The sequence below is a fragment of the Heloderma suspectum genome, chromosome 6 (genome assembly GCF_057233095.1).
Source record: "Heloderma suspectum isolate Gila_16-S chromosome 6, 16-S_ref, whole genome shotgun sequence".
Taxonomy (NCBI): Eukaryota; Metazoa; Chordata; class Lepidosauria; order Squamata; family Helodermatidae; genus Heloderma; species Heloderma suspectum.
The window spans coordinates 89,917,908-89,989,996 of NC_139463.1; the positions used below are offsets into that span (position 1 = coordinate 89,917,908).

Consider the following 72,089-nt stretch of genomic DNA (forward strand, 5'->3'; position numbering starts at 1 on the left):
GGAGCGCCTCCCCCCCCGGCCAGGATTCTGGGGGGAGGGACGGAACGCCTCCCCACCAGCATCAGCATAATCCACCGAAAGGTAAGTACCTTTCGTACATCCCTAATTTTGCCATGATAGGCTACGTAAATATTTATGTAGCCTATCACAGGGGAAAAAACAAACAAACAGTGGACGCAAATGGCGGCAGCTATGGCGGCCGCCATTTGCGTCCCCTTATTTTGGCCATTTTAGCCTACATAGATATTTATGTAGGCTATTACGACGAAAAAAAAAAGGGAATGTAAATGGCGTAATGGGCCGCCATTTGCGTTCCCTTTTTTCCCCAACGTAATAGCCTACGTAAATATTTATGTAGGCTAAAATGGCCCCCCAAAAAGGGAATGCAAATGGTGGCCACCGTAGCCACCGCCATTTGCATCTGCTGTTTATTTTTGTTTTTTTTCCATGATAGGGACACAAATGGTGTCCTTGCGTTAGCGGTGATAGGCTACATAATTATTTACATAGCTTATCACGGCTATAATGAGGAAGCAAATGGTGGCCACAGACGCGGCCGCCATTTTCAAGTCAGCGTGGATGGCAGCAGGTAAGTGCTCCATTTCATGCACCTTTCGCGGGGTGGGGAGCGAAATTTATTTGTGTTCCCCTTATTTGTGTTCCCCTTATTTTCGCCGTCTTAGTCTACGTAAATGTTTATGTAGACTAAGATGTGCCAAAATAAGGAACGGAAATGGCGGCGCCCATGGGCGTACGCGCGTTTTTTTTTGTTTTTTGTTTTAATCAGCCGTGATAGGCTGCCTCCATTTGTGTCCCTGCTAGCCAGCAGCCGGATGTCCGTCTGCTGGCGGAGCCAGCCGGCAGCTCCGCAGAATCGCTGCAGAGCACAGCCGGCCGGCCAGGATTCCGGGGGGGGGGAGGAACGGAGCGCCTCCCCCCCGGCGAGGATTCCGGGGGGAGGGACAGAACGCCTCCCCCCACACCATCAGCATAATCCCTGAAAGGTAAGTGATTTTCGTACATTCCTAAGTCACTATTCCACAGTGGGGGGGAGGCGCTCCATCACTCACCCAGAATCTGACCCAGCGGGCTCTGCTCCATGGTAACTCCGCGGAGCCGCCGGCAAGGGCAGGCCGCAGCTGGACTTCCAGCTGTTGCCGGGCTGCTGCAGCCGCAAATGGCAGCCGCTACGCCGGGCGCCATTTGCGTCCCTGCCAAGCTGTTATAGGCTACATAAGTATTTACATAGCCTATCACAGCAAAAGGCAGGCACCCAAATGGTGGCTGCTACGCCATTTGCGTGCCTGCTTTTTGGCATGTTAGGCTATGTAAATACTTATGTAGCCTATTATGGCAAAGAGCAGGGGCGTAAATGGCATAGTGGCCGCCATTTGTGCCCCTGCACTTTGCCGTGATAGGCTACGTAAGTATTTACGTAGCCTATCCCATTCTAATGCAGGCATGCAAATGGCAGCCGCTACGATGACTGCCATTTGTGGCTGCAGCAGCCTGGCAGTGGCCAGAAGAGAAGCTGGAGTCGCCGCCGCTGCATCCGTTGCCGCTTCATCCGCTGCCGCTTCATCCGCTGCCGCTTCAACCGCTGCTGCCACCGCTTCATCTGCCACCGCTGCATCTGCTGCCAGGTAGGTCTGTCCTGGGGGGGATTTCGAGGGGTGGCAGGGGAGAGGCCGTTCCACCACGGACTCCAGGGGGCTGGATTCCAAAGAATCCGGCCTCACTGGAGTCCATGGCAGATTTCTCCAACATCCCTAAATGTGACAGAAAGGACAATGGATCTTGTAACAACAGCCTCCCATACAGCATCATATTGCAAGAATGGTGGGGTTTCCCCACTCCCACCATATCAGCCAACTATCATTTTTTTCAGTTGGCTGGTTATGACATGATAACTGGTATGCTTGGCATCTTTGAAGACTACGCCTCATACCTTTCTGCTCAGAGATCTTTCCTTCTGAACATGGAGTACAATCATAACAGCAAAACGGTTTCCCTTCTTTCTTTTTCTGGCTGTAGCCAGGCTGACAGTAGTCATTACACAGAGAAATGGGCAGCACCTATAGAGAAAAATCAGTGGAGAAGGTTTAGCATTGGAAAAAAATACGTTTGGATATGTGTGGTTTCATGTGCTGATGTAAAGAAGAAGGCTTTTCTAAATGGGGGGAATTTTCTCAATGTTCTTGTTTTTCTACTGCTTAAAAAAACCCCACTTTAATTATACTGAACCTCTGTTCTATGGCCAGGTACTTTGGAGTAGAAATTGTGGGGAGGAAAGTTCCAGGTTTCCTTCCCATTGGGGTGAAGGAACAGAACTGTCTTATATGTTTGTAGATAGTTTGGTTTGGATATTATGAGGTTAAATCCTTTTTGTATTTGTGCTGGTCAGTGACAGCCAAAGGTCAGAAGTTTAGTTAACAATTATTGGACTTTGGATGTATGCTCAAGAAGCCAAGGGCTGTTGGTGGGTAAATGCCTGCACAGTAAGAGGAAGGAAGCACTGGGAAGGAGGTGGGGGTTGGAATCCTGAAGTCTGCACAGAAGAAAAAATAATGAGAGTCTAGGGATGTTAGAAAATTCTGCCATGAATCCCAGGGAGGCCGAATTCCACTGAATTTGCCCTCCACCCAGAATCCGTGGCAGAACAGAGCAACCCCCCCGCAGAAGCCCCGCGAAATGGAGCCTACCTGGCTGCGGCTCCAGCAGTGGCGGCGGTTCCAGCAGCGGCGGCGGCTCCGACAGCGGTGGCAGCTCTGGCGGCTCCAGCCACTGCCGGGCTGCGGCCGCAAATGGCAGCTGCTATGTCAGCTGCCATTTGCATCCCTGGCAAGCTGTGATAGGCTACATAAGTATCTATGTAGCCTATCACGGCTCAGGGCAGGGATGCAAATGGTGTAGCCGCCACCATTTGCATCTGTGTCTTTAGCCGTGATAGGCTATGCATATATTTACGTAGCGTATCACAGCAAAAGACAGGGGTGCAAATGGCATAGCGGCCACCATTTGCGCCCCTGCTCTTTGCCGTGATAGGCTACGTAAATCTTTACATAGCTTATCACAGCAATGAGAAGGGACACAAATGGCATCCACTACACTGGACACCATTTGTGTCTGCAGACCAGCAGGGGACGGAAGTCCGGCTGCGGATGGACCCGGCCGGCGGCTCTGCAGACTCACTGCGGAGCGGAGCCGGCCAGGGAAGATTCCAGAGGGAGGGACGGATCACCTCCCCCCCGCCACAGAACCCCCCCAGCAGCGGACTGGTGAGTGGGTTTCGGACATCCCTAATGGGCCCTTTACAGCCAGCAATTAAACAGAATTGCCTACCCAGAAGCACCCAAGCTGCCACTGTTACGCACAATGGTGGCTCACTAGGAGGACAAGCAGCCCTGCGCTTCTTCGGGTGCTCGCCGGGCCATGACAAAGCTCGTTCAGCACTGTAGCAGGGGCAGGCGGTGGCAGCGGCTCGGTGAGAGTGACAAATCCTGGCACAGGTGACCTACTTGAGATGCCATTGTATTCCCAGTCCTTTCAGTAATAAGTTATGCACTTGTGTGTTACACCTGTCAAGGGGGAAGCTAGTATGGGGTGTTGACTGCAGTCTCCACCCCTTAGGGTAAACGTGTTGCTACTTACAAAGTTTCATAAAACAGAAGGGAGACAAAGATGAACAAGCAAAGCAGCATCACCTGGAGATTCACATAACACAACTTCAACTAAAGATGTATGTTGAAGAAAGGAATGCCCTCACCCCGGCGCCAGCTTGTCTGGCTGAAAGGGGGGGGCATTGCGGGCGGGTGGGGTGACAAGACGTAGGGGCCTCTGATTGGTGCACCCCAGTGACACCATCATGCAAGGAGGGGCAGGCTGAGTTGCCTTAAACTCAGCCCCCTCCCAATCTCAGCTCTCTGGCTCGACGCAGCTGGAGAGAACGACAGCTCTGCCTTGAAACGAATGAAGGACACCTGCCTGCTGGAGATTGGCTTCGTCGTCATTCCAGCCTCCCGGGCTCCGCGTGCAATCAGCGCACCTAAACCGCTCCACGTCGACGCTTGCCTCAGTTCCAGCATTGCTGGTGCTCGCGGCGGGGCACTCGCGCTCCAGAGCGGCTGCCTCGTGCCCGGCGCCTGCCCTGCCGGCAAGAGCACCAGCGTTGGTGGCGGCAGGCGATGGGGCACAGTGTCTGTCACCGCCGGTGGTTGCGGTCCCCTGTGGGCCCCAGGGCTTGTGGCGGTAGCTCGCCCGCCCCCCTTTCTTCTTACATCGTTGGCTCAGCACTCCTACCCAGCTCCGGGTTTCCTGGCACGCAGGGCTGGGGCACTTGTGATCGGGTGCCGCCCCCTCCTCTGCCTCCTCTTGCCGGGTCGGTGGGAGGCCCGGCGGCTGTGCCAACGGCATGCGCCCGGGAACGGCACCTGTTGTCGCCGCCGCCGTGCCCCCAGGGTTGCCGTTGCTCCCAGGTGCAGTGTCTCTGTCCCGCTCCCCTACGGGGGCACCGGCATTTATGGCAGGGGCGCGCCCACCCCCTTGTTCCACCTCCTCCTCCGGTGGTCGCGGCATGCGAATGCTGCCGCGCCCCAGGGGTGCCATCGTACCGTGCCAGCGGCGCGCATCTGGGTAGGGATGGCGGAGAATTTCTCCCCGAAACTTCGGGGGGCTGAGCGCCAACGTGTTCGGCCCCTTGAACAAGTTTCGGGGAGAAATTCTCCACACACCCCCGCACCCCGCACCGCCCCCCGGGACAGGAGTTACCTTTGGCGAATGTCCCTCCCGGCGGTGGGTCTGGCCGGCGGTTCGGCGGGTCTTCGTCCGGGGCGGGAGCGGCAGCCGGTCTTTCAACCGGCTGCCGCCTCCGCCATTCCAATAAAAGAAAAAAAAAAGCCCCCTTGATAGGCTACATGATGATTAACGTAGCCTATCACGGCTAGATTTGCAAAGTCAGCCGTGATAGGCTACTTAAATCGACACGTAGCCTATCACGGGTGACTTTAAAAACAAAAAAAAAAGCACGTACGGATAATGGCAGCCCCCATAGGGAGCCGCCATTCCCGTTCCTTATTTGGTCGCTGTAGTCTACGTAAATCTTTATGTAGACTACGGCGAAAATAAGGGCAAAGCAAATAGCCTAAATTTCGCGGGGGGAGCAGTGAAGCGCCTCCCCCCCACTGCGAAAAGCTTCGAGAACAGGTAAGTGACTTTCGTGCACCCCTACATCTGGGAGCAGCGCCTTTGTCCTCCTCCCCTGCAGGGCACTGGTGATTACGGCGGCGGTAGCGCACCCCCCCTTCGTTGCGCCTCCTCCTCCGGCGGTCGTGGCATGCCTACGCTGTGGAGGCCCCGGGATTGCCTTGCTCATGGCGGGGCGCGCGTGCTTGTGCGCCGCCCCTCCGGGCCACGGATTGCCATGCCTGCAGGAGCACTGGCCTTTGTAGCGGCGGAGTGCACTCGGCTGCAGCGCTGGTTGCTGCCAGCGTTTTCCTGCCTGCGAGGCCGCCGACGCTTACAACGGCAGAGTGTCTGCCCCCCCCTGATTTGCCAGCTCTCGCTGCTTCCCGGGAGCGCAGAGCGCTCATGGCAGCGGCGTGTGCACCCCCCAAGACAAAGCAAAACACACACACACCAAAAATAAATAAATAAATAAACAAACAAACAAACAAATAAATATATATATTAAAAAAAAGGGAGGGAACGGCAGTGCCCGTGTTCAGGCCCGGCTCCCGTGGCCGCAGACCCTTCCCACACCTTTTGGCCACCGGTTCTTGCAACAGGCGACAATCCCCCCCCCTCCGCGCCACTCACCTCTTTAGCCGTTATCGGCCGCGGAGTGTGGCCCTCCTATCTGGAGGCGCTCCCCACTTCCCATCCAGGACTCTCTGCCTTAACTTGATCTCGGGTCCATGGATCTCGAGGCCTGGGGGGTAGGGATGTCAGAGAATTTCTCCACGAATCTTGGGGAGGCCGAATACCAGCGCATTCGCCCCCCAGAAATTGGTGGAGAAACGGTCTGCCCCCCCGCCCCCCCCAGGACGGGATTTACCTTGTGCGAATGTCCCTGGTGGCAGCGGCCCCGGCGGCGGTTCAGTGGCGGTTCGGCAGCGGCGGCGGCGGTGTCAGCCGGTCTTCCGACCGGCTGCCGCCGCCGCCATTTCCAAGTTAAAAAAAAAACAACGTGATAGGCTACGTAATGATTTACGTAGCCTATCACAGCTAGATTTTTAAAAAACACCGTGATAGGCTACATAAATGTTTACGTAGCCTATAATGGCTGAGTGGAAAAAAAAAAAAAACCCGCGCGTACGCAAATGGCGGTTTGGCATGTGTAGTCTACGTAAACATTTACATAGACTACGGCGAAAATAAGGGGAACGCAAATAGCATAGTATCTATGCTATTTGCGTTCCCCTTATTTTTGCCGTAGTTTACGTAAATGTTTACGTAGACTACACGTGCTAAAATAAGGACGCAAATGGCGGCACCCATGGGCGCCGCCATTTGCATACGTGCGGTTTTTGGTTTTTTGTTTCACTCAGCCGTGATAGGCTACGTAAACATTTATGTAGCCTATCATGGCTGACTGCAGGGACGCAAACGGCGGCGGCTATGGCTGCTGCCATTTGTGTGCCGGCAGGACAGGATTCGTGGTGGGAGGGATGGGGCGCCTCCCCCCTGGGCAGAATTTCGGCGGGGAGGGATGGGGCGCCTCCCCCCTACCAAGAATCAACTTTTGGGTTCAGGTAAGCTACTTTCGTACATCCCTACTGGGGGGTGTTGCCTGCTGCCCTCGGAGCCCAGTATGTAGCCTCCTGCTGCATTTACTTCTAGGAGTGCTGGTTGGAGTGTTGGACTGGGTCCGGGCACCCGGGCCCTTGCCTCTTTCTCGCCAACCCCGTGCCAAGCTTAACCCACTTTCTACATCATGCCCCCCAAGAAAGGCCAAGGTAGAAAGAAAGGGAAGGGTAGGGCCCCCCTCCCCCTCCCCAAGAGACCACTGCCAAGGCCCGATTCTGAGTCTGATGAGGAAGCAGACCTGGTATTGGCATCAATTCTTGCTCATTTGGAAGCCAATGAGTGTTCCTCGGGGATCTCTCCCCCTCCCCCGGCCAGGCCATAGAAACCCTCGGCTGTCCAGACCAAGCAAACATGACAGCAGACCCAACGCTCGCTACTACTTTCTATTTCAGCTCATCTGGACGTTGTTGAAGCCTCCACTTCCTCTTCATTAGCTCTTCTGGATGGCTCACCGCCCACAGTTGAGCTCCTCTCTTCTGCAGCCTCCTCTTCCCCGAGTGCCCAAGCATCAACATCCAATTTTCCAGTCAAGGATCAGAGCACAGCCACACTGGGTGCAGCTCGTCTGGATGCTGTTGAAGCCTCCATCTCCTTCCTTGTGGTTTTGCCCAGGTGACACACCACAGCTGGGGCCATCTGCCCTCCTGGGGCATCTCCGTCAGGAGCACTGCAAGTGGCATTGTCTCCCTTTCTCCCGGGGACCTGGATGCGGCTGCCCTGGATATGGGTGAGATGACTGCACCTCGCCCCACTTGTCCAGATGGGCGACCTGCAGGGCCGTGGGGTTGCCGCCTTAGCTTACCTCCCTGGGGCGGCTGTCCCTCCCAATGTCATCTCCCTATACGATGCCCGGGCTGCCTGCAGTTCTGTCAGTCACACCCCACAGTACCCCCAGCCGCTTAACTCAGCATCTTACAGGGTTCTGCTGGATTAATTTAGGATCTCTCACCCTGCCCCCGCGTGCTTGGGCATCCACGTAAGTGGCATATCAGATCCCTATGCTAATCTGGCGAGTTGTGAGGCCACCAGGGCTACTCCTTCTCCTAATGGCTTTCACCTGAGGAGGTGTGTGCCTGGCTTATGTCGAGGCCTTTTGCAGGAGAGCCTCCATTGACTCTTCTCTGTGCAGGGACCTGTTGGACCAGGACCTTTCGCACCAATTTTGACTCCTTCCTGGCCTGTTCCGCGACAGATCTGGCAGTGGCCACATTCACCAGGCTGTTTCTTGCACTGGCCCTCGGCCTATGGCAGGTCTGCTGCTTCAGCACCACTGTCTGTGCTGGGAATACAGCCCCAAGGGCACATACTCCCAGCACACATGCTGTTTCCATCGTGAGTGCTCCCTTGTAGCAGTCAGTACTTGACCACCTCTTGTCCAATGCCTGGGGATGATAGGTCCCCCCTTGGAAAGGCCGAGGCAGTAGGAAGCTCTGGTGGGCCAATGCCTGATTAGGTTGGTGCCGCTATTCCGGCTTTAAGACGCTACCCCAACAGAGGGAACACATTTTAACTTGGAACACGGTTTCATGCTAGGTTCTAGGACCCCTCCCCCTTTTTCTAGGTCAACATATGCCATCCTTACCTCGTAAGCAACATTTCTCCTTGCCAGGCGTCGACAGGTTCCTGAGAAGTTAACAAGGCAGTACTGGCAGAAGGATTATAGCCCCCCCCCTTTTCCACACCCCGTTATCTACTCTAGGGATCTCCCTTCTCGAAATGGTGCCCAGGAAATCCTCTAGGGAGTTTATCCTGATTTGTAACATCTCTTCCCTGAGGGCCAGCCTGTTAATCACGAGATCCCTGATCATCTGTGTTCAGTGCAATACACCTCGTCGACATGGCAGTTGTCTTGGTTTGGGATCCAGCCATGGGTCCCTGGTGGGCATATGCTACATGGAGTCCAAAGACGCTGGTCAATGTTCTGACCTAACACAAGTATTACTTCCCTTTCCTGTTACCTCGGTGTCCCTTAGCTCACAAAAGCTGAGGGCCTGTTTCCCACATCAACATTAAGTGAAGCCGATCTGATACCCTTAGGCATTATTCTCGCCTCCCTCAGGACAACTTTCAGCTCCTTTGAGCACAGGTTCAAGCAGTTATACATCTTCCTAGGGTTTTCCTTTGGGGGGCCATGCAAGATATTGTAGGGCATCTTCTTTTTACAGTTAGGGTAGCAGCCCCTGACCGTGCCTTCTCGCGCCAGCTCAGTTTGGGCAGTGCAAGGACTGCGGCTTCCGCACCATCGAACCAGGGTCACTTCTGCTGTGCGCACGTATCCATGGGCATGGCTTCAACTTAGTAGGGGTTTAATGGCACCTCCTTGCGGAGGCGTGAGCCGCTCCTAAAAGCTGGACTGTGGATTCACGTGGTTCCGCCGCTACCCCAGGGGGTTTCAGACTCAAGTTCTTTGTATAGTTCAAGGTACAGGTCTGGCCCAATGTAACCCACTTACGCATTTGGTGATCAAACTGATCAGTATGGCAAGGGCACGGCAGTGGCCCACGGCCAAACGCAAGTCCATGGGTTATGCCCCGTCTGGATCTTGTGGGTTTTATGGAATGCCGCGGGTCTGAGGAGGGGCCTCCGTTTTATTACTTCAGTGGCTTACTGTTGACATAAGGGCATTTGGGCAGTTTCTATATTAGCTCTACCCCGCTAGGCCTAGGTAAGTTGCAGTTCAGAACCTACTGTTGTTAACATTGAAGCAGTCTCCATGGTAGCCGCTGGAGGTTTCTCTCTCAGGCAGGTTATGGCATTTTGAAAATGGGGGCTTCACAGCATTCCGGCCTATGTTCGCGAGTCATCTGCTTCTTCCTGACACAATTCTCGCTTTGCTTGCCCCAATGTGCTTCTTCCTTAGACCAGCAGACTCGTCGTACGCCGGAACGGGTGCTCTTAAATGGGCATGTTATGATGTCTGGAGCTGCACGAAGGGCTTTTATGTCATCTTCGGACTTCAGCTTCTGTCACCCCGTCACATTAAGATTAGGGATGGAGAAAGTCCCTTACCTGTCCTCAAAGCTTGCTTCGCGGTGGGGGGGAGGCGCTTCACTTCTCCCCCCAAAGTTCATGCAAGGGGGGGGAGGTGCCCTGCCTCGCCCGGCCGAAATTCAGGCCGGGAGGGAGGCGCGCCATCTCTCACCGGTGAAATTCAGGCCGGGTAGAAGCGCCCCGTCTACCTGGCTGCGAAAAAAAAAAAAACCCCGTGATAGGCTACGTAATGATTAACGTAGTCTATCATGGCTAGATTTCCAAAGTCAGCCATGATAGGCTACGTAAATTGTCATGTCGCTATCATGGGTGACTTAAAAAAAAAAAAAGTGCGTACGCAAATGGCGGCCCCCATAAGGTGCTGCCATTTGCGTTCCTTATTTGGTCCCTCTAGTCTACGTAAATCTTTACGTAGACTACAGGGACCAAATAAGGAACGTAAATGGCGGCTCCCTATGGGGGCCGCCATTTGCGTATGCGCTTTTTTTTTCTTTCAAAGTCACCCGTGATAGGCTACGTGACGATTAACGTAGCCTATCATGCCTGACTTTGGAGATCTAGCCGTGATAGGCTACATTAATCATTACGTAGCCTATCACGGGTTTTTTTTTTTTTTTACTGCACTTGTAATGGCGGCGGCGGCAGCCGGTCGAAAGACCGGCTGCCGCCCCCGCCCCTGACGAAGACCCGACGAACCGCCGCCGGGACCCGCCGGCGGGAGGGACATTCGTGAAAGGTAAGTCCCATCCCGGGGGGGGCAGGGGGACGGAGAATTTCACCACCAATTTCGGGGGGCCGAATGCGTTGGCACTCAGCCCCCCAAAGTTTCGGGGAGAAATTCTCCCCCATTCCTAATTAAGATCCAGTGGCTTCACAGATGAGGCATATGGTGGGAGTCCCCTCCTCACTTTGTTCCAACAAAGTTTGTTAGTCTTCCTCCGCAGGTCCAGGTTCTGCACATTGAGAGGAATGACTTCGTCTGTAAGTCAAGCAAGGACCTGATCGAACAGGCCTTGGTTGAGATGCAGGTGGTCCGGTATACCTGGCCGGAAGTAGCCTATTGCAGCCCTCACTGCTCCCATGGATCAATGGGAAGGAATGGAATGACGTTGCCAGTGGCAAGGCACTTCGGAAAGTGCACAGAGAAATGGCTTATGGCCTATGCGAATGAGGCGATGGATGCACCACCCGCCAGGGAATTCAGTGGACATGGAGGGAGCGTTACAGGAAGGATGGTGTCCGCCTGTCTCATGTAGTGAATAACATATTCCTGTCTGATCTGCAAAGGGGCCTGCAGGAAGTTCTTCTGCGCAGGTGGGGGGAGTTTCACAAGCTCTAGGCTTGTGACTCCTGTGGCGGCTAGGACGGGCAAAAACAGGAAAGTAGGGATGGTGTGCATGCAGAGGCACCTTATGGTGACAGGTGATGCCTGAGGCCCCCCGAACAGGTTGGGCAGCTCGGCAGGGGGATAAGGGTTGCCTGGGAGACCAACCCTACTCACTCACCCAGGTGTTGTGAGGCACCAGGTTGGGGGTGACACCGGAAGGTCTACCTCCCCCAGAAGGGGCAGTCCGGAGGGATGGCGAGATCACTGCCACCCCCCAGGCTGGGTGTGTTTTCATCCATGAAGTGCCAGCTAGCCACTGAAACAGTTAGGTGCCCGTCCTAGTTACCCCTTTGCAGGTATTTCAATAAATGTGGCCCAATTTTCAACCCAACCTTGTTGTCTGCGTCTTCTTTAACCCATCTCTGCTCGCAAATGCCCTAACCCCGGCACCAGCTTGTCTGGCTGAAAGGGGGGGACATTGCGGGCGGGTGGGGTGACAAGATGTAGGGGCCTCTGATTGGTGCACCCCAGTGGCACCACCATGCAAGGAGGGGCAGGCTGAGTTGCCTTAAACTCAGCCCCCTCCCAATCTCAGCTCTCTGGCTCGACACAGCTCCCTCCCACCCTCCCCTAAGCAGTGTGAGTTTCTTACCGGTTGCCCTTTGGGAGCCACGTAGGAATTTTTTGGCTCACAGTTCGATTGGCCTATTACTGAGAGTCCTTTATTGCCTACGTCACACTGTTTTGTGGGTCGAGTGTGTCCTGTAAGGAAATACGGTCTATATCATCGGTCACATTCCAGTTGGCGGCTAGGATGCGCAAAACAGGAAAGTAGGGATGGTGTGCATGCAGAGGCACCTTATGGTGACAGGTGACGCCTGAGGCCCCCCGAACGGGTTGTGCGGCTCGGCGGGGGGATAAGGGTTGCCTGGGAGACCAACACTACTCACTCACCCAGGTGTTGTGCGGCACCGGGTCGGGGGTGACACCGGAAGGTCTACCTCCCCCAGAAAGGGCAGTCCGGAGGGATGGCGAGATCACCGCCACCCCTCAGGCTGGGTGTGTTTTCGCCCAAGAAGTGCCAGCTAGCTGCTGACACAGTTAGATGCCCGTCCTAGTTACCCCTTTGCAGCTATTTCAATAAATGTGGCCCAATTTTCAACCCAAGCTTGTTGTCTGCGTCTTCTTTAACCCATCTCCGCTTGCAATGAGCTGTGCATGGAACATTAGTTTATATAAAGGCTTTCTAAAGGCTTTCAAGCTGTCCCCTTGAGAGATGAAACCCAGAAGTGGATAACTTAGTAAAGGGGTTGTGAATAGAATGAAATCTCAAGCAGCAGAATATTATATTGTGGCAGGGTATTTTAGGTAATGTAATATGGGGATGTTTGCCTGGAACCCCCAACCCCTTAAGGAAAACAAGCAGCTGCTGGCAGCTCTACATAAAACAGATGGGACATAAGAACATAAAAAGAGACATGCTGGATGAGACCAAGGGTCTATCCAGTCCAGCATTCTGTTCACACAGTGGCCAACCAGCTGTCGACCAGGAAACCACAAGGAGGACGTAAGTGCAACAGCATCCTCCATGTTCCCCAGCAACTGGTGAGCATTGGCACCCTGCCTCTGATAGTGGAAGTAGGACATGGACATCAGGACTAGTAGCCATTGATGGCCTTCAACTCCAGGAATTTGTCTAACCCCCTGTTAAAGCCATCCAAACTGGTGGCCATCACTACATCTTGTGGTAGTGAATTCCACAGTTTAACTCTGCTCTCTGTGAAGAAGTACTTCTTTGTTTTCTGTCCTGAATCTCCCACAAATCAGCTTCATAGGATGACCCAGGGTTCTAGTATTATTTGTGTGAGAGAAAAAAGCCTCCAGGTCTACAATATCCTTTCTGGTGTGGTGACCAGAACTGTGCATGGTATTCCAAGTGTAGTCACACCATAGATTTGTATAAGGGCAGTATGATATTGGCAGTTTTATTCTCAATTCCTTTTCTAGTTATTCCTAACATGGAGTATGCCTTTTTTTTTTTCCACAACAACTGCACACTGGGTTGATATTTTCATTGAGCTGTCCACCATGACACCAAGAGCTCTTACTTGGTTGGTCACTGCTAGCTCAGATCCCATCAGATTATACTTGAAGTTGGGATTTTTTGACCCACCATGCATCACTTTACACATGCTTACACTTAACCACAATTGCCAATAGATGCCCATTCTCCCAGTTTGGAGAGATCCTTTTGGAGCTCTTAATAAACCCTTTTTGTTGTAACCACCCTAAATATTTTGATGACATCGGCAAACTTGGCCACTTCACTGTTCACTCCTATGAACAGGTTGAAAAGCATTGGTCCCAATACAAAACCCTGTGGGACCCCACTATTTACTTCCCTCCATCATGATGGAAGTGATGGATGAGACTGAAGACATAGAGGAACATCACCTGGTGTTTCAGGTAACACAATGTCAACAACTGATCTATGATGAAGGACGAGTTGTGCATGGAATATTACTTTAAATAAAGACTCTCCCAAACCACTATAAAGCTCACTTTAGATGTTTTACATACATTTGGGAGCCTCTGGTATTGTAGCCTATACAAGAAAAGAGAACTGTGTGAGGGGTTTCATTACATCCTATGAGTGCAGAGTCTGTGGTGCCAGCTCCCCTCCAGCTCCCCCTGATCTGTGTTTGGATCTGGATTCATACATGGCATGAAGAGCAGGTGCCACAGCATGGGCAGCATTGTAGACAGCATAGCTGTGGCCAGTCATGCCCATTTCAAAGGAAATTCCCAGAAGGCTCTCCAGATTCTCCTTCCCAGTGCAGCCTTTCTGAGTCTCCTCACCGTCATGCGTATTTTTCAATGAGCAGTTGAAGGCCTTCTCCCAGAAATCCTGAATAAAGCTATTGTCTTTTGCTTGTGAAGAAGTTACACTCTGAAGAAATTTTCTGAATCCTGGTGGTTCATTTGAGTGAATGGACAAGGATAAGGCACCCTGGAAGGGTTGGATATCCCAGCCCCTTTGATTGGTGCTTCCCTTGAAACCCCAGTGTGTTGTCACAATCCATACCTATAGGTGATTGCAGAAGTGCCATATCAAGATACCTGTAGAAAACATTCATTGGCTGAGAACCACCATAAACACGTTGGCCTTGCTTTCCATGTCAGCTGAAATTTTATACAATCTAGAATGCAACAATACTGACATTCTGTCAGCATCCTTCCATCTTGGCATTTTTTCTATAAAAACAATACAGATGCGATTCTGGAGAAGCAGTGGCACTAATACGAGCAAAAATCTGTCTCCTGTTCTGGAATCCAGTGTAAAGAGCCTAACCCATGTCCACCTAAAATGTTCAAGTAGCTGAGTTATGCCAGTGTACATGGATGTCATCTGGGACCATGCGGTACAGGGAAGGCAATAGATTTTGTTGTTCATTCTTGAGTCAAGGGAGCCATAGGTGAACCAAAGTAAAATGTAGAGGTATGTTATGTGTTGCACAAAAAAAGTGTGTGTTATCCATGTGCATTCAGTCACTTGCTAACCATCAATGCTTCTGCTGATATACCTTTTTGTGTTAAAATGAGGGTTTCATTTACATAACAAAAATAATTTTAGCAAAACATGCATATCAGGATGTGTCTAGATAAATATATTTAGCAGTACAAAACAATGGGTTGTATATACAGTAAGGTGTTGTTGTTGTTTATACGGCCAGTTGCTTCCGACTCTTCATGACTTCATGGACCAGCCCACGCCAGAGCTTCCTGTCGGCCGTTGCCACCCCCAGCTCCCCCAAGGTCGAGTCCGTCACCTCCAGAATATCATCCATCCATCCATCTTGCCCTTGGTCGGCCCCTCTTCCTTTTGCCTTCCACTTTCCCTAGCATCGGCATCTTCTCCAGGGTATCCTGTCTTCTCATTATGTGGCCAAAGTACTTCCATTTTGCCTTTAATATCATTCCCTCAAGTGAGCAGTTTGGCTTTATTTCCTGGAGTATGGACTGGTTTGATCTTCTTGCAGTCCAAGGCACTCTCAGAATTTTCCTCCAGCACCACAGTTCAAAAGCATCGATCTTCCTTCGCTCAGCCTTCCTTATGGTCCAGCTCTCGCAGCCATAGGTTACTATGGGAAATACCATTGCTTGAACTATGCGGACCTTTGTTGTCAGTGTGATGGCTCTGCTCTTCACTATTTTATCAAGATTTGTCATTGCTGTCCTCCCAAGAAGTAAATGTCTTCTGATTTCCTGGCTGCAGTCAGCGTCTGCAGTAATCTTTGCAGCTAGAAAGACAAAGTCTGTCACTGCCTCCACGTTTTCTCCTTCTCTTTGCCAGTTATCAATCAAGCTGGTTGCCATAATCTTGATTTTTTTGAGGTTGAATTGCAACCCAGCTTTTGCACTTTCTTATTTCACCTTCGTCATGAGGTTCCTCAGCTCCCCCTCGCTTTCAGCCATCCAAGTGGTATCATCTGCATATCAGAGTTTGTTAATATTTCTTCCAGTGATTTTAACTCCAGCCTTGGCTTCATCAAGCCCAGCACGTCACATGATGTGTTCTGCGTACAGGTTGAATAGGTAGGGTGAGAGTATACAACACTGCCGTACTCCTTTACCAATCATAATCCAGTCTGTTGTTCCGTGGTCTGTTCTAACCGTTGCTACTTGGTCGTTATACAGATTCCTCAGGAGCAGACAAGATGACTTGGTATCCCCATACCACCAAGAACGTGCCACAATTTGTTATGATCCACACAGTCAAAGGCTTTAGAATAGTCAATAAAACAGAAATAGATGTTTTTCTGAAACTCCCTGGCTTTCTCCAGTATCCAGCGGATATTGGCAATTTGGTCTCTAGTTGCTCTGCCTTTTCTAAACCCAGCTTGTACTTCTGGCAATTCTTGTACCATGAATTGCTGGAGTCTTCCTTGCAAGATCTTGAGCATTACTTTACTGGCATGTGAAAGAAGTGCCACTGTTCGATAGTTTGAACATTCTTTGGTGTGTGCTTCCCTTTTTTGGTATGGGGATAGAAGCTGATCTTTTCCAATCTGTTGGCCATTCTTGTGTTTTCCAAATTTGCTGGCATATGGCATGCATCACCTTGACAGCATCATCTTGCAAGATTTTAAACAGTTCAGCTGGGATACTGTCATCTCCTGCTGCCTTGTTATTAGCAATGCTTCTTAAGGCCCATTCAACCTCACTCTTCAGGATGTCTGGCTCTAGCTCACTGACCACACCATCAAATCTATCCCTGATATAATTATCCTTCCTATACAGATCTTCCGTATATTCTTGCCACCTTTTCTTGATCTCTTCTGCTTCTGTTAAATAGGGATGCACGAAAGTCACTTACCTGGTCTCGCAGCTTGCTGCGCGGTGGGGGGGAGGCGCTTCGCTGCTCCCCCCGAAGTTCAGGCCGGGGGGGGCGGCTTCCCTCCTCGCCCTGCCAAAATTCAGGCCGGGGGGGAGGCTTCCTGCCTCGCCCGGCCAAAATTCAGGCCGGGGAGAAGCGCTCCGTCTCCCCGGCCACAAACTTTAAAAGAAAAAAAACCCACACCCCTGTGATAGGCTACGTAACGATTAACGTAGCCTATCATGGCTAGATCTGCAAAGTCAGCCGTGATAGGCTACGTTAATCATCACGTAGCCTATCACGGGTGACTTAAAAAAAAAAAAAGAAGCGCGTACACAAATGGCGGCCCCCATAGGGAGCCGCCATTCGCATTCCTTATTTGGTCGCTGTAGTCTACGTAAAGATTTACGTAGACTACGGCGAAAATAAGGGCAACGCTATTTGCGTTGTCCTTATTTTCGCTGTAGTCTATGTAAATCTTTATGTAGACTACAGGGACCAAATAAGGAATGCGAATGGCGGCTCCCTATGGGGGCCACCATTAGCCGTATGGGCTTTTTTTTTTTTTTTAAGTCACCCGTGATAGGCTACGTGACGATTAACGTAGCCTATCTCGGCTGACTTTGCAAATCTAGCCGTGATAGGCTACGTTTATCGTTGCGTAGCCTATCACAGGGGCATTTTGTTTTTTTTTACTTTGCTTGTAATGGTGGTGGCGGCAGCTGGTCGAAAGACCGGCTGCCGCCCCTGCCCCTGACGAAGATCTGCCGAACCGCCGCCGGGACCCGCCTCCAGGAGGGACATTCGTGAAAGGTAAGTCTCATCCTCAGGGGGGCGGGGGGGGCGGAGAAGTTCTCCCCAAACAACCTTCGGAGGACCGAATGCGTTGGCACTCGGCCCCCCGAAGTTTCAGGGAGAAATTCTCCCCCATCCCTACTGTTAGGTCCTTGCCATCTTTGTTTTTGATCATACCCATCTTTGCCTGGAATTTACCTCCAATGTTTCTAATTTTCTGGAAGAGGTCTCTTGTCCTTCCTGTTCTATTATCTTCTTCCGCTTCCGTGCATTGCTTGTTTTAAAATAATTCCTAATCTCTTCTGGCTAACCTCTGGAATTTTGCATTTAATTGGGCATATCTCCCCCTACCACTGTTGCCTTTTGCTTTCCTTCTTTCTTGGGCTGCTTCCAGTGTCTCAGCAGACAGTCATCTTGCCTTCTTGGTTTTCTTTTTCTTTGGGATGTTTTTTGTTGCTGCCTCCTGAACCATGTTGCGAACTTCTGTCCATAGTTCTTCCGGGATCCTATCTACTAAATCTAGTCCCTTAAATCTATTCTTCACCTCCACTGCATATTCATGAGGAATATGAGTGAGCTCATATCTAACTGCTCTGTGGGTCTTCCCTATTCTCTTTAGTCTGATTCTAAATTGTGCAATAAGAAGTTTGTGATCTGAACTACAATCAGCTCCAGGTCTTGTTTTTACCAACTGCATAGATGTCCACCCCGTTTTCCTACAAAGGATGTAGTCAATCAGATTTCGGTTTCAACCACCTGGTGAAGTCCATGTATAAAGTCCTCTTAGGTTGTTGGAAGAGAGTGTTTGTTATGCACAGTGAGTTGTCTTGGCAAAATTCTATCAGTCTATGTCCTGCTTCATTTTCTTCTCCCAGACCATGCTTGCCTGTAATTCCAGGTGTCGTCTGACTACCCACCTTAGCATTCCAGTCTCCTGTAATGAAAATAACATCTTTGTTTGGCATACTATCCAGTAGGTGCTGCAGATCCTCATAGAACTGATCTACTTCTGCTTCTTCAGCATCTGTGGTTGGGGCATATATTTGGATCACTGTGATGTTAAATGGCTTACCCTGAATTCGAATTGAGATCATTCTGTCATTGTTTGGATTGTATCCAAGCACTGCTTTAGCCACTTTATTATTAATTATGAAGGCTCCTCCATTTCTTCTGTGGTCCTCTTGTCCACTGTAGTAGATCTGGTGGTCATTTGATGTGAAGTGGCCCATTCCAATCCATTTCAGTTCACTGACACCCAAGATGTCTATATTTAATCTTGACATTTCTCCAACAACCACACCCAATTTGCCCTGGCTCATAGATCTTACATTCCAGGTTCCTATGGTGTGTTGATCTTTAGAACATCGGATTCGTCATTCACCACCAGCACCATCGGCTGCTAGCCGTCCTTTCAGCTTTGAGCTAGCTGCGTCATCACATCTGGGGCTAGTTGAACTTATCCTCTGTTCCTCCCCAGTATCATTTTGACCATCTTCCGACCTGGGAGTCCCATCTTCCGATGGTATGCCGACATATCTCTGGTTGTACTGATCCATTTAGTTTTCATGGCAAGAATACCGGGGTGGGTTGCCGTTTCCTTCCCCAGGGATCATATTTAGTCTGACCTCTCTGCCATGACCTTCCCATCTTGGGTGTCCCTTCACGGTTTAGCTCATGACATCATTGAGGTGCTCACGCTCCAGCACCACAACAAGGTAATGATCTCCTTTGCTGAAGATACAGTAAGGAGTTTCACTCATTTCCCATTGAAATCAGTGGGTCAAATCATGTCCTGGGCTGGTAGAATCATGTCACATCCTGCTCTTGTTGTAACATCGGGGATTGAGCTTTTCTCCCAGCCCACTGGGCACTGAGTATGTAGATTAATGAGTTCTTTTTCATCCAAACAGCAAATGAGGTGGCAAACCAGTGTCTCAAATTTACAGCTTGCAATTTGTTTATCATCTATCTGTCTATCTATCTATCTATCTATCTATCTATCTATCATCTATCTATGTTACCTTTCACTCTGAATGAGAAAGGAATCAACAAGGAACAATAGAATTTTGTGTCATGGTTGTTGTCATATCTCATTGCTACCCTCCTAAAAATCTACCTGTGGAATCTTGTAGGGGTTTATAACAGTGGCCATGGTGAGGCAGGTCTCAGAGTACATTCCCCCGATGATGGCTGTCAAATTGTTCTCCATGTCACACTTGTATTTGGGGCCAGATCTATGCTGCGAAGAAAGCAGGTCCAGAGTGGTCTTATAAGTCATCAAGTTATTGTGGTAGGCATCATAGATATGGAATCCTAAAGTGACATTAGGTAAGATTATGGGATTTTTGTTAATCTCCTGTACAGCAAATTCCAAGGGCAGGATATCCTGATACTTCTTTGGCATTGCACTGCCATAAAAGGAAAGTCTTCATAGCTTAACAAGAAAAAGCAGTGAAGCCCCATAGATGAAAACTGTTTCTGTTTAGTTTTGGTAATCTCCAATTAAAAATGGCTTATTTTCTCAATATTTTGGATTGGATAAAATAATTCAAACTCTGCTTCTTCTGCAATTGCTTCTGCAATTGCCTGTCTTTAAGAACAAGGAGCACCTAGCAAAACTATGTGCAATAAGTTGTTGCAGGGTTTTTTGAAAGCATACATATGGGTAGGGGTGTACGAAACCCCACTTACCTTGCTCCGCTGGGGTCTGCGGGGGGGAGGCGATCTTGTCCTCTACTGGAATACTCGATCGGGGGGGAGGCGATCCGTTCCTCTCCCCCCCCGAAATCCTCCCTGGCTGGCTCCACGCCGTGGCATGTCCGCAGAACCTGCTGTAGCTGTGATAGGCTACCTAAATATTTACGTAGCCTATCATGGCTACAGCAGTGACGCAAATGGCATCCCCTACGCAGCACGCCATTCGCGCGGCTGCACATCGAAGCAGTGGCCAGCAGCGGCCAGATCCAGACCGCTGGAGGCAGGTAGGATCTGATCCACGGGGATTTCGCAGGGTGATGGTGGGGATTGCTCTGTTCTGCCATGGACTCTAAAGAATCAGGCCTCACTGGAGTCTGTGGTGGAATTCACCACAATCCCTTCATTTGGGGCATTTCTACACCAGCCTAAAATCCTGCATTTAAAATAGGGCTTTCTGCTTCTATTTTAAATGCAGGATCACTGACTCCCTTTACATGTGCTTCCTCCCCCCGCCCCTCTTCTCACCATAGCTGAGTCTTCCATTATCTTTCATTGATCTCACTTCTCTTCTTGCCATGTTTACTCTTTTCACAGAGGAAATTGAAGCCGAACACAATGGGGTAATTCGATAGCTCATTATCTGTGATCTATTTAAAAATGGAACAAAGGGCATTTCGTGCAGGGGGTCACAGTGTCATGTAAAGAGCCTGCAAACTTCAGTGAAGGAGAAATCTCAATTTTAGGATAAAAGCTGTGTGTGATGAAGCCCATGGGATCAGTTAAGAAAACACTCGCTTTCCCAAATGGTGAGAAGTTCCAAGGGCAGCATTTGTTTGGTGGACTGTGGGTAAAATAGCATCAAACATTTGTATTGTTTTTCTTAAATGTTACAACTATACAAATACATGAGGTAGCACACATTTGCTAGCCCATACCACATCAGGTGTCCAGAGAGGAATCTTGAATGTGCTTCTAGCTTTCAGCCAAGTCCCAACTTGCTGTCTCTTCCTCTGTGAGACCCCTCCAAATTGCACAAATTGCTGTTTGTTCACATACACAAACCTTATATACTGATATATATATATATATATATATATATATATATATATATATATATAAAAATCAGTATATAATACAAACCATCACCTTGGCCTCCCAGATGGTGGCGGGGTGAGACTTTTACTTTGCCTAAGCTCTGGAGAGTATTACAGTAATAAAACACAGATAAAAGTCCAGTTATCACCAAACCAATACTCCCAATGAATAAAAGCATCCAACCATCCTGTGCTATGAACCAGCAGCCTGCCTAACAAATGAGATGCTTGTCTAGCAACTACAACACCATATAAATAATAATTAGCATTTATATATTGCAGTGCTGGAGAATGTGTCCCCCTCTGGATGTTGTTGGTATGCGACCCTCTTCAGCTTTAGCCAGCATAGCCAATGGTGAGGGATGATAGGAGTTGCAATCCAACAACACCTGGAGGGCCCACACTTCCCCAACCCTTATATAGTGCTTCAGCATTAAGGTGCCTGATATATATTGACACAGGAAACCTTGCAACATTTGCATTCTGTTAGATCAGTATTATTGCCCCCAGATAGATATTAGAGTTTTCTACACAAGGCCTGTTAATCCGCTGTATCTACTTTCAGTTTCATTGCAGAACTGAGATCCAGTTACTATGTGAGGAGCATTCTACTACATAACCTCTAGGAGGCACTGTGCTATAGTGGAATCACACAAATACACAAGAGCAAAAAGTGTTTTCTTTAGCTTTCTTTAAATAATACCATATTTTCCCTGCTCTAAGAAAAACTCACCAAAAATGCTGTTTGAAAACAGAAGTGAAGGGTCACAAAATTGTCTAAAGAACCTGTAAACAACCGCGAACAAGGAATTAGGAGCACACAACAAATGTGTCATGTAGAAAAGCTCAACAGCAGGAAGTGGGGGTGGAAAATGTGATGGTTTGTCCAAGGTCAGCTAGTTAGGCAAGAAGCTCACAACTCATATTCTGAACCACAAATGGAATAAAATATAACTAATTATTCCCCCCCCCAAGAAAAGATTACATGCGCGCGCACACACACACACACACAGCTATATCTATATCTATCTACCTGTGGGAAGCTGATGGATTTGGAGAATATATTTCAAATACTGAGAACATACAAAAATGTTAGGATATATAACAGGCACTGACATGTTTGCTGCCCAAAATACAGGAGAATAATCTGAGATATTACAGCATAATCCAGTAGGGAGCCAGAATGCTAATAACATATTTTCCAAGGGACAGAATAGCACCATATGGTATTTGTAAAATATTTAAGGAAATAATTAAACAAAATGCAAGTGTTTGTGATCATGAGAGGAAGGCGAGATACAGGCAAAACATGAAAGGAAACGGGTTAAAGATACAGTATATGTATTGCTATACCAGGCATGTTGAAATGAACAAACATATCATATAGAAAATGAGATCTATAAAACTGTTTGGCTCATAAATGCCATGTCCGATCAATGAAGTGTTGCTAAAACTGAAGTTAACTCATCTATTTAAAAAAGAAGCCAGAGCTAATAAAGTACCACCAGAGCACCAAAATATGGGAGGTGATTCATAAGGAAAACATGAAAGATTCTATAACTTCATTATTGGTTCACTCTTTTTACTGGCTAAGCAAAGTTATAGTGTAGAAGAGAACTCCTTACATGATTTTCTTGATCAACTGTGAAGAAGGTTGTTTGTTAAAATTAGTATTGAAGTGGAGAACCTGGAACAGAGAAATAATCGCTCCGATGACAAAGTCTCCCTGAGAAAACTCATGAAAATTAGGGTAAGTGTCACTTTTTCTGCCTGTAATGGAAGAGATCTTCAAGCTGGGAGGAATGGAATGTGTCTTGTTCACAACATGAGGCAGAAGACCAAGCAGCAACACCAATAACCCCATTTTGAGGACAAAATATTCCCTCCAGTCATGCATTCGCCTTTTCCCTTCAGCTGTGTTTAACTTCTTCACATCAGCGTGGTTATAACCCCTGTTGCATGGGAGTTGACCCCATTGCTACATTGATCAATCGGCATAACGAAATGCTGGCATCAATGTCCTCCTGGCCCTATTTAACCTTCTTCATTCATTTTTGTCATTATTTATTTATTGCTCTTTCAGTGTACCCATTTCTGCACATTTCCGGTGCCTATGTGCCAAACTTGGATTATTTTCTCAGTGAGGAAGATGCAGAAGTAGCGAAATCAATGAGCTCAGGTGAAGATTGCTCAAATTACTCACAGTATTTTCTATCACAGGACAGTCACGTACAGCAGGCAATCCCTTAAACTGTCAGAGCTTGGAAGGACACTTCCCTGCCTGCCCAGGTCCAGCTCTGAGCATTAGAGATGGCTTTTCTAATCATTTTCTAACACAGTTGTTTATTTTTCAGTGGGTTTCAGATTTTCCTTGGGACTCGGTGAGCAGGACAATTATACACTCATAATTATAGGGTAGAGAATTAGCTCCCCATATGCTGACATGGCTGTGACATGGGGGAAAAAATGTAACCCCCCCCCCCCCCGGAGAAGCAGCAGCTGGTGTATACCCTGTTACACCAGCCCTTTTTTGCCCATAGTCAGGATGAGATCACCCTATTTCCTCATGTAATTAGTTCAACAGGTTTCCCAATCAGATCAAGAGATACAGATGAACAGATGGAACAGGTATGAACAGATGGAGTAGCAATCATACAGGAAGCACCAGATGAACAGATGGAACAGGTATGAACAGATGGAGTAGCAATCATACAGGAAGCACCAGATGAACAGATGGAACAGGTATGAACAGATGGAGTAGCAATCATACAGGAAGCACCAGATCTATAACAGTGTCTCCTTAGCACTCAGGGATGGGCTTACCATAAGTACAGCCCTGGAAACTCCCACAGTTCCCCATGTTATTCATATTAATTTGTCTCTGTCTGCATTGCCTTTCTAGCATGGTGCCACTGTATTGGCTGCTGCAGTGTGTCCTTAGTTGGCTGTTTCTGTCTTCTGACATGGCCATGCTTCATTTTACAAACTGTGCATGTGCGCTAAGTGCACATGTGCAGAACATTCAACTCCACAAGACATTGGGGAATGAGATGGCTCTGCTTTCCAGGATGATGTCCTGGTGAATGTTCCCCCAACTCATTCAAATAAATGCTGGCCAAATACTGGCTCTGTCATGTGGAGGAGGGTTTGGCACCCGTTCAAATAGGCAACATCACAGGGCTTGGTTCTTGGGCGGAGCTGACGGTGCCCTGGATACAGGACACCAGGTGAACTTCTGGGCCAATAAATGTTTAGTGAACAAAGCCCATGTGGTGGCACTGAAGCCAGTATTTCCCCTCATTTCATTTGTATACCCAGCAGCAGAATGTAAGAAGGAGAGAGAGAGTTCCATCACAACCTTGAGGATGTTTCTTTCGTTTTTCTTTCTTTTGAATGACTTTGTTTTTGAAGAGGAGAAGGGGGAAGAGAGCGAGAGTGAGCGCGCGCAGCATGTAAATTCTGAATTGTCTTAATTGCTGAGAGAAAACTTGAAATAAATGCAAGGTAATAATTATGTTTTCATTTTTCTCCTTCAACTATTAGCCAATGGAGAAGGATATAACAATGTTGTACACTATCATAAAGTGCAAGTGAAGTAGGCAGGCTTCTGTGTGTGTCTTTTCGCCTCGCAATCATTAATTCCTGATGACTACCCACTATTTTTGAGATGCAGTTTTACGGCATTTCTACACAAGGCTTTTATTGTGCACTCATGATTGCTCACGCATGGTAGTTTTCCTTTAGACCACATTGTCATCCTCCAGGGCCTCTCCTAAGGATGGACGAAAGTCCCTTACCTGGTCCTGCAGCTTGCTTTGTGGTGGGGGGGAGGCGCCCCGCCCCTCCCAGCTGAAATTCAGGCCGGTGGGGAGGCGCCCCATCCCTTGCCACCAAAATTCAGGCTGGGGGGGAGTGTCCCATCTCCCTGGCTGTGAAATTAAAAAAGTAAAGTTAAAAAAAAAACCTGATAGGCTACGTAACGATTTACGTAGCCTATCATGGCTAGATTTTCAAAATCAGCCATGATAGGCTACGTATATCGTTACTAGGGATGGCAGTGAATTTCTTCACAAATCTCAGGGAGGCCGAATGTCAACGCATTTGACCCCCCGAAATTGTTGGTGAAATTCTCGCCCCCCCTGGGATGGGACTTACCTCTCTCGAATGTCCCTCTCGGAGGTGGATCCCGGCGGCGTTTCGGCGGTGTTTCGGCAGCGCCGCCATTACAAAATAAAGTAAAAAAAAACAACAACACCCATGGGCTGTGATAGGCTACGTAACAATTAACGTAGCCTATCACGGCTAGATTTCGAAAGTCAGCTGTGATAGGCTACGTTAATTGTTACGTAGCCTATCACGGGTGACTTTGAAAAAAAAAGTGCATACTACATAAAGATTTACGTAGACTACGGCGAAAATAAGGGCAACGCTATTTGCGTTGTCCTTATTTTCGCCATAGTCTATGTAAATCTTTACGTAGACTACCCAGGACCAAATAAGGAACGCAAATGGCGGCACCCATGGGCGCCGCCATTTGCGTACGCGCTTTTTTTTTTCCAAAGTCACCCGTGATAGGCTACGTAATGATTTACGTATCCTATCATGGCTGACTTTGGAAATCTAGCCATGATAGGCTACGTTAATTGTTACGTAGCCTTAGCCTAACATGGGTGTTTTGTTTTTTTTTTACATTTTCTTTTGTATTTCTTGGCTGGGGAGACAGGGCGCTTCTCCCCGGCCTGAATTTTGGCTGGGCAAGGCGGGGCGCCTTCCCCCCTGGCCTGAACTTCGGGGGGAGAACCGAAGCGCCTCCCCCCCACCGCGAAGCAAGCTGCGGGACCAGGTAAGTGACTTTTGTACATCACTAATTACGTAGCCCATTGGCCCATTGGCACCGCCATTTGCATAAGCGCTTTTTTTTTTTTCAAAGTCAGCCTTGATAGGCTATGTAATGATATACGTAGCCTATCACGGCTGACTTTGAAAATCTAGCCGTGATAGGCTACGTAAATCGTTACGTAGCCTATCACTTTTTTAAAAAAAAATTACTTTGTAATGGCAGTGGTGGCAGCCAGTTGGAAGACCGGCCGCTGCCCCCGCCCCCGCCGAAACGCCGCTGAAATGCCGCTGGGATCCGCCGCCGAGAGGGACATTCGAAGGAGGTAAGTCCCATCCCGGGAGGGGGGTGGAGAATTTCCCCAACAATTTCGGGGGGCTGAACACATTGGCATTTGGCCTCCTGGAGATTCATGGAGAAATTCTCTGCCATCCCTAGCCTCCCCCATTCTTTGTAACCATGATCACTTTTTTTTTCATGGCAAGGAAAGTCTAGTATTTCCTCTCTGTCCTGCTATATATATCCCACCATAGAAGCCTTGTGAAAATGCACAATTCTGTTATGCTGCAGCACCATCTAGTAGCTGTATAATTTAACATATAGAACTTGCTGGGAATGATCGCCCCTGGGGGGGGACAGACCCTTTCAGCCTCTGTAAAGGAGCCAATCTTTATCCCACAAAGAATCCAGAAGTAGTAGTCCGGTAAGGGTGCGGGATATTAGGCTTGTGCAGAGAAGTCCATAGTCTCACTCCTGTTTGATTTCATGATTTAATCACAATTATTTGAAATGGGGAATCATAACAAGGATGTCACAGAAAGATCTGAAGAAACATAGAAGCTAATACATCTCTCAAAAACAACTCCCGAAACAAATTTCTTAGAGCATTACATTCTCCTCCCCTAGCAATATTGGCAGACTCTGTCAGAGCAGAGAGAAGAGTTCTGCCAGCAACCTACTGCCTCCTCTTATTACTCTTTTAATGTTTAACAAGGTTAATAGAGATGCTGAGGAACTACTTTCTGGAACAGGACCAGAATAATAGTATTAGTAACTGAAAAACATAGCATGAAAGAAACATAAAGAAACTTTATATCAAAACTCCTTCAGACCAAGATCAGAACCTTCAGATTAGCTGACTAGTTTGAGAAATATCATTTGAAAAATATCATCAGTCATTTTATTTGTATGTCATTGCTCCATACAGTATGCACATACTTAAATATATTAAAAGCAGACTGTGCATTGAGAGTATTTTCATAGCATGGATATGGCAAAATATCTAACTTTTTTTTCCCCGACAATGTAACTGTGTTTGGATGAAAAATATAAAGATATAAACATGCATCTTCATCTGGAGGACATTGGCTTGGTAGGAAATCCCAGTAAAATAAATGTAACTTTCAACTTATTTCATTGGAATTATTTCATTGTCAGGAGTCATATATTTCCATTTCATGGCTCTTGGTAGGATAATCTTTGTTCAGTTGTGAAGCAGGACCATTGTATTATCTTCTGGTTTTCAACTGTTTAATTCTGAGACTGGTTTTCAACTGTTTAATTCTCATATACTTTAGTTTTTCTCGATATTAGTTGGTCCCTGATACTCAAGTCAGGCCTGAACACAATTATGTAGCATTTAGGGGAAAAAATGCAAACTAGTAAGCCAGCACTGGAGGTTAAGATAGAGAAGATCTCCACTGCCACCATGTACTTTCCTTTGGTGCTCAGGTAGGTTGGGACAAAGGAGAGCCAAACGCTGCAAAAGGCCAACATGCTGCAGGTGATAAATTTGGCTTCATTGAAACTGTCAGGTAACTTCCTGGCAAGATACGCCAGAGTGAAGCAGACAAGGGCAAGGAAGCCCATATAGCCCAAGACAGTGTAAAACATGGAAACTGAGTTCTCATTACATTCCAGTATGATTTTTCCATTCAGCGAGTACATGTCTGTATCAGGGTATGGTGGAGAAATACTCAGCCAAAGAGTGCAAATTCCTGCTTGAATTAAGGAGCAGGAAAAGACGATAGAGTTTGCCAGTTTTTTCCCCACCCATTTTCTCATCCTGGATCCTGGTTTGGTAGCCATAAATGCCAGAACCACAGTGATGGTTTTTGCCAATAGACTAGAAAGGGCCACAGAGAAGGTGATGCCAAAGGCAGTTTGTCGGAGAAGGCAGATCACCTTTTGAGGCTTTCCAATAAAAAGCAAGGAGCAGAGGAAGCAAAGAAGGAGAGAGATGAGGACCATGTAGGTGAGGATGTGGTTGTTGGCTTTAACTATGGGTGTGTCCTGGTTCTTCAGAAAGGTCCCAAGAATCAAAGTTGTGATCAGAGTCAAAGCAATAATAGCAGATGAAGCTAAAGCAATCCCCAAAGGTTCTTGATATGAGAGATAGCTTATAACTTTGGGAATACATTGGTTCTGGTCCAAGTTGGAATAGCGATTTTCTAAACATTCAATGCATGAATCCATATCTAGGAACAGAAAATATGGTCATGCTTTTTATAGTCTCTGTGTGAGTTATTATTTAGGAACCCCCATTTAAACTCTTCCCTCAGTCCACAGCTCAGTAGGAAAGTGATTATTGCTCATTCATAGACATCATCTGCTTATCATGAAGGAGGACCTCCTGCTACATTTCCCTTCCCGCATGTTAAAGAAGTGGTGGAGAAGCTGTAGTTCTCACATGCTAAGGTCATTAACGTCATTAAGCTTTTAAATTTTATATTGTATTTTATGATGGATTTTGTGGTGTCAATTGTTGTGAACTGCCCAGAGAGCAGCTTCAGCTATTGGGCAGTATAGAAATTTATTTATTTAATTAATTAATTAAATTCCACTGTGCCCTTTACCATGTACCACCTCTGTGAAAGGAGAGACATACATCCCCAAGAGAAATGGCTCCCCCCCCCCAGTCATGGCACCCTAGCTATAGAAACCCTCTTCAAGAAGGAGCACTTTTCACCAGTCCTGCCATATTTTAGGTGCCAGGCAAAATCTTTTTAATTCACCCCATGTTGAATAGCTTAAATAACTGAAATAACTTTACATCTTTAAGTATTAATCACACTTTTATCAGTTGCTTGTTTTATTGTCTATGGTTATTTGATTTACATATATTTTATTTTTTGTAATCCAGCTTGAAATCATTGTGATAAAAGTTAGCTGTGATGGAATAAAACTGTTCAGCCACTTTATGCTTGCTTTTAGTTGTTTGTTCTTAGTTAAAGAATGGTTGCCTTCCCTTTAGAGACAGGATTGTTCAGAGTTTAGAGAGTTGAAAACGTCATAAAAGCTATAATAGATCAGTTTAGGAAAATGAACCTTAAATTATCAATTGAACCCACTCAAAAGAGCTTGGCACACCCCTGGACCTGAGCAAATAACAGAAAGCCTGTATGTATAGATGGACCAGGGATGGACAGGCAAACACACCCCTGTCTGGGTTCTCCAGGGGCCCGCCAATCCTTTGCCCCCATTTGCGTGCCCCCAGACCCATGCTGCATCTCCCCCTGCTCACCAAGCTGCCCTTACTCACCCTGGGGCTGTGTAGCAAGCTCTGCAATCGCCATTTTGCCAAACAAAATGGTGATTGTAAAAATGCACCTATTTTATCTTATGTAAAATGGTGCTGTGAATGGCCAATATATGCAAGATTACAGGCATAAATGGGCATTTGTGCCTGTAATCTTATGTATATCAGCCATTCACAGTGCCATTTTATGCAGGATCAAATGTGCACATATTTGTGATTGCCATTAGTTTTTGCAAAATGGTGATCCCAGAGCTTGCTGGATGGGCCCAGGGTGAGTGTGGGTTGCTCAGAAAATGTGGAGGGAGCTTCAGTGGGGCAGGGGGTGAGGTGAGCACATCTTTGGGCAGTGGGCAGGGGGGAATCCACTGGACTCCTGGACCAGATCAGGTGCCTGCGCCATTCCCAAGGGGGACTATTATTAATACTATCCCTAGGTGACAATTAACATGTATAATCTTGCATGTTGCCTTTTGTAAGTAAAATGGTATAAACATTATTAATTCGTAATTACATGGAAGTATTTGAGAACATTGCCTACATGGAACAGGGCCTATAGTAGCACAAGACTACCCAGTTTGGCTGTTGTAGGGTAAGGGGACTGACTAATATATTGGGGTAAGTAGTTTGCTGTGTACTAGCTGATTCTGCAGAGCCGCCGGCCGGCTCCGCCAGCGACCGGACATCCATTCTGCCATAGCCGCCGCCCTTTGCATCCCTGCAGTCAGCCGTGATAGGCTACATAAATGTTTACGTAGCCTATCACGGCTGATTTAAAAGAAAAAAAATGCGCGTACGCAAATGGCAGTGCCCATGGGTGCCGCCATTTGCGTTCCTTATTTTGGCACGTCTTAGTCTATGTAAACATTTACGTAGACTAAGACGGCAAAAATAAGGGGAATGCAAATAGCGTAGCATCTATGCTATTTACATTCCCCTTATTTTTGCCGTCTTAGTCTACGTAAATGTTTACGTAGACTAGGATGTGCCAAAATAAGGAACGCAAATGGTGGCACCCATGAGCGCCGCCATTTGCGTATGCATGGTTTTTTTCCCCTTTTAAACCAGTTGTGATAGGCTACATAAACATTTATGTAGCCTATCACAGTGTTTTTTAAAAATCTAGCTGTGATAGGCTACATAGATCTTTACACAGCCTATCACGTTTTTTGTTTATTTGTTTGTTTCTTAACTGGAAATGGCCATGGCGGCTGGTCGGAAGACCGGCCGCTGCAGCCACCGCCGCCGCTCTGCCGCTGGAGCTGCTGCCGCCAGGAAGATCCGCCCAAGGTAAGTCCCGTCCCGGGGGGGGCGGGGGGGCAGACTGTTCCGCCACCGATTTCAGGGGGCTGAATGCTCTGGCATTCGGCCTCCCCGAGATCCGTGGCGGAATTCTCTGACATCCCTACTTGATCTGTAACTTACCCTATAGATATTTCAGCTTCACTTCACCCTCATTTTATTCCATCACTGGCCAACATGCTATAGGAAAAGGCAAGATTAGCTTGGCAGCCTTCTGTCTATATCTGTCTGTTACAGATATGCATGCACACATTACACATATGTCAACTGAACACATATACCCAGAATCTTATGACACTGAAGTCTTGGTGCAGAGAAAAGTGTGACACCTGAAAAACTAAAGAAGGAAATCAGAGACCATAGCCAAGGCCCTTGAAACCATTATTTGTGTATTAAGAAGAACTAAAGTGAATTTAAATCATACATCAGGGGAATTAGAATCATACGCTGGAAAGACAGTAAAATTAAGTTACAAGTTAAGAAGTATTTTTAACAAGTTAAAAATCAGACATACAGCTAGACACAAAGAAAGATACAAAGATATGGATCTACAATTGTTCATTTTACAATAAAATAGCTGTGTTAAGTTTCAGTTTTAAACATAATTTAGACTAATTATTCAGGAAGAAAAGACAGTTTCTAGCATTTTTTTGCTTTTTGTGCTTTTTGTGCTTATGATTTGCTCTCTGATGTTCAGGTGGGGCCTGAACACAATGATGTAGCATTTAGGAAAAAAGATGCAGCACAGTAAGCCAGCACTGGAACTTAGGATGGAAAAGATCTCAACAGCCACCAGGTATTTCCCTTTGGTGCTCAGATAGGCTGGAACAAAGGAGAGCCAAACGCTGCAAAAGACCAACATGCTGAATGTGATGAATCTGGCTTCATTGAAACTGTCTGGCAACTTCCTTGCTAGGAAAGCTACTGTGAAGCTGACAATGGCCAGAAAGCCCATATAGCCCAGGACACAGTAGAACATGGTGGCAGAACCTTCATTGCATTCTGCTATAATTTCTCCATTCAGGGAATGCATGTCCATCTCTGGGAATGGAGGAAAGGTACCTAACCAAATCATGCAAAGCCCTGTTTGAATAAAGGAGCAGGAACTAACTACCAAATTTGCCACCCTTTTCCCCACCCATTTCTTCATTCTGGATCCTGGTTTGGTAGCCATAAAAGCAAGAACCACAGTGATGGTTTTTGCCAAAAGAGCAGAAAGAGCAACAGAGAAGATGATACCAAAGGCTGTTTGCCGGAGGAGGCAGGTCATCTTCTTTGGCTTTCCAATGAAGAGCAAGGAGCAGAGAAAACATAGAAAGAGGGAGATAAGCAGGTTATAGGTGAGACTCCGGTTGTTGGCTCTTACTATGGGAGTGTCCTGGTGCTTGACAAATGTTCCAAATACCAAAGCTGTGGTCAGAGCAAAAGCAGCAGCAGACAAAGCCAAAGTCATCCCCAAAGGTTCCTCATACGAGAGGTAGTGGATAACCTTGGGAATGCATTGATTGTGTTCTAAATTTGAATAGTGGTCTCCTGAACATTCAATGCACGAATCCATATCTGGAAAGAAAAAATACTGCTTTTTTATATGACAGATAGAGAGATGATGCAATCTACGAAGATGATAGAGGCCTTAAACCACAGTGTTGCATTGTTCAAATATCCTATCCTTATCAGACAGCACTCCTGGCAATACATTAATCCATGTCTGGAAACCTCTATCTATCTATCTATCTATCTATCTATCTATCTATCTCCAATCATGCCTTTGAAATGAGATAGAACATGGTACGTTGTTCTGTATCATGGTAATGCATGAATTGTGAGCCAAGACCTCTGTGATTAAGTCTCACCTGAGTACCACAAGCTCACCTGGAAGACTCTCTCTCTCTCTGAGAATTTCCAGGGGCACGGTCAGCATCACGCCACACCATGCCACTGTGTGACATAGGCAAGCAACGATTGCCCTCATTAAGGCGGGCACCTGTGCACCTGCCCACTGCTACTGCCAGTAGGGATGGACAGACTCACCTCTAATTGGTTTTGCTGGGCGCTTGCTGACCTGCCACCTACCCCTGATCGCCATGCTGTGCGAGCCACTAGAGCACCTGTCAAGTGTCTGGCAAGCACTGCAGAGCCAGCTGTCCTCTTAGTGAGCTGCCATTTCATGTAAAAATGGTGGCTCAGGGTTTTCTGGAGATATAATGTTATGTAAATGTTGACTGTAAAGTCGTCATGTACTCAGCATTGCAGGTGTAAATGGACCATTCACACCTGTAATGTTGTGTAACTGGCCCCTTTACAGGTGACATTTATGTAACATTACATATCTGGAAAGCCCCAAGCTGCACAGGTACTCAGTGAGCAGGGCCGGGGGGAGTTTGTTGGACTCCACCCCTTCTTGGACTCCTGAAACATCCCTAACTGCCAGTCACTCATGATGTCCTGCCCTACCAGCTCAGCTTACTTGATTCTGGTGACAGCAGCCACAGCATCCCTGTTTTTTCATGCAATATAGGCTACACAAATATATGAATGAAAAGCAGGGATGCAAATGGCATCTGGGACCCCATTTGCGGCCGTAAAGGTCTTAGTTTAGGGTAATTGCAGCCAAACTAAGACCTTTATGGCCGCAAATGGCATACTGGATGCCACTTGCGTCCGCAGTTAATCCCCTTCATCCAGTGATACGGTACGGTGGCCATATCGCTGGCGCTTCGGAGCCGGCTGGTGGCCATAAAGCAGTGTCAGCCAAAGAGCATTCGGGGGGGGGGAGACAGATCACGTCCCCCTGCGGGTGGATTCCCCACGGACTGGACAGTAGGGAATCCACCCATCCCTACCCTCCTGGGTCATTTTTCTTTAAATTCCATAATAGAAGGTGTGCTGGAAACTTTGCCACTGACTATTAAGCAGCATTTTTAGGCCTGCTTGCCCCATTAATTCTCTCCAGTCAAGTTCCCCACAAACACAGAACGTATCTCTGTCTGCTTGTCTGTTTGCCTGTCTGTCTATCATCCATTCATCTATAAATGTATATAGGAAAATTTTCACAGACAGTACAATTCTTCTCTCTGGCATCTATATTTCTATGTGGAGTGATTTCTTTCTTTGTTGATATATGGAAACATTGAATCATGTGACTGACATTCAATAAGACAGAGAGCTATCAGGATCCAAATCATGCACCTTCATTTGATGACAGCACCATGTTCTTCATCAGAAGCTGCATATATATATATATATATATATATATATATATATATATATATATATATATATATTCCCTCTTTGCTTTACCTATGAAGCACATTTCTAACTAAAACAAACCATCAAACCAATGTTCTGAGTGTAGAAAAGTGAAACCAAGCATCAATGGGCCTGAATGTGAAAGAGAGGTTTACATTCTTCGTTAAGAAGTCCTGTAGGTATAGGGTAATATTCAAGGGTCAGTAACATTTTCCTACTCCTTACAGACCAAAGGGCATGACAATGTGTATTACATCAGTTTTACTGGCTATGGTATGATATGTAGTATGTTTGGCATCTGTGAAGCACTATGACTCCTACCATTCTGATTAGAAATCTTCCCTTGAGGACATGGGGCACAGTCGTAACAACAAAATGGCTCCCCTTCCTTCTTTTTCCTGCTGTAACCAGGTCGGCAGTTGTCATTACACACAGAAATAGGCAGCACCTAATCAGAAATATCAGTGGAGAATGGTTAAGACTGAGAAAAATATACTTTGATAGTTGTGTTTCCCCTGTGGGAACAGAGAAACACAGAGTTCTAAATGGGATAGATTTCATTGACTGAATGATTATACTTGTATACTGCTTGATATAATGAAATCTCTAAGCAAATGGCACATGAAAGTATTAAAACATTGTCAAAATACAGTGTTGATAAACAATTACAATACAACAACTAAACTAACAGTAAATATGAACGTAATAATAAATTGCAAACCAGGAAAAGCTTATATAAACAACTACATTTCCAAGATACTTTTAGTACATGCCTCGTTTTTTTCTTCCCAAATTGCATAGGGGAATGCATTTTCAAAGATGTGCACCATCATTGAGAAGGCCTATTTTCAAGATGTAACAGAATCCAACATTCTGTTGGATGCAGAATAGCCAGCAAGATCTCTTCAGAAGGTCTTCATGGTTGGCAGGTTCATACATATGGAAGTCAGTTTGCTAGGTACCCTGCTCACAACCGATTTAGTGTTTTATATATCAACAAGTGAACCTTGAACATGGCTTGGTAGCTAATAAGCATCCAGGGAAGTTTTTTCAACACAAGTGTGTACATGGCTGGGTGCCACACTGAGCACCCTAGTTGCTGCATTCTGTACTAGCTGCAGCTTCTGAACCGGGTGAAGGGCAGCTCCACAAAAAGTGCATGACATGAATGTAATCATGAGGTTGCCAGGGCATGAACTACAGTGGCTAGGCTGTGCCTCTGCAGGGGTGGGTGTAATTTTGTGCACCAAAATTGGTAATGGGTGCTCTGAGCCACTAAAGATGGATCCGGTGCACCCCCAAATTACAGATCTCTATTTTCAGAGGGACAGCAAACCCCATCCAGAACAGATAAACAACCTGATTCCTTGACTTGATTGCACCCACCATCTTAAGTCATGATTCAGTTAGTTTGTCCTCACCCAGGCCATCACTTCATCCAGGCACTAGTCTTATACCACTTGTGCTCCAGATATCTTCCAACCTGTTTCATTGTCCAAAGCTTCTTAGTAAACCAGGGAGCCATCCAAACTTCACAGTGCCAATGAGGGTGTTCAGGAGGTATTGTGGCAATGGCCTGTGGCACCTAACCATTCCACAGTGAAACCTGACCAATAACAATATTACTGGCTCTGGCTACTGAAAACCTCCCCAGAGCATCCAGGAATCTATCAGATTCCATGAGTTTCTGGGGTAGACCATCTTAATAATGATTACTCTATACATGCAGGAAGGAAATGGCACCATGAGATGAAACATGAGGAGAAAGTAGTCCCACCATGACAACAGGGTGATTTCCAGGCCCATATATCCAGAACGTCCACCTCATGCCACAGGGCCAAGGCCAAATGAAGGGTGTGTCCAGCCCTTTGCATTTGGCCAATGAAAAACTAAGACAACCCAGTGGTTGTCCTGGAGATCATAAAGTCCTGAGATGGTCCTGGTAAATCAGCCTCAGCGTAGATATTCAAGTCTTCTCAGACCATCTTCCTAGGGTTCTCCAACAACACATCTGAGACTGCATGAGCCAGCTCAGTCAGATATGCCATTGGATCACAGGGTGAGAGGTTCCCATTGGCATTCCCAGTCTCTCTCTTTGGCTCAATGCAAGGTACAGGCCCACATAGCTCAACCCAAGATGCAGGATTTTCTTGGAGATCAAGATGGAACATTTATGGATCATGGTGACCTCCCCCAGCCCTCATGCTTGTTCTTCTACACTGTGTGTGTGTGTGTGTGTATGCGTGCGTGCATGTACACATGTGTTTGTGCATCACCACTGTCAGTAGGGTGTCTGCTCTATGGAGAATTGCTGCAGTACCCCTTGTGCTATGTAAAGTGCTCCTCTCTTGTGCCAACGTATGTATGTGTTCGGTGCATCTATGTGGTAGGGCTGAGCCAAAACAACCTTCCCTGTTTTGCCACCCTATTAAGTAGCTGGGAAATGAGGGTCTCCATTTTGAGTATTTTTTAAAAAGCCAACAAAACTGATGCCTGCACAAAACCAACTAAGATTTGCAAGCAACAAAGTGATAACGGCACATAGATACTTGCAAAAGCTCACAGACATCAGCATTACAGGCAAGGCAAGGAGAGAACCCTCTGGGGGAAAATATTTAAATGTTCTTTAAGCAAGCCTGACCTTGCCAAGCTGTTCAAGAAAGGTGTGTGTGTGTGTGTGTGTGTGTGTGAGAGAGAGAGAGGAGAGAGAGAGAGAGAGAGAGAGAGGCAGAGGCAGAGAAAGAGACAGACAGACAGACAGACAGACAGACAGAGACAAAGAGAGACAGGGACAGAGAAATAGAGATGGGTGGATAGGGTTGGGGCAAAGCAATTGAGAGTTGTGACAGGAGTCAAACCCCTTCATGGATCACTGCCTTGTTGTGGCAAAGGGGATTGCATAACTCAGTGAAGCCATGAGCTATGCTGTGCAGGGCCACTCAAGATGGACAGGTCATGGCTGAGAGTTCTGACAAAATATGGTGCACAGGAAAAGGAAATGGCATTGGCAACCCACTCCAGTATTCTTGCCAAGAAAACTCCATGGAACGTATCACAAGGCTAAAAGATATGATGCCGGAAGATGAGCCCCTGCTGCCCCTCAGGTCGGAAGGTGTCCAATATACTACTGGGGAAGAGCAGAGGGAATTTCCAAGTAGCTCCAGAAAGAGTGAAGCGGCTGGGCCAAAGCCGAAAGGACACTCAGCTGTGGATGCGTCTGGTGGTGAAAAGAAAGTCCAATGCTGTAAAGAACAATATTGTTTAGGAACCTGGAATGTCAGATCAATGAATCAAGGTAAGCTGGAGGTGGTCAAACATGAGATGGCAAGATTGAACATCGACATCTTGGGAATCAGCGAACTACAATGGACAAGCATGGGCGAATTTAATTCAGGTGACCATCATATCTACTACTGTGGGCAAGAAGACCTTCGAAGAAATGGAGTAGCACTCATAGTCAACAAAAGGGTGGGAAAAGCAGTACTGGGGTACAATCTTAAAAACGATAGAATGACCTCAGTATGAATCCAAGGCAAACCATTCAACTTCACAGTAATTCAAGTCTAGGCCCCAGCCACTGATGCCAAAGAAGCTGAGGTTGATCAGTTCTATGAAGACCTACAACACCTTCAAGAACTAACACCAAAAAAAGATGTCCTCTTCATCATAGGGGATTGGAATGCTAAAGTAGGGATGGCGGAGAATTTCTCCCCGAATCTTCGGGGGGCAGAGCGCCAACGCATTCCACCCCCCAAAATCGGCGGTGAAATTCTCTGCCACCCCCCGCCCCTCCCCGGGACGGGACTTACCTTTGGCAAATGTCCCTCCCGGCAGCGGGTCCCGGCGGCGGTTCAGCGGCGATTCGTCGCGGTCGGGGACAGCGGCCGGTCTCCCGACCGGCTGCCGCCGCCGCCATTGCAAAAAAAACCACTAAAGTACAAAAAAACCCCACACCCATGCATAGGCTACGTAACGATTTACGTAGCCTATCACGGCTAGATTTCCAAAGTCAGCCATGACAGGCTATGTAAATCGTCACGTAGCCTATGACAGGTGACTTTGAAAAAAAAAAAAGCATGTACGCAAATGGCGGCTCCCATGGGGACCGCCATTTGCGTTCCGTATTTTGGCACGTCTAGTCTACGTAAAGATTTACGTAGACTACGGCGAAAATTAGGGCAACGCAGATAGCATGCCCTTATTTTCACCATAGTCTACGTAAATCTTTACGTAGACTAGACGTACCAAAATACGGAATGCAAATGGAGGTCCCCATGGGAGCCGCCATTTGCATACACGCTTTTTTTCCCCCCAAAGTCACCCATGATAGGCTACGTGATGATTTACGTAGCCTATCATGGCTGACTTTGGAAATCTAGCTGTGATAGGCTACGTAAATCATCACGTAGCCTATCACGGGGTCTTCTTTTTTTTTACTTTTTGTTTTGCGGCCGGGGAGATGGGGCGCTTCTCCCCGGCCTGAATTTTGGCTGGGTGAGGTGGGAAGCCTCCCCCCCCTCGCCTGAACTTCAGGGGGAGAAGTGAAGCACCTCCCCCCCACCGTGAAGCCAAGCTGCGAAAAGGTAAGTGACTTTCGTACATCCCTATGCTAAAGTAGGAAGTCAAGAAATAACTGGGATAACAGGCAAGCATGGCCTTGGTGTACAAAATGAAGCAGGACAAAGGCTAATAGAGTTTTGCCAAGAGAACACGCTGATCATAGCAAACACTCTTTTCCAACAGCACAAGAGGCGACTCTACACATGGATGTCACCAGATGGTCAATATCAAAATCAGATTGATGATGTACTTTGCAACCAAAGATGGAGAAGCTCTATACAGTCAGTAAAAACAAGACCTGGAGCTGACTGTTCGGCTTAGATTGAAGAACGTAGGGAAAACCACTAAACCATTCAGGTATGACCTCAATCATATCCCTTATGAATATACAGTGGAGGTGAGGAATAGATTTCAGGGATTAGACCTGATAGACAAAGTGCCTGAGGAACTATGGATGGAGGCCCGTAACATTGTTCATGAGGTAGCAACTAAATCCATCCCAAAGAAAAAGAAATGAAAGAAAGCAAAGTGGATGTCTGAGGAGGCTTTACAAGTAGCTGAGGAAAGAAGGGAAACGAAAAGCAAGGGAGAAAGGGGAAGATATATCCAACTGAATGCGGAGTTCCAGAGAACAGCAAGGAGAGACAAGGAGGCCTTCTTAAATGAACAATGTAAAGAAAGCAAGGAAAACAACAGAATGGGAAAGACTAGAGAGCTTTTCAAGAAAATGAAAGATCTCAAGGGAACGTTTTGTTCCAAGACGGGCATGATAAAGGTCAAAGAATGCAGGGACATAACAGAAGCAGAGGAGATTAAGAAGAGGTGGAAAGAATACACAGAAGAACTCTACAGGAAAGATTTTAATGTCCCTGATAGCCATGATAGTGTGGTCACTGAACTTGAGCCAGACATCCTACAAAGTGAAGTCAAGTGAGCCTTAGGAAGCATTAGTAACAACAAAGCTACTGGAGATGACAGTATTCCAGCTGAGCTATTTAAAATCCTAAAAGATGATGCTGTTAAAGTGCTGCACTCAATATGCCAACAAATTTGGAACACTCAACAGTGGCCACAAAACTGGAAAAGGTCAGTTTACCTTCCAATTCCAAAGAAGGGCAATGCCAAAGAGTGTTCAAATTACCATACAATTGAGCTCATTTCACATGCCAGCAATTTTATGCTCAAAATCCTACAAGCTAGACGTCAGCAGTATGTGAACCGAGAACTACCGGAAGTGCAAGCGGGGTTTCGAAGAGGCTAGGGATGGCGGAGAATTCTGCCACGGATTCCAGTGAGGCCGGATTCTTTAGAATCCAGCCCCCTAGAATCCATGGTGGAATGGCCTCCTTCCCCTTCCACCCCCCTGCGGAATCCCCCCGGGATGGCACTTACCTGGGGCGCATGCAGCGGATTCGGCAGCGGCAGCAGCTCCAGCGGCGACGGCGTCTGGTCACCTGGACAGTTGTGGCAGGGTTGCTGCTGCCGCCATTGCAGTCCTTGGGCCTTGATAGGCTACGTAAGAATTTACATAGCCTATCACGGCTAATGTAAAAAAACAAAACAAAAACTGCAAATATTTACAGAGGCTAGAATGGCGAAAAATAAAGGAACGCAAATAGCGTCCACTACGCTATTTGCGTTCCCATTTTTTTCGCCGTTTTATTTTATGTAAATATTTACCTAAGATAAATTGGCAAAAAATAGGGAATGCAAATGGAGGCCGCCGTAGCCTCTGCCATTTACTTACGCTGCAGGTTTTTTTGGGGGGGTTTAACATTAGCCGTGATAGGGTACGTAAATTCTTACGTAGCCTATTATGGCTGTCTAGCTGGATGCAAATGGTGGCCGCTATGGCGGCCACCATTTGCATCCACATCAGGCCGTCCGCGGCTGGAAATCTGGCTGCGGACTGCCCTGGCCAGCTGCTCTGTGGCCTGGCCACGTAGCTGAGCCAACCGTCGAGGATTCCGGGGGGGAGGACCGGATCACCTCCCCCCTGTCAAGGATTCCACGGGGAGGGACGGAGCAAAGGTAAGTGATTTTTGTACATCCCTAGAAGAGGCAAAGGAACTAGAGATCAAATCGCCAACATTTACTGGATCATGGAGAAAGTGGGGATGGTGAGAATTTCTCCATGAATCTTCGGGAGGCCGAATGCCAACGCATTCGGCCCCCCGAAATTGGTGGGGAAATTCTCCGCCATCCCCCGCCCCCCCCCGGGATGGGACTTACCATGGCCGAATGTCCCTCTCGGCGGCAGGTCCCGGCGGTGTTTCGGAGGCGTTTCGGCGGGGGTGGGGGCAGTGGCCAGTCTCCCGACCGGCTGCCACCACCGCCATTGCCAAAAAAAAAAAGTAAAGTAAAAAAACACACACGCACCCGTGATAGGCTACGTAAATCGTTACGTAGGCTATCACGGGTGTGTGTGTGTGTTTGTGTGTGTGTTTTACTTTTGTTTTCACGGCCGGGTAGACAGGGCGCTCCTACCCGGCATGCATTTCGCTGGTGAGGGATGGGGTGCCTCCTCCCCAGCCTGAATTTCGGCCGGGCGAGGCGGGGCGCCTCCCCCCCTCACCTGAACTTCAGGGGGAGAACTGAAGCACCTCCCCCCCACCGCGAAGCAAGCTTTGAGAACAGGTAGGGGACATTCGTCCATCCCTAGGAGAAAGTAGGGATGTCAGAGAATTCTGCCATGGATCTCAGTGAGGCCGAATTCAGCCCCCCGAAATCTGTGGTGGAACGGCCTGCCACCCCCCTGCAGTTCCCCCCTGGGATGAGACTTACCAAGGGGGAATGTTCCGGGCGGCATCTGTGGCGGCTGGTCTTTCGACCGGCTGCCGCCGCTGCCATTTGCAGTCTTGTCTTTTTTTTCTTTTCTTTTTTTTACACAGACATGATAGGCTATGTAAAGACTTATGTAGCCTATCACATCCCAGTTAAAAACAAAAAACAAAAACGCGTACACAAATGGCGGCGGCTACAGCCACCATTTGCATTCCTTATTATTCGCCATCTTAGTCTAAGTAAATATTTACGTAGGCTATTACAGCGAAAATAAAGGGGAACACAAATAGAGTAGTGGGCAGTATTTGCATCCCTTTTTGATTCACCGTTTTAGCCTACGTAAATATTTACGTAGGCTAAAACGGCGAATCAAAAAGGGACGCAAATAGTGCCCACTACGCTATTTGCATTCCCCTTTATTTTCGCTGTAATAGTCTATGTAAATATTTACATAGACTAAGACAGCGAAAAATAAAGAACGCAAATGGCGGCGGCCATAGCCGCTGACATTTGCATATGCGTTTGTTTGTGTTTTTTTACCCAGAGCCCTCAGCGGCCGGAAATCCGGTTGCGGACTGCTCTGGCCTGGGTCTGGCCGGCTGGTCTGCAGAAACATCGCGGAGCACAGCCAGCCATCGAGGATTCCGGGGGGGAGGACCAGATCGCCTTCCCCCCCATCGAGGATTCTGGGGGGAGGGTTGGAACACCTCCCCCCCCATGAACATAATCCACGGAAAGGTAAGTGACTTTTGTACATCCCTAGGAGAAAGCAAGGGAATTCCAGAAAAACGCCTATTTCTGCTTCATTGACTACGCTAAAGCCTTTGATTGTGTGGATCACAAGAAACTGTGGCAAATTCTTAAAGAGATGGGAGTACCAGACCACCTTACCTGTCTCCTGAGAAACCTGTATGAGGGTCAAGAAGCAACAGTAAGAACCAGACATGGAACAACCGATTGGTTCAAAATTGGGAAAGGAGTATGACAAGGCTGTATATTGTTGCCCTGTTTATTTCATTTATATGCAGAGTACATCATGAGAAACGCTGAGTTGGATGAAACACAGGTTGGAATTAGGAATGTATGAAATTCACTTATCTGTTAGCGGATTATGTTGATGCTGGGGGGGAGGCGCTCCCTCCCTCCCCCCCGAATCCTGGCCAGCTGGCTCTGCTCCGCAGGGATTCTGCGGAGCCACCAGCCAGCTCCGCCTGCGGCCGGACATCCTGCCACTGGCTAGCAGGGATGCAAATGGCGGTGGCCATAGCCGTCGCTGTTTGTGTCCCTGCAGTCAGCCGTGATAGGCTACGTAAATGTTTACGTAGCCTATCATGGCTGATTAAAAAAAAAAATGCACGTACACATTTGCATTCCTTATTTTGGCATGTCTTAGTCTACGTCAACATTTATGTAGACTACAGCGAAAATAAGGGGAACGCAAATAGCATAGACTTTATGCTATTTACGTTCCCCTTATTTTCGCCATTGTCTACGTAAATGTTTACGTAGACTAAGACGTTCAAAACTAAGGAACGCAAATGGCAGCGCCAATGGGCACCACCATTTGCGTACGCACATTTGTTTTTTTAATCAGCAGTGATAGGCTATGTAAACATTTACGTAGCCTATCACGGTGTTTTTAAAATTTAGCTGTGATAGGCTACGTAAATCTTTACGTAGCCTATCATGTGTTTTTTTTAAAAAAAACTTGGAAATGGCGGCGGCAGCAGCCGGTCGGAGGAACGGCCACTGCCACCGCTGCCGCCAAACCGCCGCCGGAGCCGCCGCCGCCAGGAAGATCCGTCCCAGGTAAGTCCATCCCAGGAGGGCGGGAGGCTGTTCTGAGGGCGGGAGGCCACCGATTTCAAAAGACCCGTGGCGAAACTTTCGTACATCCCTAGTCGGAATTAAGATTGCCGGGAGAATTATCAACAACTTCAGATACGCATTTGATACCACCGTAATGGCAGAAAGCAAAGAGGATCTAAAGAGCCTCTTGCTGTGGGTGAAAGTGGAGAGTGCTAAATCTGGTTTGAAACTCAACATTAAAAAAACTAAGATCATGGCATCTGGCCCCATCACTTCCTGGCATATAGAAGGGGAAGAAATGGAAGCAGTGAGAGATTTTACTTTCTTGGGCTCTAAGATCACCGCAGACTGTGACTGTAGCCATGAAATTAAAAGACGCTTACTCCTTGGGAGGAAAGCTATGGCACACCTAGACAGCATAGTAAGAAGCAGAGACATCACCTTGCTGACAAAGGTTCATATAATCAAAGCTATGTTTTTCAGTAACGTATGGCTGTGAGAGCTGGACTATACGGAAGTTGTTGTTGTTGTTCAGTCGTTCAGTCGTGTCCGACTCTTCGTGACCCCATGAACCATAGCACGCCAGGCCTTCCTGTCCTGCGCTCTCTCCTGGAGCGTGCTCAAGTTCATATTCATTGCATCCGTGATGCTATCTAGCCAACTCATCCTCTGCCGTCCCCTTCTCCTTTTGCCTTCAGTCTTTCCCAGCATCAGGGTCTTTTCCAGGGAGTTTTCTCTTCGCATTAGGTGGCCAAAATATTGGAGCTTCAGCTTCATTATCTGTCCTTCCAATGAGCACTCAGGGTTGATTTCCTTTAGGATGGACTGATTTGACCTCCTTGCAGTCCAGGGCACTCGTAAGAGTCTTCTCCAGCACCACAGTTCGAAAGCATCAATTCTTCGGCGCTCAGCCTTCCTGATTGTCCAGCTCTCACAGCCATACATTACTACTGGGAAAACCATAGCTTTGATTAGACGGACCTTTGTCGGCAAGGTGATGTCTCTGCTTCTTACTATGCTGTCTAGGTTGGCCATAGCTTTCCTCCCCAGGAGCAAGCGTCTTTTAATTTCATGGCTACAGTCACCGTCTGCGGTGATCTTGGAGCCCAAGAAAGTAAAATCTGTCACTGCTGCCATTTCTTCCCCTTCTATATGCCAGGAAGTGATGGGGCCAGATGCCATGATCTTTGTTTTTTTAATGTTGAGTTTCAAACCAGCTTTTGCACTCTCCTCTTTCACCCTCAACAAGAGGCTCTTTAGATCCTCTTCGCTTTCTGCCATTAGGGTGGTATCGTCTGCATATCGGAGGTTGTTGATAATTCTCCCAGCAATCTTAATTCCGACCTCTGATTCATCCAACCCGGCATTTCTCATGATGTACTCTGCATATAAGTTAAATAAGCAGGGTGACAATATGCAGCCTTGTCGTACTCCTTTCCCAATTTTGAACCACTCGGTTGTTCCATGTCTGGTTCTTACTGTTGCTTCTTGACCCTCGTACAGGTTTCTCAGGAGACAGGTAAGGTGGTCGGGTACTCCCATCACTTTCAGAATTTGCCACAGTTTGTTGTGATCCACACAATCAAAGGCTTTAGCGTAGTCAATGAAGCAGAAATAGACGTTTTTCTGGAATTCTCTTGCTTTCTCCATGATGCAGCGAATGTTGGCGATTTGATCTCTAGCTCCTCTGCCTCTTCGAAACCCAGCTTGTACTTCCGGTAGTTCTCGGTTCGCATACTGCTGAAGCCTAGCTTGTAGGATTTTGAGCATCACCTTGCTGGCATGTGAAATGAGCGCAATTGTGCGGTAGTTTGAACACTCTTTGGCGTTGCCCTTCTTTGGAATTGGAATGTAAACTGACCTTTTCCAGTCTTGTGGCCACTGTTGAGTGTTCCAGATTTGTTGGCATATTGAATGCAGCACTTTAACAGCATCATCTTTTAGGATTTTAAATAGCTCGGCTGGAATACTGTCATCTCCCCTAGCTTTGTTGTTACTAATGCTTCCTAAGGCCCACTTGACTTCACTCTCTAGGATGTCCGGCTCAAGTTCAGTGACCGCACTATCATGGCTATCAGGGACATTCAGATCTTTCCTGTATAGTTCTTCTGCGTATTCTTGCCACCTCTTGGTGTTCTTACGTGTTACGTGTTATATACGTGTTATGTGTGGTCTTACGAGTCCCCTAGACTGCAAGGAGGTCAAATCAGTCCATCCTAAAGGAAATCAACCCTGAGTGCTCATTGGAAGGACAGATACTGAAGCTGAAGCTCAAATATTTTGGCCACCTAATGCAAAGAGAAAATTCCCTGGAAAAGACCCTGATGCTGGGAAAGATTGAAGGCAAAAGGAGAAGGGGACGGCAGAGGATGAGATGGCTAGATAGCATCACCAACACAATGAATATGAACTTGAGCACACTCCAGGAGAAAGCGGAGGACAGAAAGGCCTGGCGTGCTATGGTTCATGGGGTCACGAAGAGTCGGACACGACTTAACGACTGAACAACAACAGGAGTCAAAAGCAATGTGTTTGAATCTCTTCCTGAATTCTTCTGATTGTATTGGGCTAATGTGGGCAGGGGTGTTGGGTCTGAGACATGGGCAAATATGTAGGTACTGTCAGGCTTAAAGACATTAGCTTCATTCCCCTGATTGTAGACTGGGCTGCTGTTACAAGAATGATTCGTTTTGTTCATGAGAATGAATGATTGATGAATGATTCTTCCTTCATAAGAATGAATGATTCATGAGAATGATTGGCTTCATTCCCCTGATTGTGGAATGAATCATTCCCCTGGTTGTGTGTCAGGTTAATGTGGGCAGGGGTGTTGGGTCCGGGACACGGGGAAATATGGAAGAACTATCCCCAGTGTTCCCACATGTCCAGCTTTCATTTAGACATGAAGGTACTGAGGGCAAAGGTCAGAAAAAAGTATGTGTAAGTAAGGGTGGACGAAAGTCCCTTACCTGTCCTCGAAGGACGTTCGTGGGGGGGGGGAGGCGCTTCGCTGCTCCCCCCGTGAAGTTCAGGCCGGGGGGGGAGGCTTCCCGCCTCGCCCAGCCGCGAACGCGAAAGTTAAAAAAAAAACAACAACACCCCCTGATAGGCTACGTGACGATTAACGTAGCCTATCACGGCTAGATCTGCAAAGTCAGCCATGATAGGCTACGTCAATCATCATGTAGCCTATCACGGGTGACTTTTAAAAAAAAAAAGCGCGTACGCTAATGGCGGCCCCCATAGGGAGCCGCCATTCACGTTCCTTATTTGGTCGCTGTAGTCTACGTAAATCTTTACGTAGACTACGGCGAAAATAAGGGCAACGCAAATAGCGTTGCCCTTATTTTCGCTTTAGTCTACATAAATCCTTACGTAGACTACAGCGAGCAAATAAGGAACGGGAATGGCGGCTCCCTATGGGGGCCGCCGTTATCCATACGTGCTTTTTTTTTTTTTAAGTCACCCGTGATAGGCTACGTGATGATTGACGTAGCCTATCATGGCTGACTTTGCAAATCTAGCCATGATAGGCTACGTTAATCGTCACGTAGCCTATCAGGGGGCGTTTTTTTTCTTTTATTGCAATGGCTGCAGCGGCAGCCGGTCGAAAGACTGGCTGCCGCTCCCGCCCCGCTCGAACACCCGCCGAACCGCCGGCCGGACCCGCTGCCGGGAGGGACATTCGGCGAAGGTAGGTCCCGTCCCGGGGGGGGTGGGGGCGGGGGGGTTCGGAGGATTTCTCCCAGAAACTTGTTTGGGGGGCCGAACACGTTGGCGCTCGGCCCCCCAAAGTTTCGGGGAGAAATTCTCCGCCATCCCTATGTGTAAGCACAATTCTTTTTGGTCATGTAATGTGGAGTCATGGTGGTCTGATTCAGATTGGGACCATAGGAGGAGGGAGCAGAGTATTGAAGCCCCCTCAACACCCCCAACGCTAGTGTCCCAATCCAACTAGTAAGGTGTAGCCTGACGTTGGGAGGTCACATTCCATAACTAAAGGAACAGGCAGTCAGCACAGAATGCTATTGATTTTCTCTGCAACACCCTTCGACAACATTGAAGTACTTGCAGCATTCTAGCTTCAGAAGAACACTGGACATGCAAAACATGGCTTCACCAGCATTTGAGGCCATTGGTTATAGAATGGGACAGAAAAAGCACAATCTTTTTTGAACCACTGCTTAGGACATAACCAAACCAATGAAAGGCACACCTCCTCAACAAGAAATAATACAGTTCATCTGTAATTTTCACCAAAATTTGAAATACATGATATGCCATGCTGTAATTGGAGAAAAAAAATACAAATATGTGAATTTTCAGCACATTTTATCTTGCTATACCTGTGGCGATTTTTCTCAGATTTATTTGAAAGTATGTACAATTGAGAGCGGAGATGGGTCAAAGAAGACGCAGACAACAAGCTTGGATTGAAAATTGGGCCACATTTTATTGAAATATTTGCAAAGGGGTAACTAGGACGGGCATCTAACTGTGTCAGTAGCTAGCTGACACTTCATGGGCGAAAACACACCCAGCCTGAGGGGTGGCGGTGATCTCGCCATCCCTCCGGACTGCCCCTTGTGGGGGAGGTAGACCTTCCGGTGTCACCCTAGGGGGGGACGAAAGTCACGTACCTGTCCTCGAAGCTTTTCGTGGTGGGGGAGAGGCACTTCATCGCTCCCCCCGCGAAGTTCAGGCCGGGGGGGAGGCTTCCCGCCTCACCCGGCCGAAATTCAGGCTGGAGGGGAGGCTTCCCGCCTCGCCCGGCCGAAATTCAGGACGGGAAGGAGGCGCCTCGCTTCGCCCGGCCGCGAACTAAACAGTAAAAAAAAAAAAAAAAAAGCCTCCGTGATAGGCTACGTGATGATTAACGTAGCGTATCACGGCTAGATCTGCAAAGTCAGCTGTGATAGGCTACGTAAATCGCCACGTAGCCTATCACGGGTGACTTAAAAAAAAAAAGCGCGTACGCAAATGGCAGCCCCCATAGGGAGCCGCCATTCGCGTTCCTTATTTGGTCGCTGTAGTCTACGTAAATCTTTACGTAGACTACGGCGAAATAAGGGCAACGCAAATAGTGTTGCCTTTATTTTCGCCATAGTCTACGTAAAGATTTACGTAGACTACAGTGACCAAATGAGGAATTGGAATGGCGGCTCCCTATGGGGACCGCCATTATCCGTACGGACTTTTTTTTTTTTTTTTTAAGGTCACCCGTGATAGGCTACGTGACGATTTACGTAGCCTATCACGGCTGACTTTGCAAATCTAGCCGTAATAGGCTACATTAATCGTCACATAGCCTATCACGGGGCTTTTTGGTTTTTTTTTACTTTTATTGGAATGGCAGAGGTGGCAGCCAGTCGAAAGATCGGCTGCCGCCCCCACCCCTGACGAAGACCCGACAAATGTAAGTCCCGTCCTGTTCGGCAAATGTAAGTCCCGTCCTGGGGTGGGTGCGGGGGGCGGTGGGGTGCGGAGAATTTCTCCCCAATACTTGTTCGGGGGGCCGAACACGTTGGCACTCGGCCCCCCAAAGTTTCGGGGAGAAATTCTCCGCCATCCCTATGTCACCCCCAACCCGGTGCCACACAACATCTAGGTGAGTGAGTAGGGTTGGTCTCCCAGGCAACCCTTATCCCCCCGCCGAGCCGCACAACCCGTTCGGAAGGCCTCAGGCGTCACCTGTCACCATAAGGTGCCTCTGCGTGCACACCATCCCTACTCCCTTTCCAGTTTTGCCCGTCCTAGCCGCCAAGTGGAATGTGACCAATGATACAGACTAAATTCCCTTACAGGACACACTCAACCCGCATAACAGTGTGACGTAGGTGAAAAAGACTCACAGTCTTAGGCCAATTGGACTGTGAGCCAAAAAATTCCTACATAGCTCCCAAAGGGGCAACCGGCAACAACCCACACTGCTAAGGGGAGGGTGGGAGGGAGCTGCGTCACGCCAAAGAGCTGAGATAAGGAGGGGGGTCGAGTTTAAGACAACTCGGCCTGCTCCTCCCCGACTGGTGGTGCGACTGGGGTGCACCAATCAGAGGCCCATACGTCTTATCACCCCACCCGCCTGCAATGCCCCCCCCTTTCAGCCAGACAAGCTGGCACCGGGTAGGGCATTTGTTGGCCTCATAAGTTATAACCTGGATACCAGGCTTCTATTTATTAGCTCACTAGGAGTAATATTGAGGCATAAAATGGTGGAACTCTGTGTGTGTGTGTGGTGTGTGATTCACCTTAACTAAAAGGGTAGCCCTGTGGCTCTTTAATTTCTATTGTATTTCAGTTATTGTACACCACCTTGATATGTTGAACATGAAAGGTGGAGCATAATATTTTTAAACACACAAACATACAAAAAAAAGCTTGTGCCACATCTTGTAAAATAATTTCTGTCTCACCTGCTTAAATGTCCTAGGCCACACAATGCTTTTATCATGGACTGTTAACTCTTCTCTACGAGCAGCTACTGGATTGAACATTCCAACTTTAACTCTCACAAAAGATTGATTTGGGAAAATAATCCAGTTTGTAACATCAAATCCTGTCACTGCTTCTCCATGTTCATCTAACTGTATTGTCTCTCCTGCACCGTTGTTGAATGAGATGCCCCTTAGAAAGGGATGGAGCTAAATTCAAAGAGGAAAAGGTACAAATGGACAACAAAATAGTTTCGCTATCACATTAACATGCACCTATCCTAGACACTGTATGTTGAGATTATTTTACAAATGTCTGGGCCTTGCTTCCTAAATTCTTTACCTCAGTGTTCTGTACTGGAGGGATGCACAAGATTTCCCTTGAGAAAAGTTGTCTGCCCCAGTTGCTAACCTGATAGAAATAGAAATTTGTTGGAGATCGTTTTGGGTTATTGGGGATTGAGGTATGTCCTTCTTCTCCATTCTGTCTTAATGTGACCCTCCAGAAAAGTAAGTTGCTGGTCAGCAATCTATAGAAATGGAGATGGAGATCGTGAGCAAAGTGATATCTGTTAACCCTAACCTTAAGCCTAATAACTCATATACCATGGCAAAAAGAAAGGCATCATGGAGAAGCTGGAAAGAGCTACATGTTTAACTTTTGTGGCTTTTAATGTACAGAGGACAGAATACACCTGGCACGGGGAGCAGCTTACCTTCTCCACAGCCACCTCCCTATCCAAACAAATAAGAGATGTGCCTTTGCTTGAAAATACCTGCCATGCCAGCACATTCCAGGGTGCCAGCTTTCTTCCAGACCTCCGTAATTTGTGTTTGGACATTGCTACATGCATGGAATGTAGAGCATGTGCCACGGAAAGGGCAGCATTGTAAACATTGTAGCTGTGACCGGTCATACTCATTTCAAAGAAGGTCCCGGGGAGGCTCTCCAGATTCTCTGCCACATTGCAGTCTTTCTTGAATCCCTCACTCTCACTGGATGTTTTCAATGCACAGTTAAAGGCCTTCTCCCAGAATACCTTGATAAAGCCATCTTCTTTTGCCCAGGAAGGATTCACACTCTGAAGAAATTGCCTGAATCCTGACGGTTCCTTTGAGTGAACTGCAAAGGACAGCATACCATGGAGGGATTGTATATCATGGCCCCTTAGACTGGTGCTTGATGTGAAATCCCAATCTGTTTTCATAATCCATACCTTACTTCTAGGGTAATCCAGGACTGATCTCTGGAGGAACAAGCTTATTTTAATTATAGATATATGTGAAGTATCAGCAAGAAACACGTTGGCTTTGCTTTCCATGAAAGCTGATTTTTCTTCCAATTCACTATGCAACAATCCTCCCTTTCCATCATGTTTTTCCAAGGTTGACAATTTTTCTATAAAGGTAACACAGATGCCTCCCTGTGAAAGCATTGGCAGTAATTTTTGCAAACGCCATTCTCCATGGATGGTATTGATAGTAAAGAGGCCGATCCATGTCCATCTGAAATGCACAAGTAACTGGACAATCCCTCTGTACTGATAAGCATCGTTTGGGACCATCTGGTATAAATAATGGAATAGAGATTTGTCGCCCCATGCTGGGGAAAAAGATCCAGTAGTGAGCTGAAATAGAATGTAGATGTGTTTTATTAATGGAATAACATCTGCTTGTGATGGGTATGTGCTCTTGAAATCAGTTTTAACAGGTTTCTGAGTGGGTAAGTTGCCGAAATGGATAAATGTGGGCTAAAACTCATAAGCCACCTGTGGAGGTGGTCACAGAAAGGGCTCATCTAAAAATTCATCCATGACATTCTAGTTGAATGTTTCCTGTTTTAAAAATGGTATTTATAATGCCGCATTTATTGATTCAATGATTTGTGTTTTGAAAGATTTTTAGGATGCCCTTCCCTAAATGTATTGGGTGAAGTAAATTACAAGAAAAAATAACTAAGAACAGTAATATAAAATTACAATTAACATGATCAAAATGCACACCAGCAGCAAAGCACTTCAGCAGGGCAGATCAAATCTATTGAGTCAGCCAATTTACATCCCATGTTCGTATACAGGTCCAGCCCACCCATGAAGCATGGTGAGAAACCTCCATCAGCAGCAAATTGCACCACTCTGCTTTTCTCCCTCCCTCCACCCCTGCCCTCACCCCACCAGGCAGGCCAACTGCTGCAGTCTCCAGTGAGTGGTCTGGAGAACCCCGCCACCCATTCTCCTTCCATGGCATTTGCTGCAGTGAGAGATCAGTCTTCAGGGCTCTTGAGAGTGTTCACCCGCCTGCTCCATTCCTCGTCACTTGCAGATGGAAGAAGCAGCCACGGAATGCTTGCAAGACCAGGAGAGCTTCTGCAAGTCCTGTATGGTCTCCCATGAGGTAAAGGGTGGATGAGATGCTAGAAGGGGGTGGTGGCTCATTTATCTTGTGCCAGACCTACCGAAATGCTTGGGAAAATAGAAACATATTCGTCTGGAACCAAAAAGACAGTATAATAGGCTCCAGGGAAGATCCCCTGCTGTCAACATTTTTTTTCTTTCAGTCACAACTTAAAATTTTGTTTTTTGTTCTCTCAAGCTTTCAGATCGATAATGTTGAATTCCTAGGACATTTTTGAGGAATTACCTTCTGTATTTATTAAGTGGTTTTAGCTTTTCATTTGTATTGTGTATTATCATGTTGACTTTTGTACTTCTATTTATTGTGCTGGCTTTGCATAGTTTTTCTGTTGGGTTTATATTTTTTGCTGCCTTTTTTAGATTTTGTTATATTGAATTATTGTCTATTTTGTAAAGGTTGTACAAGACTTAGGGTATTTATTTGATTCATGCCTATGCAGCATCTTTTCCTCCTATTTTATAACATTTTAGAGTTTGGGGGACAGAAAACTGTGGGTTCAAAGCAGTTTTTCTGTGTGTTGGGACTCTTATCTCAACTGTTGTAAATTACTTGGGTTGAGCAATAAGCAGCACCTAGCATTAGTCATTAAATAGTCCAAGGAAGCCAAGAGTATCAGTCTGAACTGTGAAGACAAAACCAGATATAGGGACATGCTGAAGAATAGTTGGAGTCACTCTGGGTTCGAGAATGATCAGAGCTGGGTCCAGGAGGTGGCAGGAATATTGTCTGCTATGGATGAGCACCAACAATTGCTTCCAGCACCTGAACTGGGTTTGAAGCTGTCTTTTATGCAGAGGCTGACTGATACATGAGGCCAGCTGGGTGAAGCTTCAGATGTCTTCTTCCTAGGGATATCAGAGAATTCTGCCACGGATCTTGGTGAGGCCGAATGCCAGTGCATTCGGCCCCCCGAAATCCATGGCGGAATGGCCTGCTACCCCCCCACACACCCCGTGGATCCCACCTGGGATGAGACTTACCTGGGGCAGATGTTCCAGACAGCAGTGGCTCCGGCGGCGGCTGGTCTTCCGAACGGCTGCCACCGCCACCGCCATTTGCAGTCTGTCCCCCCCCCCATTTGTGAAAGGCTACATAAAGACTTACGTAGCCTATCACGTCTGGGTTTAAAACAAAAAACAAAAAAACGCCAACACAAATGGCGGTGGCTACGGCCGCCGCCATTTGCGTTCCTTATATTTGGCCGTCTTAGTCTACGTAAATATTTATGTAGATTAAGACGGCTAAAATAAAGGGGAACGCAAATAGCGCCCACTGCGCTATTTGCATTCCCCCTTATTTTCGCTGTATTAGTCTACATAAATATTTACATAGACTAAGATGGCCAAAAATAAGGAATGCAATACGTACACATTTTGCGTACGCATTTTTTTTTTTAACCCAGACGTGATAGGCTACATAAGTCTATACGTAGCCTATGATGGCTGAATACAGGGACGCAAACAGCGGCGGCTATGGAAGCCGCCATTTGCGTCCCTGCTAGTCAGCGGCCGGATGACCAGCTGAGGGCGGAGCCGGCCGGCTGCTCCGCGGAATCCCCATGGAGTGGAGCCGGCCGTTGAGGATTCTGGGGGGAGGGATGGAGCACCTCCCCCCCAGCGGAACCTGGCAGAGCCAGGTAAGTGGGGGTTCGTACACCCCTACTTCTGCCTGCCCATGTGCTGGGCCTCTCCCCAAACACGCTCAGCCTGAGGCATTCTGTGTCCTCCTTTACCCCAAATGGAGGCACAACATCAACTAAAAACAGTATTTTGAGTAGTTTACTTGGCCTTCGCAAGTAATCAGTACTGTAGCATCCATTTTGAGGTTGTACCCAGGACCGTTTTTCAAATGATCAAATATGCCCACAGAGCCAAAAAGTTGGCAGATCCCTGAGTTAGATGCTGTAGCAGTCAACGAATGTAGCTCTAAAACCCATATGTGAGAGAAACACTGTATGTCAGCCTTCTCCAACCTGTTGCCATCTAGATGCTTTGAACTACAACTCCCAGCATGCCTGATAATTGCCCATAGTGGCTGAGGCTGATGGGTATTCAAGTCCAAACCATCAGGAGGGCACCAGCTTGTTGAAAGCTACAGTATGTTATCCCATTACTTCGACCATATGCAATGGAACAACGTGTGGCTTATCCAACATATATTCCTTTTAAAAAGTGGAAAAAATGAGAAATTAAGAACTATGGAAGTCATTCCCACAATTTTCAATGAAGTTCCTAATTAGACTTCATGATTAGAGAATGCTAACTTAGTTGTAAAATCTTTAACTTCTGCCACCAAAATAGACTGTCTATAAGTTATAGGAAACACACTAATGGAGTTCCTATGCCGTAGGGATGGAACTGACAACACTACTACAGAAACTCTTTTAAAATAGAAAAAAAAAGTTTATTCAGGGGAATGATTTACAAAATAATAGGTTGAAATCTCTTAAAATTTCTTAATAAAATATACTTGGTTACCTTTCCTAATAGCTAAGGGAGTCTTTGTATATATAGGGTGACGGGGAACTGCCAGAGTCCAATGTTTTACAAACTCTTCATGCCTTTGCTCTTTCTCCAGCTATATGGGGCCTTGGAGCCTCCCACCTACATAGTAGTGCTCTCTCTCTCTCTCTCTCTCTCTCCCCCCCCCCACCAGTGACAAATTCAGTGGACAAATACAGGATAAACAAACCTCTCTCACGCTCTATGAGGTGCTGGGGTAAAATGCCTACTACAGCCAAATAATCACTGTCTGCCTACTTCTCTCTGGGCCACAGTGGACAAACACCAGAGGAAACTGGCATATATATGGGATTCACAGGGGTGAAATGCCAAACGTCAACACCTGCATTGTTTACCCTTGGGTTCCCTCTCATCTTTGGGACCAAATAATAATCAAACGCTCACTGTCTATTTCACCTTGTGGAAACTGACTGCCTATTTTGTCTTCCTGCACCTCTAAATCTATGTGGTAAAGGGACCAAAGGCCAAATCCCAAAGCCTGTTCTTTCTGCCATTGGGGGAGGGCAGGGGGCTAATGATGTCTACAAACCTACCTGTGGAATCTTGTAAGTCTCTGATATTGTGGCAACCTCGAGAGAGATGAGAGAGTACATACTCCCAATAATTGCTATCAAATTGTTCTGCACATCGCAGTTGTAGTTGGGGTGGAATCCATGCAGTGTAGAAAGTAGACCAAGGGTGCCCATATAGGTAATCTGTGGATCGTAGTAGTTCTCATAGATACGAAACCCAAATGTCACATTAGGTAAGACTCTGGGATTTTCATTGATCTCCTTTATAGCAAACACCAAGGCTAAGATAAGCTGGTAGTTTTTTGGCATCACACTGCAATAAAAGATACATACCATGTAATAAAATAATAACAATAGCTGAAGCATCTTAGTTTTTATAGCCATGATGATCTCTGATAGGGCATTGTTTGCTCTCCTGAATTATGTGTAGAAGCAGTATTCAAGATTGCATGGCTTTATTTTAGTTCTCTGCTGCTCTTGGAATTCTTCCTGTAATAACACAGTCGCTGCCTACCCCCCAATAACAAATTTAGAAGTAATTTTAAAACCACTTGCGCCAGAGAAAATGCACATGAAACAATAGAAAAAAACTTGAGTTGACATCCCGTTTTGCTTTACAGGTCTTGGGAGATCAACATTTTGTAAAATGATTTCCTTTATGCTTTCTTGGAATGCAGTTCCCCTCCTAAATAACCTAGAAATATAGCCTGGGTGACTTATCACATAGTTGTTGTTTTGCAATAAAAAATAAACACATCAAATTTAAATCAAGTTGACAGCAGGAGGTAGTACATTTAATCTTTCCCCCTTTGCTTTATGAACCAGAGGTGCAAATCGGCAAAACAAGCCGTCCAACATTCTCCGAATTCCATCTCTAAGCCTGTTCTAACTTGAGTCCATATCAGATTGCGAGCTTTGTTTCTTTTCTTATCATGTAAAAATCTGTGTGTATTTTCTTGTGTATTTTTTTCCAAATGTGCACATCAATTGTGTGCATCTTTAAATTGTATCTATTCTTCTCCCATTGATGAAAGTGTAATTGTGTGCATTATTCAAAAGTGTGCCTTTTTCATGTACATTTTCCAAATATATCCATGGTGTTGTTGAACACTTTTTTTTTCCAGGTCCATGAAAAAATTACACTACAACCTTGGAAATATACAGATTTCTACCACAGATTCCATCCAGTTCTGCCTTTGATCTGGAAGGTCTGAAGTTGGTAAATCCTGATAAAAAATGAACTGAAACAAATGTCTCGTACTTCACTTCTATACAAACTAAAATAAACATTGGTTGCTCTTCTGAAGTATGCGTAGCAGCAATATTCTACATTGCATGACATTATTTGAGATTTCTGATCCTCCTGGGATGCTGCTTGTAAATAATGTGGTCCCTCCCTGGCATAATCCCACAAAAGGATGTCACAATGTGTTTTTTTTTATCCGTATGCCACTGCGAATGCATGTGAAAGAAGAGGAAAAAACCTGACATCTCTTTGTGCTGTACAGAATATTTGAGGTCATCCTCTTTGAAATGGTTGCTTTTATGCTGTCTTGGCATATATTTTGCCCCCTGGGTAACCGTAACCTAGAAAAATAATCTGGGTGTTCTATCATAGGTGGGTTTTTTTATGTCCACAGAGTAATTGGGTATGGTTTTAACAACACCGAGACAAAGAATATTGAGTTACCAGAGATTAACAGACATAATTTTTGAAAATGACAACAGTGGTTTTGCTCTCAAGACTGATAATTTCAGTTAAGATACAAAACAACAACAACAATGTACAAAATGATTATATGCATGCTTAGTGGTTTATAACAATGTACTATGCTAATATAGCTTTTTATCAATTTGGAGATAAAGTTCAAATAACAAAAAATACACCAAGTTCCCAAGTTTTAACACAACTATTTAGTTACAACTATGACAGGCTGAATGTCAATAGAATGAAGTTTCCATACAGATAGGCTTGGTTAATTGCTTTTCCTTAATTTGTACTTTTCACCACATTTGCAGGGTTCAGAAAGGTCAATAATTTCCCCCTGCATTTACATCACACATATTCTATTGTTGAAAAGAAATCCCATCGGTATCTCAGTACCTCAGGCTTTTCTTTTCTTTTTCTGGAAGAAAATGCTCACCAGGTTCCTCCACTCACCTGACACCAGTAGGATGCAAGGAGGTTGACCCTTGTTACTGAACAAAATTAGACTCCCTCATAAAAACAAAGGAACATATTTTAGGTGTCCCTTAAAAAGGGGAAAGGAAATAGGTTGACAATTGCAGGACTTTTATGAGTTAAGCCTAGGGATGTACGAAATTCACTTACCTTGAACGAAATTTGATTTGCGGTAGGGGGGAGGCACTCCGTCCCTCCCCCCTGAAATTCTGGCCGGGGGGGAGGCACTCCTTCCCTCCCCCCTGAAATTCTGGCCGGGTGGGAGGCGCTTTGTCCCTCCACCCCCGAATCCTGGCTGGCCGGGCCGCAAATGGTGGCACTGTAGCCGCCGCCGTTTGCATCCCTGCAGTCAGCCGGGATAGGCTACGTAAATGTTTACGTAGCCTATCACGGCTGAGTAAAAAACAACAACAACAACCCACGTGTATGCAAATGGTGGCGCCCACAGGCGCCACCATTTGCGTTCCTTATTTTGGCACGTCTAGTCTACGTAAACATTTACGTAGACTATGGCGAAAATAAGGGGAACGCAAATAGCGTAGACACTACGCTATTTGTGTTCCCCTTATTTTCGCTGTAGTCTACGTAAATGTTTACGTAGACTAGATGTGCCAAAATAAGGAATGCAAATGGTGGCGCCCATGGGCACCGCCATTTGCATACGTGCGGGTTTTTTTTTTTAACTCAGCCGTGATAGGCTACGTAAACATTTACATAGCCTATCATGGTATTTTTTTAAAAATCTAGGATGTTGATCCTTGTTCCTGAACAAAATTGGACTCCCTCATAAAAACAAAGGAACATATTTTAGGTGTCCCTTAAAAACGGGAAAGGAAATAGGTTGACGATTGCAGGACTTTTATGAGTTAAGCCTAGGGATGTACGAAAGTCACTTAACTTGAATGAAATTTGATTTGCGGTGTGGGGGAGGTGCTCCAATCAGCCCTAGAAAGCATAGCCAAAGGTAAGGGAAGGTGGGAGTTGTAGGCAAAAACTCATGGAGGGCCACAAGCTATCTTCAGAAAACCTGGCAAGGAATTCCTCTGGGGATCATTTTCATGCAGTCCATTTGGTAAAAATCAATCGCTATGCTGGAACTGGCATAAATAAAACAATTCTGACATTGGTACAGGGGGGGGGGGTTGCAACAGGCAGGACTATGGTGCACATTGTCGCCCCACTGAATCTCTTCCTATCAAAGAGTACATAGCCAAAGTCATGTGGAAATGCTAGATATTAAAGTCTTTGAACATTGAGGAAAAGGAGTAATTTTTTTTTTTATTTACAATATTTGTATATCACTCCAGGTCCAAAGATTTCAGAGTTGTGAACAGAAAAGATAAAAGAATAAAACACCATGTCAAAACAATTTAAACATTTAATATTACACTTTCCCCACTTTTTCCCACATATAGATTCATAGAATAGTAGAATCATAGAATAGTAGGGTTGGAAGGGGCCTACAAGGCCATCAAGTCCAACCCCCTGCTCAATGCAGGAATCCAAGTCAGAGCATCCCTGACAAATATAGTGATGTCCCAGCTTGTGCTACATGTTCTTGGTTTCCTATGGATCAGAGAGCACTGCAGACTTACAGCATACACACACACACACTAACTGTGTATTTGTAAATCAAGAATACACACACACACACACACAAACACACACACAAATGCAGTTGATTGGGACATAAGTGGAGGCAATGATGAATCACTTGAAAGCAGAAGTTCTGCATCACATATCAGGGCCTGAGGGGGAGAAGTGGAATCCTTCAGCCGCTGCACAGTTTTCCGCTCCTATCTGATTTTTTTTCACAATCATCTCATGTCTGCCCTCACTACGTTGGCTACAGGGGTGTCACTTTTCCTAAGCTCTGATGGATTTCTCGGTAAAACAAACAAACACAGAAACACCCACAATTGTCTCCTAACCATTAGCTCCCAAAGAGGAAACATCAGCCAGCCATCCTAAGGTATTAGCCAACCAGTTGCCTCAGCAAGGAGATGACTGGCCAGCAGCTTTAATAACATATAAATAGCATTTAGCATTTATAAAGTAATCTACAAGATTTGGACTTGCTTCATATACATTATCATAGGAATCCTTACAACAATCCTGTTATATAGACTAGAATTAGGCAACAGGATCTAACTAATTCATGGAGGATAAGGATAGCAACAGATACTGCTCATGATGGTGTTAGCAGACACGGTCCTTCTAGATACATGGACAGGCTGAGTTCCCCTCTTACTGGGGAACTGTGATTCATGCAGGTCTGGAGGCCCACAGTGAAGGGAGGAAAACCTTGCGAGGAGCAGCTGCCCAGCTGCGATGCCAGCACCTGCCCAGGGAGAAGCTGATGATCTCATTGGTGCTCTGAGGCCAAAGGGACAGACCAACTGGAGTTAGAACTCTCTCCTTCATTCTCGCTCCAGTTCACCCTTTGGTTCCTAAAATCAGGACTCTGATATGGTTGCAGCATTGCAGTCTCTGACTTCCTCAAGAGTGAATTCATAAGTGAAGGGAAGTGCTGAGTTTGCAAGAGAGCTCCAGAAGACCAGCGGGATGAGGAGCTCCCCTTCTGCTTGCCAACAAAGAAGAGCTGGCAAAAAAGCTGGATCCATTGGTCAAGGGGTGGGATTGGGCTCCCTGCTCCCCCACCATGGGGATTCCAATAAGGGATCTCGGGGACGTGGTACCAAAGCCAGCCCAGCATGGAGGCTGCAAACTGGCCATGTCCAGGGTGGTGAAAAGGCATTCAAAGTTGTGGTCTGTGTCATGGAGAGCCCCTGGCCCTGCCATGTGCCACCAGCACTCCTGGCTTGTGGGCTGGCTGATGACAGGATTCATGCCCTCTGCTGCTCTCAAGCTTCCTTGAAGCAAATGTCAATAAACTTGTGGCCATATTATTCTCCCACTTAAGTCAGTGTGTCAAAAATGTGTTCCTTTCCCTTTGCCACCCTGACCCAACTAAGTGCTGGCCACACAACTTGTACATGTTCTAGAAGGCAGACATTCATGAAGAGGAACATTTTAACACTGGCAATACCGTGCCTTTGGCAACGGGGAGAACTCATATCAGTCCACATGCACACAAACGTCTGAACACCATGGTGTATCTATCCAGCTAACCCAAGTAAGTATTAAGCCAAGCACATTACATTTGGGGAAATACTGTGGTAGCACAACTGCAATTTAGACTTCAGAAAAACACACCATTTAAGCCTTTAATGGAAACTTGGATTGTGGGGAGATTAGCTGTGTTCTCGGGGAGACTGGCTCCAGACCTTAAGCTAGGCTGTGGACATGCACTGGTTGTTCAGTGTGCAGTAGGAAGGATTTGTGGGGTAGGAAGGAAGGGAGTAGGTAAACAGGAGCTCCTGTCCTAACACTCTTGACAAGGAAAAAGAGAAAGTGGGAGTGCCTCCCCGCCACCGCGAATCAAATTTCGTAAAAGGTAAGTGACTTTCATACATCCCTACCTTTTTCTGGGTAGGCATGAACAGCATTGCATAGCACATAATTGGAAGCCCCCAAAGGAACCAACTAAACAGCAGTGAGGTGATACAATTTGTGAGTTTATGAATATGTGCAAATTTAGTCAGCAAGAGCAGCGAGCGAGCAATCCTAACTTTAAGATAGATATGGCAGCAGCATAGTTTGCATTTCTTTCCTGTGTAGAAGCCCTTCATACGTTAGATCAACTTCATTCATTCATTCATTCATTTCATTTATATCCCACCTTTTTTCCTCCTTAAGGAACCCAAGGTGGCGTACATAATCCTCATCCACATTCATTTTATCCTCACAACAACAACCCTGTGAGGTGGATTGGGCTGAGAGTCTATGACTGGCCCAAAGACATCCAGTGAGCTTCCATGGCCGAGTGGGGACTAGAACTCGGATCTTCCGACTCCCAGTCCAAAACTCTAGCCACTACACCACACTGGCTCTTCCAATCAAGTGTAGGTGTCTATATTTTTTTCTGACTAATTCACCCATAGACAGACAAGATAACAAACAAACATACCTTATACATGCTATGTAACATCTGTTTTCATTCTGTCATTATATAGTGAGGTGCTACTTATGCTGTTTTACTGGAACTGTTCCACAAGTATATCAGTGATTGATTAAGAATGATAATTACTGTTCCCAGTTATTATAGAAGCAAAAAGATGGTACTCTGGTAGACAAGAAGTCCTTACATGAGTTCCTTCATGAACGCTGGAGATGGCTTTTCACTGAAAGTTGTACCAGGGTACAGGAAATAGAACGTGGAAGCAATCTTTCCAATGACAAATTCTCCCCGTTGATAAAAGTCATGCAAACTAGTGATCCGGTCACTTACTCTACATGTCCTGGAAGGAATTTTCATGCTGTGATGAACCGAATCTGTCCTGCACACAAAATGAGGCAACAGCCCAAGCAATAATACCAAGAACACCATCATTTGGAGGACAGAATTTCCCATCTAGACACACATTCCTCCGGTTTTCTCCAGAGCATTGACTGTCTCAGAATAACCTTTGAATTGGAGCTGACCCTATCAAAATACTGCTAAATTGATAAGGGAGGACACAAATCCTCCCATTTTAAAATTTCAGAATGGGATGGGTTTTTGTTACTACTTCATGCACAGCTATATCTCTGAGGAATTTGGGGCCCTTTCCTGTACTGATACACCAAACAATATCAAGAAATGGGTGGGGGGATCCTTTGGCAAAGTGATGGAGCTGATAGTTGCAGATATCTCAAGCTACTATTAATATTTTGTCTGACTTGAAATCCCAGTAAATCCAGCAGTGTAGACAGCCCTGAAAATGATCACCCCTCTTTGGTACAGAGCTTCTGGCCCTTTGGTCCAGCTCTGAGTATTACGGATGGCTTTTATAAGAGATTCCAGTATTATTGTTGATTTTCTTGAGACATGATATCCCTTGGGGCTTACTGAGGAAGACAGTGTATCAGAGGCATGCTGATAATTACAGGGGAGAACGTTGGCTCTCCATGTGCTGCCATTATAGTGGCACTAAAAACAGACAAACAACTCAGCAGCAGATGCTATGTGGCCTGGTGCATCCAGTCTTTCTTTGTGTAGGACAAAGGTAATATCAACTGGCTTGCTGCTCAGATTAGTTTGTCATGAAGAATGCAGGGAAAATGGCTCATAACATTTAATGTGCCCACTAGGGGGAACACAGCCTTATAGTTTGTGCAGTTGCACATTGCTACATTTTATTTTATTTTAAAAATGCCTTGGCTGCCTTTCAGGGCAGAAGCCCTCTCAAGGCAGTGAAATACACAGCAATAAAATAAATAAAACAATTAAAATAGTAAAAGCAATAAAACATAAAATAAATAGCAATAAAAGCATCAATAAAAACCAGCACTAAACCCATCAACAACGACAAGAGCAATAATAGCAACAACAGCAGTCATATCAAGAGAAGGCCATGATAAAATAATATGTTTTCAAGCCCTTCTTAAAAGCCTGCAATGACGGAGCTTGGCGAACATCCGATGGCAACATGTTCCAAAGGTGTGGGGCTACTGCAGAGAAGGCCCTCTCATGTGTGGTCACCCACCTAACTGTTCTCATGGGTGGGCAAATGAGAAGGGCCTCTCTTCCTGCTCTTAAAGGGTGGTCAGGTTGATGTGGGTGAAGGCAGTCCTTCACGTTACTTGGTCCCAAACTGTTTATGGCTTTTAAGGTCAAACCAGCACTTTTAATTGGGCTCGGAAACACACTGGTAACCAATGCAGCTGGTGCAATATAGGCATTATGTGATCAAATCATCTCACCCCCACCAATACTTGGGAGGCTGTGCTCTGCACCAGCTGAAGTTTTTGAACCATTTTCAAAGGCAGCTCTACGTACCGTTCATTACAGTAGTCCAGCCTAGCCGTGATTAGTGCATGGATAACTGAGGCAAGGTCCATTCCCTCCAGATAGGGCCGAAGTTGGCATACCAGCCTAAGCTGGTAAAAAGCACTCCTGGACACTGCAGCCACCTGGGCTTCCTCAGTAGGCTCAGACTCCAGGAGGACTCCCAGACTGCGCACTTGGTCTTTTCGGGGGAGTGCATCCCATCTAAGACCAGTTGTAAACCTCCATCTGAAGTAGTTGGCTTCCCAACCCACAGTACCTCCGTCTTGTCTGGATAAAGTTTCAGCTTGGTCACCCTCATCCATCCCCAGACATCCTCCAGACACTGGTTCAAGAGTTCCACAGCCTCCCTGGGATGTGCAGATGGAAACGAGAGGTAGAGCTGAGTATCATCCCCATACCGATGTGCAGTTGTAGATTGTTAGAAAGAGACTGATCAACTCTTGAAACGACTATGGGAAGGTTGTTTCAAGGAAGAGAGCCAGATCATGGATTCCCTCTGCATAGGCAGACTGGCCTGAATATCCTGCTGCGACATTGTCTCCAGGCTCTCATCTAAGTCTTGAGCTGACTTTGGCAGGCAGGTCTGCCCTCTCAATGCATGTGGGCAACGTGATACCCAGGTAGCGGCAGCCTGGAACTCTGACCCTGTGAAGCACCCAGGTTCACCTGGAGGAGGCCTGAGACCTCGTTCTCTGATCTATAATTTACTGTGTTGATGTTTTATTCCCAATTTTATTCCTGATTTTATTCCTGATTTGCTCCCTTTTCATAACAGACTAACCCTCTATGGGAAAAGGCCAGCTTACCTTGGCAGCCTTCTGTTCAAGCCATTATAATGTGTATAAAATTACAGATATGAACACACATTATGTGTGGAGGGAGGGCACTGCGCAGTAGATTCCACAAGTCGGATTCTTAGAAATCTGAGCTCATTTTAATCCTTATTGAATTTCTCCAGCTACCCAGGTAGCATCAGCCCAGATTACTGCTATCTGTTCTGCATCCAGTTTCACCTGGTGATATGAGATCTCCTTGCTTGATCTATAATTTACCCTTTTGACATTTTATTCCTGATTTTATTTCTGATTGGCTCCATGGCGAGAGTGTTGGACTAGGAGTCGGGAGATCCGGGTTCTAGCCCCCATTCAGCAATGGAAGCTCACTGGGTGACTTTGGGCCAGTCACAGACTCTCAGCCCAACCTACCTCACAGGGTTGTTGTTGTGAGGCTAAAATGGAGAGGAGGAGGATTACGTACACTGCCTTGAGTTCCTTAAAGAGGAATAAAGGCGGGATATAAATGTAATAAATAAATAAATAAATTATCATAACAGGCTAACCTGCTATAAGAAGAGGCCAGCTTAGCTTGACAGCCTTCTGTCCAACACATTACAATGTATATATAATTACAGATCTTCATACACTTTGCATACACGTCGACTGAACATACACAAGCAGAATCGTATGGCACTGAAGTCTGGCTGCAGAGGAAAATGTGACACCCCCAAAGCTAAGGAAGTGAGAGACCATAGACAAGGCCCTTGAAACTAGGGGTGTACAGATGACTTACCCCGTTCTGCTGGGGCTGAATGCTGGGGGGGAGGCGATCCCTTCCTCCCCGGCCAGCTCCGCTTTGTGGGGAGCCCATGGAGCCACAGGCTGGGGCCGCCTGCAGCCAGACTTCTGTCCACTGCTGGGCTGCGGCTGCAAATGGTGGCCGCTACGTCATTTGCGTCCCTGCCTTTTGCCGTGATAGGCTATGTAAATATATACATAGCCTATCACGGCTACCACAGGGACGCAAATGGCTGCTGCTACACCATTTGCATCCCTGAAGTAGCCGTGATAGGCTACGCATATATTATGTAGCTTAGCACAGCTACCACAGGGACGCAAATGGCATCCCTGCGTTAGCCGTGATAGGCTATGGAAATACTTACGTAGCCTATCATGGCTAAAGTGGAATGGAAATGGCTGCCATAGACCAGGGCAGCCATTCACGGGGCAGCGGACAGCCAACAAAGGTAGACTCCATCCCGGGGGGATTCCACGGGGTGGCGGGGGGGATTGCTGCATTCCGCCACGGAGTCCGGGGGAAGAATTCTCTAACATCCCTACTTGAAACCATTATTTGTGTATTCATTAAGAACTAAAATGAACTATAATCATACATCAGGAAAATTGGAATCACGCACTCTAAAGTAAGTAAAACTGAGCACGTTAGAAGTGAACAAGCATTTTAAAAAAACAGCGATACAGCTAGATACAAAGAAAATATGTGTTTTCATGTGTATGTGTGTGTTTTGATAAGGCTAGTCCTACCATTAAGCAGAGACGGGTGGCTGTCTCAGGTAGCAGGTTTTGGATGTCATGAAGGGACAGAAAATTGTTAGGGCCGATCTACATTTATGGGTTTTTTCACTTCCAATGAGTTTTCACCACCCGTCTTTCACACTACACAGTACCCGCCTCAAATTGGAACCGGAATTTCCCACTTCCATGCTCCTGCTTTCAATACCCTGCTATCCCAGTATTTCCCCTTAATGTGCTCTGATTTTCCGCCTTCGCTACCGTATCTGGTCATAGTCCCCTCCCCTGCCTGTCCATATACGGTGGTGTTTGTATTTCCCTCCTGCCCAATCACAGCTCTCAACGGTCCCATGTCATCTTCCAGCTAATAATCGCATAGCTTCCTCAGCACTCAATGTTTCCTCAGCAACAAGCAAAGGGCTGGATGTGCACATGGTTGTCTGATCTCGGAAGCTAAGCAGGGTAGGGATGGCGGAGAATTTCTCCCCGAAACTTCGGGGGGCCGAGCGCCAACGTGTTCGGCCCCCCGAACAAGTTTTGGGGAGAAATCCTCCGCCCCCCCACCCCCCACCCCCCCCCGGGACGGGACTTACCTTCCCTGAATGTCCCTCCCGGCGGCGGGTCCGGCTGGCGGTTCGTCCGGTGTTCGAGCAGGGCGGGAGCGGCAGCCGGTCTTTCGAACGGCTGCCGCCCCCGCCATTGCAATCAAAGAAAAAAAAAAAAAGTCCCCTGATAGGCTACGTGACGATTCACGTAGCCTATCACAGCTAGATTTGCAAAGTCAGTCGTGATAGGCTATGTGAATCGTCACGTAGCCTATCACAGGTGACTTAAAAAAAAATAAAAGTGTGTATGGATAATGGCAGCCCCCATAGGGAGCCGCCATTCCCGTTCCTTATTTGGTCGCTGTAGTCTACGTAAATGTTTACGTAGACTACGGCGAAAATAAGGGCAATGCTATTTGCGTTGCCCTTATTTTCGCCGTAGTCTACGTAAACATTTATGTAGACTACAGCAACTCAATAAGGAACGCGAATGGCGGTTCCCTATGGGGGCCGCCATTCGCGTACGTGCTTTTTTTTTTTTAAGTCACCCGTGATAGGCTACGTGACGATTCACGTAGCCTATCATGGCTGACTTTCCAGATCTAGCAATGATAGGCTACGTGAATCGTCACGTAGCCTATCAGGGGACTTTTTTTTTTTAACTTTCGTGTTCGCGGCCGGGCGAGGCGGGAAGCCTCCTCCCCGGCCTGAATTTTGGCTGGGCGAGGCGGGAAGCCTCCCCCCCGGCCTGAATTACGGCCGGGCGAGGCGGGAAGCCTCCCCCCCCGGCCTGAACTTCGCGGGGGGAGCAGCGAAGCACTCCCCCCCACCACGAACAAGCTGCGAGAAAAGGTAGGTGACTTTTGTCCACCCCTAAAGCAGGGTCATCCCTGGTCAGTAGTTGGATGGGCGACCGCCTGGGAATCAGGCTTCTAGCATTGAGCAGGGGGTTGTTCTATCCCTTCAAATGAGACTAAGTTTTACCCCCTTCCATCCCCTACTTCAGCTTTTTAAAAAATTAATTAAGGCATTATCTTTGAAGAATCATGGCTTCTCCGTGATTTTTTTTCTAATTCAGGCATGATCTTCGAAGATTTGAAAATTTGAAGATTTGAAGTTTTGAAAGCCAAGCTTGCTTTGTCCTTTGTCCTTTGTGGGAGGTGAGGAGTTATAGGGTTGAAGGGAGAAGGAAGATAACCTGATAGGATTTCAAACACACCCTGAAAACAGACAATTGGGGAGAAAATTCCAGAACCCTATAAGATAAAGAGCTATGGAAGAGAGTAGAGGGGAAATGGTTGATGATGGCACAGGAGAGAGTGAGCCACAGAGGGGTTTTTTTTCTTTTCTTTCCCCCACTGGATTGTACAGATGTGGGCATTGCTGTAGAATATTAGGGAAAACAGACAGAGTGGGCTAATTTGCTTCTGGACTAATTGGCTTCTGGACTGTTCAAAGAAAGAAATAGGAGGTCTACGTGTCCTTTTTTTTGCAGGTGTTTGTGCACTGGAAGCTTTTGTGAGCTTCTTCAGGATTGAGAAGGGAAGATAGATAAAGAAAAAGCAGCGGGTTGCTTTCTTGAGCAAGGAGCGCATGGAACCTTCCTGGATTGTAATATTATTAGAGACCAGAGACATATGGAGCTCCTTTTAGCCCTCCTCTCAGGTAATTACAACAACAACAACAACAACTGAGTTATCCAAATGGCTGATTGGATCTGGGAAAAGGTTTTACATATCAGCCAGAGAGAGAAGAAAGAAGAAAACAGCTTTTATTTCTCCTTTCTAGTGTGAGTGGAACATGAAGGATGTGGATCTCTGCCCATACACTGAGGCAGATTTTAAACTTTCATAGGTACTAGATGGGTTTCTTGTTCATATCTCTTTAACTTAAACAAAGGGCACTGCTGTGCTGACAAAGATAAGTGATTCAGCACAAGGTGGTAAGCTTGGACTTTTCTCTGGGTCCTTCTCTGAGGCAAAGGCTTCCACCAAGCTTAAACCAGAAGGCTAACATCAAGATGAAATATTACTTAGTTTGTACCTCTATTGTTTCTGGTTTGAAGGCAAGATCTGCAAGTGTGGTGGATAAAATAAGAAAGCAAAAGGCCAAATCCATTGTGTGTCCAGAATAGGGATGGCGGAGAATTTCTCCCCGAATCTTCGGGAGGCCGAATGCCAACACATTCAGCCCCACAAAATTGGTAGGGAAATTCTCCGCCAGCCCCCCGCCCCCCCCCCCGGGATGGGACTTACCGAATATCCCTCTGAATTGGCTGAATGTCCCTCTGGGCGGCGGGTCCCGGCGGTGGTTCGGCAGCGTTTCATCAGGGGCGGGGGCGGCGGCCGGTCTCCCGACCGGCTGCCGCTGCCGCCATTGAAAAAAAAAAAGTAAAGTTAAAAAACAAAACAAAACACCCGTGATAGGCTACATAACGATTTATGTAGCCTATCACGGCTAGATTTCCAAAGTCAGCCATGATAGGCTACGTAAATCATCACGTAGCCTATCACGGGTGACTTTGAAAGAAAAAAAAAGTGCGTATGCAAATGGCGGCGGTCCATGGGCGCCGCCATTTGCGTTTCTTATTTTGGCACGTCTAGTCTACGTAAAGATTTACGTAGACTATGGCGAAAATAAGGGAATGCTATTTGCGTTGCCCTTATTTTCGTCGTAGTCTACGTAAATCTTTACGTAGACTAGATGTGTCAAAATAAGGAACGCAAATGGCGGTCCCCATGGGAGCCGCCATTTGCGTATGCACTTTTTTTTTCTCAAAGTCACCCGTGATAGGCTACGTGACGATTTATATAGCCTATCATGGCTGACTTTGGAATCTAGCCGTGATAGGCTACGTAAATCGTTACGTATCCTATCACGTGTTTTGTTTTGTTTTTACTTTATTTTGTAATGGCAGCGGCGGCAGCCGGTCGGAAGACAGGCTGCCGCCCCCACCCCCGCCGAGTCGCCCCCGAACTGTCGCCGGGGCCCGCCGCCGAGAGGGACATTCGCAGGAGGTAAGTCCAATCCCGGGGGGGGCAGGGGGTGGTGGAGAATTTCACCGCCAATTTTGGGGGGCCGAATGCGTTGGCATTCGGCCTCCTCGAGATTCGTGGAGAAATTCTCCTCCATCCCTAGCATTCGCAAGTGCCGTGTGGAGCCTGCGGATGCAAATGGCGGTGGCTACAGTGGCCGCCATTTGTGTTCCTTTTTTTTGGCCGTGATAGGCTATGTAAATATTTATGTAGCCTATCACAGCAAAAAAAAATCCAGGGGCACAAATGGCGTAGCAGCCACCATTTGCGTTCCTGTTTTTTTTGCCATGATAGGCTACATAAATATTTATGTAGCCTATCACGGCAAAAAAAGGGAACGCAAATGGCAGTGGCTACAGTGGCCGCCATTTGCGTTCCTGTTTTTTTGCCGTCATAGACTACATAAATATTTACATAGACTATCATGGCCTCAGGGATGCAAACTTAGATAGGCTAAGTATTTACGTAGCCTATCACGGCAAAAATGGGGAAGCGAATGGCAGACGTGGCCGCCATTCGCAAAGCAGTGCTAACGGCACCAGGTAAGTGTCCTGTTTCACGCGCCTTTCACGGGGTGGTGGGGCAGGGGGCTTCATTCCGCAACAGATTTTGGGGGGCCGAATGCACTGGCATTTGGCCTCACCGAGATCCATGGAAGAATTCTCTGACATCCCTAGTATGTCCACAGGTAGGTACATAGGTTCCCTCCAGAAAGTCACAGTGTAGGAGGTGAGAAAAACTTCCAAAGAAGGGAGATATTTTCTAATCTTACATGTCATTTTAATGAAATCCTGGAGGACCATTACCCAATTTATGTCCTGGATTTTTAGAAAACAGCTGATTTTGCTTTCTTGGACTTGCTAGGAAGAGTATTGAAAAGAATGCTAACCTACCTTTCTTCAGCAATATAAGATGTCTTATTATTAAATGCATATGCCAAAACTTTAATAAAATACAATTAAGAATGTAAAAATATAAATATCTGAAAAGGAAAGAAGCCGCTAATTCCTAAATGGGTCTCAGCAGTTGTTCCCTCCACAAATACAATTTAACCTGTGGTAGATTTGAGATAGAGTCCCACTGTAAAATATCACTCTACATCCAGAAATAGCAGTCTAGAACTAGGACAGTCTATTTTCACTGCAGCCAAAGGGACCCCAAGCATTTCTGCCAAATGCTGAAGTGTTGCCAGTCAGGCCTTGCAGATGCCAGACTAGGCCTGCCATGTAAACAAAAACAAACCAAGAAAAATCTTCCAAATAGTGAATTATTGAAACTTACATCAATCTGCTCCTCAAATACCATTCCAAAAAGGTGCTGAAACATTCACAATGTGAGCATTAAATAGAACAGCCCCTGGGCAAATATCTAGAAAACTAGAAAGATACCTGAAATTAGGCTTCTGACAATTCAAAGGGTAGTATCCAACGGGGGCCTTACACTGGCACCCCAAGCCCACTGCTAGCATCAAATACTTGTCCTCTACTGAGGGCAGGCATGATGTTGCGCTTCTGGGGGCAATAGCTGACATGAGCAGAGATGCTCACTTCTGAAAGGGGCACAACCTGCCCTTTCAAGAAATGAGCATTTCTGTACTTTTTGGTGATTGCCCCTCAAGGTGCAATACCACACCCGCCCATGGTAGAGGCTGAACACATGTGGCCGCCAGTGGGTCTGGGGCACCGTATAAGGCCCCATTCAGAAATTACCTAAAGTCAGATGGTTGCACTGGTAAAACTCTAAGAGGGAATGAATGACACACTTAGCATCAAGGCCCTACTATATAGGGCCCACACCATGCATACTGATGAGTCCAGTGAAACATACATCATGCAACACAGCTGCAGATCAATAGTATCGTTGAGGGGGCAGCTTTGGGACATGGCTAGTCACAAATTGAGCTATATTTGGGCTTCTGGTGAATTATATCTGGATATTTAGTAAGAGCGGGAGGTGCTTTTTTTCTTCAATGCTCACGTAACAAAACACTTGATTTGGTTTTGGATCAAATCACTGTTGAACACATATGAATTCAGGATTTAGTCAGAGGAGGTACAGTGTAGTATCCCTGTAGCTTCAACAACACATGTTGAACAGGTGTGTTGTCACTCCAGCTATTTATTTATTTATTTATTTATTTATTTATTGCATTTATACCCCACCCTTTTTCCTCTTGCAAGGAACCCAAGGCAGCTTACATGATCCTCCTCCTCTCCATTTTATCCTCACAACAACAACCCTGTGAGGTGGGTTGGGCTGAGAGTCAGTGACTGGCCCGAAGTCACCCAGTGAGTTTCCATGGCCGAGTGGGGACTAGAACCCGGACCTCCCAGCTCCTAGTCCAGCACGCTCGCCATTAGGTAGGAAGCCCGAAGGCTCTCAATAGGACATACTTCCAACTAATAGGAATAGAATCAGATACCATGTCTGTCAATAAGCTAGACCCTATTTGGTTGAGAAGTAGAATGAATACTTTTCCTACATGTACAATGCAGGGTAAGTATTCACACATGTTGGAAAAAGAAGTCCGATTCTCACATTCTTTCACTATTTTTCACATTCATTTTGCCCTTTTAATTTGGTCTCTGATATTCAGGTTGCGCCTGTACACAATGATGTAACATTTTGGGAAAAAGATGCCACCCAGTAAGCCAGCACTGGAACTTAGGATAGAGAATATCTCCACGGCCACCAGGTATTTTCCTTTGGTGCTCAGATAGGCTGGAATAAAGGAGAGCCAAACACTACAAAAGACCAACATGCTGAAAGTGATAAATTTGGCCTCATTGAAACCGTCCGGCAACTTTCTAGCTAGGAAAGCTACTGTGAAGCTGACAATGGCCAGAAAGCCCATATAGCCCAGGACACAGTAGAACATGGAGGCAGAACCTTCATTGCATTCTGCTATAATTTCTCCATTCAGGGAATGCATGTCCATGTCTGGAAATGGAGGAAAGTCACCTAACCAAATCATGCAAAGCCCTGTTTGAATAAAGGAGCAGGAACTAACTACCAAATTTGCCACCCTTTTCCCCACCCATTTCCTCATTCCAGATCCTGGTTTGGTAGCCATAAAAGCAAGAA

At 46.6% G+C, this 72,089-nt stretch overlaps 2 protein-coding genes across 2 annotated transcripts in view; both read right to left on the reverse strand.

The window, feature by feature from the left end:
- Positions 1–31,378: 31,378 nt before the first annotated feature.
- Positions 31,379–34,447, reverse strand: LOC146341779 (vomeronasal type-2 receptor 26-like). The gene is made up of 2 exons (XM_084807671.1): positions 34,330–34,447; positions 31,379–32,319 (listed from the first exon to the last, which is right to left on the reverse strand). Exon 2 carries the CDS (start codon positions 32,315–32,317, stop codon positions 31,379–31,381), a length of 939 nt encoding a protein of 312 aa, XP_084663797.1. The 5' UTR covers positions 32,318–32,319; positions 34,330–34,447.
- A 37,118-nt stretch (positions 34,448–71,565) lies between these two features.
- The window catches only part of LOC146341780 (vomeronasal type-2 receptor 26-like), a 4,468-nt gene continuing 3,944 nt past the window's right edge, over positions 71,566–72,089 (reverse strand). The window contains exon 2 of the mRNA XM_084807672.1: positions 71,566–72,089. This exon is cut by the window's right edge and continues 375 nt beyond it. Coding sequence (XP_084663798.1) covers positions 71,566–72,089 — 524 coding nt within the window.

Bases quoted from the DNA above. Each gene is read 5' to 3' on its own strand.
- LOC146341779 (XM_084807671.1), bottom strand. From the start codon at position 32,317: ATGGATTCGTGCATTGAATGTTCAGGAGACCACTATTCAAATTTAGAA.